This window comes from Girardinichthys multiradiatus, chromosome 9 (assembly GCF_021462225.1).
Source record: "Girardinichthys multiradiatus isolate DD_20200921_A chromosome 9, DD_fGirMul_XY1, whole genome shotgun sequence".
In the NCBI taxonomy this organism is placed as follows: domain Eukaryota; kingdom Metazoa; phylum Chordata; class Actinopteri; order Cyprinodontiformes; family Goodeidae; genus Girardinichthys; species Girardinichthys multiradiatus.
The window spans coordinates 33110126-33168705 of record NC_061802.1 but is presented as its reverse complement, the minus strand read 5'-3'; the positions used below and the strand labels follow the sequence as shown (position 1 = coordinate 33168705).

Sequence of the window (58580 nt, the reverse complement as noted above, 5' to 3'; positions counted from 1 at the left end):
GCTGGCTCTCAAAAGTCAAGGAGGTGGTTTTGTTCTCCCCATCTTAACGGCTCTTGCTCCCTTGATCGGTGATCTAGTGGGTGGAATCATCAAGAGATAATGTCTCTCAGAACATCGCAGAAGATGCTTCTCATTTCCCCTCATCAATTCAAGCGTCTGACCCAGTCAGAAACACGGCGGAGGAGAATTTGGATGCTGAAATGAGAGCCATATTGAATGACCCCGGTTTGACTTCTTATAAAAAAATAAAAAAATATGATGCACTTTTGCAGAGGTATCTGACTCTACTCAAGCAGGGTGTGAAAGAAGAACCACGGGTGAGTTTGACGCTTCAGCGTGACACATCGAGCGAGACTCCAGACCATGAGCAACATGAAGAAAATCAGGTCCCGGGGCATGACCAGGTTGCTTCGGATCAGACTGTTATGGATGTACTGAAAAGCCTGCCAAAGCATAACCGTAACAATGCTGAGTACATTTTGAAGAAATTATCCGAAAGAAGTGAGAGTTGGACTTCGCAAGGTGAATTTGTATATAAAGGAAATGTTGTAAAAGGGTCCCACATGATTGACTTGTTGAAAAATCTCATGCTACCGTTTAAAAAATCTGGAGCACCGCTACCCTGAGGATGGTCAGACTTTCTGCATACTTTGTCAGAGGTAAACATCCCCATATCTTCAGTCATTAACCCTTATGCTCGTGATGAATATAGACGGCTCAAAACAGACGGAGAGGCATCATTTATTGAAAGTGAAGCATTCCCTCGCATTAAGCAGAGAAGAAAAAAGCAGATAACTCTTTCTCCCCATTGGTCGAGATCTGAGCAGGAAGACCCTAAAAATATTACCGTGAAGCCAAAAAAGTCTCTTCGTAAAACAATACTACCTCCCCGATGGATCACATTTTCATCATAAACCATTATAAGAAAATGAGACGTGTAACCTATTTCTTTCATTCAATAAAATCTTTATTGGTTATATTTTCATGTCTAGCATCATGCTCTACTTCACACACACACACTGATATACATTTTAATTAGAAATTAAGCAGAAATTAAAATCAGAAAAAAAAAAAAAAAAGACAATTTAAATTCCATAACAATCCTGAAACATCTCCAAGGAGCATGCACTGTGAGTGAAAAATGCTGAATTCTGATTAATGACACATTTCTGGTATTTATTTTACAAAGTTAGATACCATTAAATCATTCTTAAACACATCTTCGGTGTATTTAGACAACACTTGCTGCAGTGATAGACCGCATGCTCTATGACATAGATAATTAATACAATGGTGGACAGAGTGTTTTGAAGCTGGTTATTGTGATACAATATTTTTGATGATCTGTCTTTTAAAAATGTTACGATGCTTGACGGGTAGAAATCAAAATTCAGAGGGTATCCATAAGAGTCAAAAAAGATGGCTTCACCATTCTCTTCCACAGTCAGAGCTAACCAGTGTTCTCCAGGCATGTGTGAAGGATGTGTGTTCACAATAAAGTATGCAGGTCCTGTGAATGTGTCAGCGAGCAGCGGCAGCTGGTCGCACGCACATACAACGTAAAACAAATCTCCCAGCAGATGATGTAGTAGATCCTCAATTTCATGATTATTCATGTCTGATTAGATTAATAATAATCCACCAGGACACGCCTCTTTGAATCAATCTCTAAAATAGAGTCATAACAGGCATAGATGATCAGCGTGGTGGTATGAGGCAACGGGTTTCTGAATCGCATTTCCAATCTTAAATTCCCACTGGAAACTGGAGATAGAGCATCTGTGTCCTCGCCCGGGTTAAGATTAAATGTGAATAGAGAGTATCCTTGATTAAATTCCTGACGTGTTATACTCAGTGGAAGATCTTTTAGATGTCGTCCTGTAGCCGTAAACAAGTTGTAATACTCTCTCACTGAATTACCTTGGTTAAAATTGGGCTGGAAGGCCTTAGCTGGAATTTGTCTACCATCCTTACACAAAGCTAAATATTCCATATCAAAATGATTAAAGTCAAACGGATTGAGATTGCGTGTTCTTGTAAAAGCGTCATGATCCAGTAATGCAATCACCACATACTTGGGGAAGATGCCTAAGAAAAGATTCTCTTGGTTGCATACCCTTGAATTTTCAGGGATGGAATATGTTTTTACATTCACACGTGAAAGTGGATAGAGAGCATTTGCTTTCATTAAAGCTGAAGCGTGCCCCAATCGAACGGCTGGAGAGACGGTAACTTTTTTGATGAAAAGAGAGGTTCCTAATATCCTAAGTTTGTAAGTGGAGTCTCTAGCTGCCATGAGACAAAAGGCATTGTTGGCTCTTGTAAGTTTAATTTTGAGGTCAACACAGTTTTAAAGAAGTCTCTCACAGAAAAATATGTCTGCATGCAGGGGGCCTAGGAGATGTACCTCCCTGGAATTTGCCGTAAAGCCTGCTCTGCTGTTAAGACCTTGGTTTGGTCCGTTAGTTATAACAATAGAGTTCAGAGCCCCGGCTGTGTCTTTATAAAAAAGGCTAGAGCTAAACTGGCTTTTTAAAGAATCCTCAGAAAAGTTTAACAATGTCTCAATCATGGCTCTATATGGATGTGTAGTGCTGTAACTCTTGTCTGGTCTTGCTGGGGATATGTCCAGCTCACAGCTCATTTATTTAACTTCTCGAACTCACAGGACTTTCTATCTTTTACGGTGTTATTTCCACCGCTTATATTGTTCCTTCTGTGCTTATGCAGACGTCTGTAATCTGAGTTTTCGCAGAGAAATATCTCCGTTACTCATCAGCATTCATACACAGTGTATTTGCCTGGTCTTGTTCTCAGTTATATGTAGAATTTGAGGTTTCTCAGTTCCTCGGACCTCTAACCCAGCTAACAGTAGTCCACCGTCGAGGACGTACTTTGAAGTGCCACGTTTGAGAAACTACTATATTTTTCCACACAACACCACCACTAAGTCTTGTAATTTTCTAAAAACAACATCTTATTCACCAGTTTAAATCCTAGTCAACATTTATGACACTCTTTTTCTTAAGTTTTAGCAGACTCAGACTTACTAAGACATCGGACACAATATTAATTTAGCCTATCGAAAATCCAAAAGCAGAGTTTGATAAAACAGGTTCTGCTTACCTTTTCTGTAGTTTTGGCTAGCCTGTGTCCGGTGTCTGTTGGACCTTGTCAGTGATCCCAATTTTCCCAAATCCCGGACGACGCCAACCAAGTTGTCGAAGCCGTCTCTGCTTCCCCAGGTCCGTTACTTTGGGCACAGGTTTCAAAAGAGTGAAATAAACACAAAGTACAATCAGCTTAAGTTCGCCTCTGCGCAGAGGGAGAGAGATGCCCCAGCCAACACCTGTGAGCAACAACTCTGCTCCCTCTCCACTTTCACCTCGTTTTATTAAGTCTCCAGGGCGTGTTCAACATTTTCTTTTTTACATATATCATATCACTTAGTTGTACAGCATAACAGTTCCTTATGTCCAAATAAGGAGTGCTTCCTGTTATTACTTCCAGCAGGCTCATCTTATCCTGTCTCCTTCACTCCCTATCCGCTGCTCCCCTGTCCTTCACCAATTTATGACCTCTATCTGCACATTCCAGTTACACACATAGATAGTTTATATTCTACAAAGCTTAAGGTAACTAAAATTATCATCCCTTTGACCAAATGGAGTCTCTCATGATTCCAAACAAAGTCTTTTAGCTGTAGAATCCATTTCTAATTTGGAAACAGCATACTGAGCACAGAATTTATAATTCTGTCAGGTTCTCTCTTTTTATCAGAATTTTGTGTGATGTGCCTGCATTAAATTGACTGTTCCTTTAAAGTGGAGAAACTGCATGGTTTTTTTTTCAGCTCATCTCTACAGCAGAAGCCAATTCATCCTTCTTTTCTAAATAACATCTTAATAACCCCTGCGTTAAAACAAAATAAATTTACAATTCTGTCAGGTTCTCTCTTTTTATCAGAATTTTGGGTGACGTGTCTGCATTAACCTGAGTGACCTTTTAAAGTGGATAAACTACATGTTTTGTTTTTAGATGTAAAAAACATCTAAAAACATACAATTAGAAAGATTCGCCTCCTCTCTGAAGTCACCGAGGTGGTTAAAAAGCTCCGCGGTGGCAAGGCTTCGGGGGTGGATGAGATCCACCCTGAGTACCTCAAGTGTCTGGATGTTGTAGGGCTGTCATGGTTGACACGCCTCTTCAACATTGCGTGGCGGTCGGGGACAGTGCCTCTGGACTGGCAGACTGGGGTGGTGGTCCCCCTTTATAAGAAGGGGGACCGGAGGGTGTGTTCCAACTACAGGGGGATCACACTCCTCAGCCTCCCTGGTAAGGCCTACGCCAGGGTATTGGAGAGGAGAGTCCGACCGATAGTCGAACCTCGGCTTCAGGAGGAACAGTGTGGTTTTTGTCCCAGCCGTGGAACACTGGACCAGCTCTATACCCTCTACAGGGTGCTCGAGGGTTCATGGGAGTTTGCCCAACCGGTTCACATGTGTTTTGTGGACCTGGAGAAGGCATTCGACTGTGTCCCTCATGATGCCCTGCGGGGGGGTGCTCCAGGAGTATGGAATCGGGGGCCCTTTATTAGGGGCCATCCGGTCTCTGTACAAGCGGAGCAGGAGTTTGGTCCACATTGCCAACACTAAGTCGAACCTGTTCCCGGTGCATGTTGGACTCCGGCAGGGCTGCCCTTTGTCACCGGTCCTGTTCATAACTTTTATGGACAGGATTTCTAGACGCAGCCAAGGGCCGGAGGGGGTCTGGTTTGGGGACCAGTGGATTTCGGCTCTTCTTTTTGCGGATGACGTGGTCCTGCTGGCCCCCTCTAGCCAAGACCTACAGCATGCGCTGTGGCAGTTTGCAGCCGAGTGTGAAGCGGCTGGGATGAGGATTAGCTCCTCCAAGTCCGAGGCCATGGTACTCGACCGGAAAAGGGTGGCTTGTCCTCTTCAGGTTGGAGGGGAGTTCCTGCCTCAAGTGGAGGAGTTTAAGTATCTCGGAGTCTTGTTCACGAGTGAGGGAAGAATGGAACGGGAGATCGACAGACGGATCGGTGCGGCTGCCACAGTAATGGGGGCGCTGTGCCGGTCCATTGTGGTGAAGAGAGAGCTGAGCCGAAAAGCAAAGCTCTCAATTTACTGGTCGGTCTACGTTCCTACCCTCACCTATGGCCATGAACTTTGGGTCATGACCGAAAGAACGAGATCACGGATACAAGCGGCTGAAATGAGCTTCCTCCGTAGGGTGGCCGGGCACTCCCTTAGAGATAGGGTGAGGAGCTCGGCCTCCGGGAGGAGCTCGTAGTAGAGCCGCTGCTCCTCCACATCGAGAGGAGCCAGTTGAGGTGGCTCGGGCATCTATACCGGATGCCTCCTGGACGCCTTCCTCGGGAGGTGTTCCAGGCACGTCCCACCGGGAGGAGGCCCAGGGGACGGCCCAGGACACGCTGGAGGGACTATGTCTCTCGGCTGGCCTGGGAACGCCTTGGGCTCCCCCTGGAGGAGCTGGAGGAGGTGTCTGGAGAGAGGGACGTCTGGGCGTCTCTGCTGAGTCTGCTGCCCCCGCGACCCGGTCCTGGATAAGCGGAAGACGACGAACGACGAAGGAACGAGCTTCCTTGTAATGACAACATCCGGTTAATGACAACATCTGGTTAATGACAATATCCGGTTACGTCACCGGAAGGTCCGCCACCGGAAGTCCCGCCCTGGGATGTCCCAGCCACTGGAAGTCCCGCCCACCTGTCAAAATGTTCACACCTCGTTTGATTGAAGGATGTACATTTAGTCTCTCTCTTACATTGCAAACGTTTTAACCAATTTGAATAAAAAACTGAACTCCACGGCATTGTTTGATAACTAGGATCAGTTGGAATGTATGTACTTGAAACCTGTATGATTCAATTGAACTGACTTCGTAAATTGCCTTGAGACGACATGTTGTGAACTGGTAATATAAAAATAAACTGAACAGAACTGAACTGAAATGGATTGGAACACATTAAAAGTCCTGAGCTTTGTATAATAGATGAAGTTTTTACATTCTGGATTTGTTAGCCATTCTTAGCTAAGCAGCTATACAGGATGAACTTGGCTCACAGACTCAGTTTGGCCATTGAGGTTCATCTGCTGGACTACATGTCTGGACCAAGATGGTTGTGTGAAGTTGGAAAACATTTCTCTGTCTAGGTGTAATTGTTTTCTGAGCTGTCTGACATGCCAAACTAGATAGTCTGTGCCTTTCTCCTGGCGAGGGACTGCTTCCCTGTTGCCACAGAAGGCAAACTACTCTGGAACCAGTAGCCACTGTCCCTTTGTTTGCATTTGTCGCCAATTTTTTTCATTATATCTGCAATTTGAATATAGAATAATATAAAGCTTTGGTTTCCCTATAATGGAGGAAACCTTCTAATTCTGAATGGTGTCCCTTCTATATTGCCTATTGTCAGAGCTCTGTGTTGGTGCACAGTGTATGTGTGTGTGTTTCTTTCCACCCTCTGCTCTAGAGCGTTTCCTGGCAGGTGCTGCTGATCAGGGCCTAATCACTGGCCTTCTTAAGGAGCTGAGACCAGGAGGGAGACGTCAGCCCGTTGCAACATTTTTGTGGTACTGACTGTGATGTGCAGTGCTTGTGCATACATTTTTGCTGTACCTAATCGGAATTTTCTCTTGTCTTTTTCCCCAGACCTTGCCTGATGGGTTTTTAATTCTCCTAGTCCTGTGATCTGTTTTCTGAGAGAGCTTCAAGGTTTCGTTCCTCATCTCCCACCGTGAGTCTCCCTGTCTTCTCAGCTTCTGGCCCTGGCTTGGGTGAGGTTTTTTTTGGAGCACCTTACTTCTGTTGTCACCTGCCTGTCCACCCTCCTATGTGGGAACGCTTAAACTGAGTCATCACTTGAGAGCTAGAGGAAAGAAAGGAAACTGCCGCCTACCACACTCATCCTGTCAACCTCCATCTCAGAGGAAAGACTTACCTCCACAGCTAAACCACAACCGCTCTGGCTGTAAGTTCCTGAACAAACCCTTCTAAAAGAAAACACCTTGAAATTCTCCTGGGATATCCATAACCTTGTCACCTTCCCTTCCAGAGAAGAACCAGTCTCCTGCTGTCATTGCCTGGGTCCCTGTCTTGCCTTGTTCCTTTTTCTTCACAAAATAAATCTGTGGTTGTGTTCTCCTCAGAGTTTAAAAAAATGTTACATTGTGACACCTATGGCTTTTTTTCTTTTCTCAGAAGTAACTTGGGTGCTGAATTTTGCTAGCTTACCACTCAGGAAATGACTTATGATGATAATCATGAATCAAGCTCACACAAACCCCCCAAAAACTACATGAGCATTTCTATGTGCGACCAAGTAATACTCAGATAATAATACATGACTCAAAGTTAAACTAATAAAATTGTCAAGGGGTTCCCACAGGAGCAACACACCTTGAAATGGTTAAAAACAGTTGTGGAGCAGTTTTCATGAGCATAAATGAAAAAGTTTAAAAGGAATCTAATAAGTGTATGTTTGCTTTATGCAATGTCTACAGGCGAATCCAGTATTCAGAGACCTTGTTTGTTATGATTGGCTACTTCATTTTAGTTGTTTCAAAGTTTTTAGCTCCGAAGCTGTTGATTTACTGCATAATTTTTTTCTTCTTAAACTTAATGTTAACATAAAATGTAGTTGTAGTAATACTGCAGGTACTCTATGCTGAATATTAATTTCACCTAATGATACTTTACAACATAAGGACTTTCCAAAGGATATGAGTTAAAATGATGTTTTTCCACATGTAACTCCTGAAGAAGGGAAAAGCAAATGGTGAACTAGTAAGAAAGGATTTAAGGAGTGCCAACCTGAACCAAGGAAGGCAGCACAGATGCTAATTACATTTAAACTCCAACTCCACATGCATTTGAAATCAGTAACTGCAATTTTATCTTGATTATGTGCACTCCATCTGAATTAAAACCCATTAGCATTTTCTTCTTTGTAAAATAAGGTTTGAGTAATTGTATGATAACTTTAAACTGATTTAATCCCTTGTCTAGAAATGCACGAGCATGATACAAGAGTCTTTTACGGTGACATAATCTTAAACTTGATTTTATTCATCTTTGCTTTTAGGAATATGGAGATTCCTGAAAGGGGAGCTTATTAATTTCTTTTAATGTGAAAAAAATAATCTGTTTCTGTTTAGTTATCAAATCATATACAAATGGAAACTTACATAAGATTTGCATGGTGGAAGATGTAAGTTTGGCATACACTTCCTTGTCTCAAACACCTGGAAACATTTTTGTTTTTACCTTGTTTTACTGCTTCGGTTGTGCAGTTTTGATCATTTTGGTGAATCTGAAAAGTAAGTTTGTTTTTTAACATAACTTTTCGTATGCTAATTAATTCATAGTCAGCTATGTGGTACAGCCTCATGTCTGGGGGAGGACATGAGGCTGTACCACGTAGCAGGCTGTACATGGTGTTAAATAGAAAGTAATACAGACAATTGTAAAAGACATCTCTGTGCTAGATTTCTTCCAAAAATATATGTAATACATTACTACTTTCCCATTATGACTAATGAAATACAGTATATACCTATGGAATAGACATTTACACAAAAAGGCTACAGAGACCAGACAATCAAAAATTATGTGATGCTTTAAATGGACAATCAGATTCAGCACTGATCATAATCAGAGACCATCTTCATCATGTGTTTTTCCAGGGAGATTGGGGAACTCTATTGGTACGTAAAGGTGGATAGGCATATGGAGTGATTTCTTCCATATTCATCCCTACATCAGGTGGTCCACCAATTCTTAAGTTTACCAATATTCCTGATTACAGAATCTCGGTTCCTTGTTTTTTGGAGGATCATGATGTCTGTAGTGGTCTAGCTGCTTCAATAATTGATACCTCATTTTAGGAATCTATTCTAAAATTAGAATGGATTCCAGGGCAGCTGTGGCTACACCACTGTCAGTGTGTGAATATGTATATGAATGGCTGGATGAATGGTTGTAGTGTAAAGCGCTTTGGGGTATCTAGGGACTTGATAAAGCACTACACAAGTTCAGGCCATTTACCAGGCCATTTATTGAAACACGTCCCCTCCACATAATACATTATAATTATGGCTTATTTTGTCTGACTGTTAAAAATTATGATAATAATTTAAGAACCCATTAATTAATTTAAGCAATCTATGGTTTGAATGACAAAGCATGGAAGCTGAATATGTTGCTTTGGGGCTAATGTATTTTTACAAAAAACAAGATATTGGACCTATACTGCTTGCTTAAATTTTTCCATAGTGTACAACTAAATTTACTGCACTGAAAATAAAATCAGAGAAAGGGAATATGATAAAGAGGAACATTTGATTTGGTTTTTATTTTTTTTATTTCTGCTGCAATCTCCTTCCAATTACAAAATGTAAAGTACTTTTAATTCCATGTTTAAGTAAAGACCTGATAATTTCTTTTGGACTACAGTCCAACCTGAAGTTGTTTTTGTACAACCAACTACAGGACAAAAGTATATCCAGTGCTGTGAAAAACTATGGATAGCTTTTTTTTATTTAATAACTAAAATAAGCATATTAAAAATTAATTTTGTATTTTGTACAAGAAAAATACATTGCAAAATATCTTATTTGAAGTCTATAGGGATTGTGTTGGGGCCCCAGCCATGAAGTGAAACATGGATGAGCATGGACTCTGAACTGTACACAAAGGCCTGTGTGCACCTTTCAACATCACACTAACCTATTCCTAACACAGCCTAGGAAGCGGAGGAGTCAGAGCTGGAATCTCTGACCAAAAGGCACCTTCCCTCCTCCGTTCAGTCTCATTCTGGATGTACAGCGGCTAATGGAGGGACCAGACCACATTTTAGCTGAAGGCCTTGAAACTCGCGGGAAAGTAATGGTGCGTTCAGACCGAATGCGATTTGAGGGCTTCTGATTTTCTTTCGAAATCTATGGTGGACATGGGACGTGCGTCTCTTGGCGCGAGAGGTCCTGCGGCGCATTTCACACATCTGGTGCAGCGCGTTTTGCGCATTGATCGCTGTGCGTTTTGAGATTTCAATCTTCTGACACCCGTACAGCCCGTCCAAAGCGGCAGAAGCAAGAGTTGGGCCAAGAGTTGGGACAGAAGGACCATTTTACTGTTTAAAAATCCTCGACCCTGCCTGAAGGTTGAAATAAAAGAAAAAGGACACATCAGCTTTCTAAATTACACACAGGTGGACCACTGTATTTATTAACATTCTAAACCAGCAGATCACACATAAAATCACCTGTTCAGATGCACAAACATTTCCCCAAAAAATACACAAAACAATACCACCATGAAACAGCATGTTCGATTCGGATCAAACGAGAGGAAGCCCCGCTGTATCCAATATCCAACTTACAAAAACTTCCTCATACAGTATAAAATATAGCTTCTTTAGGCAAACTTTGGTGCTCCACCATCCAGACAGCAGCATCTCTCCTCTCTGCTTCTCCTGGCACACCCCCCTGAGTTGAGCGGAGCCGTGCCGCCTAAAACAAGCCAGCGGAAAAGGGGAATTATTGTCGCGGTTTGTGCCTGTCCTGTCATTTTTCAGCACATAAAGCCAAGTAACTTTCTTGATTGTATCTGCTATTGTACACAAGACTCCGGCAAAGGAAAATAACCATGGGTAGCTCCTCCCAACGTGTGTCTGTCCACACTTTGCTCAGTCCTGCGTCTTGGACTTTTACAGCGATCAATATCAAGCATCTCACTTGGAAGTGCACAAGTGTCCAACGCTTCAAGTTGGACGCTTTTGATGCCTTTTTTCATATCCCGTTCGATCTGAACCCACCATAAGGCTTCTACTTTGAAGAATCCTTGGATCCAAAAGTGACTACGATCATGCCGATCGCATGCAACAAAGTTAAGTAATGATTTGCTGTTTGTGTAACCAGAATTCATTAATAAAAAGGGGGTAATTGAGACAAGCTTGATATTCTCTTCTGAGGCCTACAGGAGCGACTTGTGCCCTTGAGAACTCCCCAAAGCAGCTCTAATTGAAGCAGTTTTCCCCCATGACCTGAAGGAGACGTATCGGGACCAAAGTTTGGCCAGCTGAATACAACCAGCACGACCAGATGATGTGTTCTGTGTTGTGCTTTCAAATTTTTATATAATCTTTATATAAAGGGTATTTTTAAACACAGATTGGCCGTCAACACTTATGCATTTTCAGAATCAGAATCAAGCTTTATTGCCAAGTTCGTGCATACAAACAAGGAATTTGACTCCGGTACACTTTGCTCTTTTGTTCTGTTTTTGCATTACAGACTATACAAATTTACAATTTACAATGTACAATATACAATGTACAATGCAATATTCTGCATTACAGAATATACAGAATTAATCCTTTTATTAATGGTATTTTAAAGGTACATGTGTGACTTTAAAATAGTGGCTGCAAGCTATAAGTTTCCTGTGAGCTCCAACCACTAACCACTAACACCTGTTGTGTTTATGAATCTGAAAATATTATTAAATATTTAATATTAATATTTTAATATTTTGTCAAAAAATATTTCGGTCTGTTAAGGGTTGTCCTGTGAATACCAGCACAGTAAGGCGATGGTATTAGGACAAAGTAGAAAGGTGTGAGCCAAGCTCTGGCATTATTGAACAGCAAAACTCTGCACACACATGGAATGAATTCACACAATTTCTTAAAATCTAAAGTCTAGCCTCAAAGCAACCATGCAGGGTTTCTTCAGTTTCCTTTAATCATTTTCTCACAGTTCTCTTCATTACAGGTTGCCTCTGAACAAGAGGTTTATATTTAGAGCAAGAAAAACAAATTCATTCATTCATTCATTCATTTTTTTCAGGTTTTGGTGCTCCCTTACCACATCTTAACTGACAAGTTAGTGGCATTGAAGATGTGGTCTTTGAAGATGTATTTTCTTCTTTAAGCCCTCTTGCAGATTGAGATGCAGCCATCAGTAAAGGCCTTTATTTGGGTTGAAGATCCTGCCATGTATTTTGTCAAAAAATATTTCGGTCTGTTAAGGGTTGTCCTGTGAATACCAGCACAGTAAGGCGATGGTATTAGGACAAAGTAGAAAGGTGTGAGCCAAGCTCTGGCATTATTGAACAGCAAAACTCTGCACACACATGGAATGAATTCACACAATTTCTTAAAATACAAGAATTTATTAACAAAAATAAGTCAACTCAAAGTCAAACATATTTCAATCAACAAACTCTTTACTATGCTAAAACAATCCAACTAAACTACCAAGCAGAATTAAAGAATAACAAAGACTAATAGGTTATGTACAATATAAACAAGTTGATTAAAGATGATTGAAAACCATGACCGAAGGAGTGATGCAACATTACCATGAAATGTTTATGTTTGAGAACCAATGATTATCTTGAAGAATCTGGAAATGAAGTTAAGTTAGTCTTGGAACTAACTTAGGCAATAATCAGCAAACATTTAGACAACCCTTCACAATGCAAGATCATAAAATATTATTTTAATAAAATAATGTTTTAAGAATAAAACCAACCTTCTGGATAACTAATTCTCAATGGGGTCTCATTAGCTGCCTTTATTTATTAAAATAATATTTAAATAAATATTATCAAAGGAAATGGTAAAATATTTAAGGGAATATTTTGGAAAAGGGCCAAATCTTTCTGGAGAAATGAGGCTTAATGGTGTTTACTTAGTTATCAAATTTAGTAAAATGATGTCCGGGACACATTATTTACTGGATTGAAAACTAAACCTTTCTGGGTAAATATTCTTTAGCCGGCAAGCACGTGTCCTAAGCTGTTAGCAGTTGAATCTAACAAAGGAGGCTGATAGCTCAGCACCAGAATCAAACACACACCTTTAAAAATACTGTCAATAAAAGGGTTAAAATGCATAAGTGCAGATGGCGCGTTATGATCAATCTTCTGTTTAAAATCACCCTTCAAGTAAAGTTTGTCTTTGTTTGTTCAACACAAACAAAACCAAACTTCATAAAATGTGCCTCCCCTATCCCGGTCCCGCAAAGAGGAACAGTGGAAGAGATCGGACCATTGGAAAGGGGGGGCTTTATACAGCCGGTGGCCTCATGGGAAGTCTCCAGGTTTTAAAATGGGTTTAGTCCCCTCTATGTCTACTCATAACTTTACAACAGAACTGCTTTTAAAACAATTTGCAAACTATGTCTTTGAAGACCTTCCTTAAACTTCAGAATTAATTTGTGACTTGGAGGGATGTTAAAATAACTAAATCAGTTTTTAATCATGCTAGAAACAATTAAACAATCACTGAAGCAGTCAGGTTTTATTACTGTGACATGGAGGTCACTTTGCATTTCCTAATCAGTTTTTAAATTCCAGGCCAGTCACATACATTTTCTCTAAACTTTATCTAAATTTGTTTACAAAACATTTAAAAAAAGGTAAGGGTAGATTATATCATGTAAGGCCAGTACAAGTCAAACCAGTGAAAACATTCCTTTAAGGGTTAAAACATCTCCCTCTTCGTCTTGTGGTTTCATTAGCTTATCTCAGTGTTGACTTAACAAGAATGTTAAAGGAAGGAAACTTGTTGATGTGTGGGATATGCATTTTCTTGGCCCAGCATATTCCTGTTTTGAGGTTTTGAGTATGGCCATGCTTGAAAATATTGCATATGCTCTTTGTTTAAGTGTTGTTTGTGAGAGTTTATTCAGAAAATGACCCACTGAGAAAAACTGGACATTCAATTCAATATTCAGTCATGGAAAATTACACCTATCACCTAATTTTAAAGTGAAACTGCAAGAACCACAGATGTTTTGTTTCTGTGAAGCATCTAAATGATTACAATAATTTGTTTCAGCATAAATACTATAATTTCATGGCATGATGTTTCTTATATTAACATAGATTTGATTATACTTTTTCAAATTTTCTTATACTACCTACAGAGGGTCGCTTTAATCTGTTGATTGCATACTCTACTTATCCCATTTCATCTGTATGGGGTATAAATCTGTCTTAGAAGAAAGGGAAATGAATGGACTGTTAGTATAGCTCCCTTGCAGAAATAAACTCTGCATTGAGCATTAAACAGTTGCAATTTTTGTTCTAAGTCCTCCAAACATTTTTATTTTGCAATCAATAGTAATCACATTATCTTAAGGTGTAAAGTCATATTTTCCATAGCAGTAGCTTGTGTAACTCTTTTAACACAAAAAACAAAACCACAGGATGTTTTTTAAGAACTGTTTTGAAGATAAACTCTGCTGACAGTTTGGCCAACTCATAATGCTTTGCAGGATGCTGTTGTAAGTGTTTCCATTTTACCAGAAAAGACATCAGGACTTAAGCTAAGTCACCATTAGATGGAACCTCCCAATATGACTTTAAAAATTATGTTTATGAGAACTGAGAGATACAAGATCAAAGTACTGATTATTAACACCCTGAAAGATAAATGCAGCGGGCATTATTTAAGCATATACAGGGGTTGGACAATGAAACTGAAACACCTGGATTTAGACCATAATAATTTATTAGTATGGTGTGGGGCCTCCTTTTGTGGCCAATACAGCATCAATTCGTCTTGGGAATGACATATACAAGTCCTGCACAGTGGTCAGAGGGATTTTAAGCCATTCTTGTTGCAGGATAGTAGCCAGGCCACTACGTGATACTGGTGGAGGAAAACGTTTCCTGACTCGCTCCTCCAAAACACCCCAAAGTGGCTCAATAATATTTAGATCTGGTGACTGTGCAGGCCATGGGAGATGTTCAACTTCACTTTCATGTTCATCAAACCAATCTTTCACCAGTCTTGCTGTGTGTATTGGTGCATTTTCATCCTGATACACGGCACTGCCTTCAGGATACAATGTTTGAACCATTGGATACACATGGTCCTCAAAAATGGTTCGGTAGTCCTTGGCAGTGACGCGCCCATCTAGCACAAGTATTGGGCCAAGGGAATGCCATGATATGGCAGCCCAAACCATCACTGATCCACCCCCATGCTTCACTCTGGGCATGCAACAGTCTGGGTGGTACGCTTCTTTGGGGCTTCTCCACACCGTAACTCTCCTGGATGTGGGGAAAACAGTAAAGGTGGACTCATCAGAGAACAATACATGTTTCACATTGTCCACAGCCAAAGATTTGCGCTCCTTGCACCATTGAAACCGACGTTTGGCATTGGCATGAGTGACCAAAGGTTTGGCTATAGCAGCCCAGCCATGTATATTGACCCTGTGGAGCTCCCGACGGACAGTTCTGGTGGAAACAAGAGAGTTGAGGTGCACATTTAATTCTGTCGTGATTTGGGCAGCCATGGTTTTGTGTTTTTTGGATACAATCCGGGTTAGCAACCAAACATCCCTTTCAGACAGCTTCCTCTTGCATCCACAGTTAATCCTGTTGGATGTGGTTCGTCCTTCTTGGTGGTATGCTGACATTACCCTGGATACCGTGGCTCTTGATACATCACAAAGACTTGCTGTCTTGGTCACAGATGCGCCAGCAAGACGTGCACCAACAATTTGTCCTCTTTTGAACTCTGGTATGTCACCCATAATGTTGTGTGCATTTCAATATTTTGAGCAAAACTGTGCTCTTACCCTGCTAATTGAACCTTCACACTCTGCTCTTACTGGTGCAATGTGCAATCAATGAAGACTAGCTACCAGGCTGGTCCAATTTAGCCATGAAACCTCCCACACTAAAATGACAGGTGTTTCAGTTTCATTGTCCAACCCCTGTATGTGCCATCCATTACATTAAATCAACCATGATGTAACAATGATTAGGTAATGAGAGCCGGAATAGTAGTATTATTTCTAGACATTAATCAGACTTTTCGTTTTTATTGCAACACAGACTTAAAACCCAGTTTCTGCACATACAGTGCACAAATAGCCACAAACAAGGCTGACCAATCATATACTAAATTAGGTTTTTACAGCAAGTGGCAGCAGGAATAAAGGCTATTTGTTATGATTTTGGAGTGTTTGGTTTTTGGTTGTGGGTTTTTCCTCTTATGTTTCTCACAGGTGAGTTTTGGAACCTGCTTCTGGTTATTGTTTTAGAGGTGGCGCTATGTTTTAAATTCTTCTGCTTGTTGTATTCTGTTCATATTGCTTTCTGGATTATGTTCTGTTATCACTATGTTTCTTACGTTTGATTATGTCCAGGTAGTATTTAATTTCTACCATGCTTTGTTTTCACTCTCTGTCTCTTTTAAGCAATCAGCTTCATTCGGCCCACCTGCACCATGTCAATCAGCTTTTTCTTTTCACCTGTGTCTCGCCATACATATACCGTATTTTCCGCACTATAAGGCGCACTTAAAAACCATTAATTTTCTCAAAAAATGACAGTGCGCCTTGTAATCCGGAGCGCCTTATATATGGATCAATTGGTTAATTGGTTGATCCATACTGGTTGTACACGGCGCTCTGTCAAAATGTTTCAGTACGACTGGTAGCCGCACCGCTTGCAGCATTACGGCTACCGTAGTCAGGGGCGTCGCCGAAGTAATAGCGGTAAACACCTGTACTGTGCTTACTCCTAGTCCAACACCACTTGTGTGTGTATAAGGTTTGAATGTACTGTTGCAGGAATTGCCTGAACTATATGTGATTAGAAGCTCAGTGTGTGGGGTGTATGTTTCGTGTGTGTGTATGGAAGATGTTGACATTACTCCTCCGGACAGAGGTGGCGCTGTGTGCTGCCGTAGCTGAGAATCAAGAGTGAAGGAGTGACGTCGGTATTATTGTGTGTGTGGGGTGGGTAGAGACGGCGACCGGAGCAGCGGTGTATGAGTCTGTAAGCCCTGTGTTTTTACGTGCTGCAAAGTCATTAAAAAGAACCCCGAATCTCGTCAACAACTCAGTGTTTTGATGCTGTTTCTTCATGCTCAACTCAGCAACGTATGAGTGAGGGAGTTAACCCCGAGGAAACTAGTAACTTCGGCCCTGGAGAAAGCGTCTCCCCTGTGTCATCAGACTACGGTCAGGGGACAGAAACAGGAAAGGTTAACAGTACTAACGTTTGATTTAGTGCATCAAACTGTTTCTTTTACGTGTTTACTGAATCAGGGAAAAGTTCCCTTTCACGTTTTAACTAACGTTTGATTTCAACTTCAACTTCATAGACTCCAATGCATTCCTAACGTGCGGTTGGCTCTATTCAATAGAATTCTATGTAGAGGAGACCTTACCATGAGAGTGAATGGAGTTATCAGAACGCTGGTTTGTAGTGTATTAATAAAGTTTGACTGACTGTTTTGTTGACATTCTCTTTAGCACAGCTCCATCTAGTGGATGCATAACGCAACCCCAGTCAAACGTTTGACTGCAGTAGCTTCTATTCTATGCGCCTTATAATCCGGTGCGCCCTATATATGAAAAAAGTTCTAAAATAGACCATTCATTGAAGGTGCGCCTTATAATCCGGTGCGCCTTATAGTGCGGAAAATACGGTACACCCTCATTCTGTTCATTCGTTGCAGAAACATTTCAGTTCCTCTGGTCATGCCATGCCTGTCTTGCCTGCCTGTCCATGCCTGTTTATTGTTTTGTTCCTGCCTCCTCCTGAGAGTGAGTTTTGTTTTGCTGAAAATTAAATCTTTTACTTAGCGTTACTCTGCCTGTCCATCTGCATTCTGGGGTCCACTCCGATCAGCCAACCTGACACAAGATTTTACCATAAACATCTTTAAGGTCAACAAAGGTAATCAATGTACCATAAATGTGATGTTCACACACCTGATCAGACTACCTTAAATTCAGCAACCCTCATGTCATTTTGTACATGTATGATTATTTTCAATTCAATTCAAAACTACTTTATTAATCCCAAAGGGAAATTAAATATTGTTATAGCTCATTACGTAGGTTTCTTCAAAGAGCCGTTGTAGATGCTGATGGCTGTGGGCAGGAAGGATCTCCTGTAGCGGTCTGTCTTACAGCACATCTGAGGAAGCCTCTTACTGAAGACACTCTGTTGTTGTAGGACAGTCTCATGAAGAGGATGCTTTCAGGGTTCTCCATAATGTTCTTCATTTTATGAAGAATCCTTCTTTGCACAATGATCTCCAGAGGTTCCAGAGGAGTCCTCAGAACAGAGCGAGTCTTCTTTATCAGCTTGGTGAGCTTTTTTAAGTCCCTGGCTCTGATGCTGCTACCCCAGCAGATGATGGCAGAAAAGATCACACTCTCCACAACAGACTTATAGAAGATATGCAACATCTTGCTTCAAACACTGAAGGACCTAAGCTTCCTCAAGAAGTACAGGCTGCTCTGTCCCTTCTTGTAGATGGCTTCACAGCTGCATCTCCACTCCAGTCTGTTGTCTAGGTGAATACCGAGGTATTTATACCTCTCAATCTCTTCTCCCATGATGGAAATGTTGTTTGACCTATTCCTGTTTCTCTTAAAATCTACAATCATCTCCTTTGTTTTAGTCACAGTCAAAATGAGATGATTGTTTCCACACCATGCCACAAAGCGGTCCACAAGCTCATCTTCTTGTCCATCTCTGATCCATCCCACAACTGCAGAATCATCTGAGTATTTGTGCAGGTGACAGGACTCTGTCTTGTACTGGAAGTCTGAGATGTACAGAGTGAAGAGGAAGGGTGAGAGTACAGTCCCCTGTGGTGCTCCTGTGCTGCTGACTACCTGGTTAGTCTCACAACCCCTCAGTCTCACAAACTGTGGTCTGTTTGTCAGGTAGTCTTTGATCCAGGAGATTGTTGAGGCCTCCACCTGAGTCTTCTTGGGTTTCTGACAAAGCAAATCAGGTTGGATTGTATTAAATGCACCGGAGAAATTAAAGAACATGATCCTCACAGTGCTGCTGGCTTTGTCCAGATGACAGTGAGTTAGTTGATGCAGATGTATGATGGCACCTTCAACTCCAACTCCAGTGATAAGCAAACTGCAGGTCCTGATAGTTTGGTGGGCCAACAGGAGTCTCTCTAGGACCTTCATGATGTGGGCTGTCAGGCAAACAGGTTTATAGTCATTGAGGATTGATGGGTGAGTTTTCTTTGGTATCGGAATAAGACAGGAGGTCTTCCACAACACAGGAACCTTCTTCTAGGCCAGGCTAAGGTTGAAGAGGTGCTGCAGAATCCCACAGAGCTGCTCTGCACAAGCCTTCAGGACTATAATAAAACTATATAAAGGCAGAAGTTTATGTAGTTGGTGACACAGTCATGGCATTGATGTCTTCTCCATGTGGCTAGCACTGGGCATCCCAGTCTAGCCTCAAAGCAACCATGCAGGGTTTCTTCAGTTTCCTTTAATCATTTTCTCACAGTTCTCTTCATTACAGGTTGCCTCTGAACAAGAGGTTTATATTTAGAGCAAGAAAAACAAATTCATTCATTCATTCATTCATTTTTTTCAGGTTTTGGTGCTCCCTTACCACATCTTAACTGACAAGTTAGTGGCATTGAAGATGTGGTCTTTGAAGATGTATTTTCTTCTTTAAGCCCTCTTGCAGATTGAGATGCAGCCATCAGTAAAGGCCTTTATTTGGGTTGAAGATCCTGCCATGTTATGACAGAAAGTCGTTCTGCCTTTGCAATCAAGGTATCATGACAGTGTGAATGCCTAATAGAGTAGGGCAATTAATGAAAACTGAATTAACAAAAAACAGGCTGTTTAGCAACTGATCATGTCATAGTTCTAGGAACAGATTTGGCCCACATGCAGTAAGCAATCAGGAGACAGAGAATTACGGCAAGGATTTTATTTACAGGAAACGAGGAGGTGCGGGGAACCGGAACCGGGATACCAACTGTAAGGTAAGTAGAACTGGTAAGTAAGGAGTAAATCTTAGAGTAAATATTCTAAACAATAAATCTGTCTGGAATCAGGAAGCTGCCAGCCGGTTGTGTCAGATGAAGAAACAGGAAACTTGGGTCTCTTCCATGAAGCTGGAGATCTCATCTCCAGAAGTCAAAAATCCAAAACAGCACACAATGCTGAGGGCAAAGTCAGGTTGAGGTAATTCAGCCTGCGAAGGAGCACATACGAAGATTACGTAGAGCAAAGAATAAAGCAAAGATAAATTGTGGCTTGAGCTTATACCACTAAGGGCAACACTCTGGCGATGAGTGGCTGGCAGCCTCCTTCTTAAATACCCCTCCAGGGATGATCAGGGAAATAGAAAACACCTGTCACCTCTCCTCACGGTCTCCAGTGCCATCTAGAGGCTAGATACAGTAAACAGCACCAGCAAACTGACATCACCCCCCCCCCCCCCCCCCCCCCCCCCTCCCCCAACGGCTGCCACATAGCAGAAGGTCGGGAGACATAGTCCAAAATCAATGAAGGATCACAAATAAAAGACCGGGGCACCCAGGAACGGTCCTCCGTATCCCTCAAATATGGTGGCGAATGGAGGTAACTGCTATGTCCTTCTCGTCTGTAGAGAACAAAGGTGGTTGGTAGCCGATAGAGGCCTCAAATGGTGAGAGGCCTGTAGCTGATGAAACCTGTGAATTTATGGCATTTTCTACCCAAGGGAGGTAAACGCTCCAGTCCAGAGGGTTTGTAGCAGTCAAGCACCTGAGAATGGACTCCATCTGCTGGTTCATGCGTTCAGTCTGTCCATTAGATTGGGGGTGGTTACCAGAGGTCAGGGAGGTCTTGGCCCCAAGAGCCAAACAAAACTGTTTCCAAACACGAGATGCAAATTGAGCCCCACGATCTGACAATATATCCTGAGGGATGCCATGAAGGTGAAAAACATGCTGAACCAACACCTGAGCTGTCTGAAATGCTGATGGGAGCTTCTTTAAGGGAACAAGGTGACAGGCCTTAGAAAAGCAGTCAACAATAGTAAGGATGGCTGTCATCCCTTTAGAGATGGGCAAACCAGTTACAAAATCAAGGGCTATACGTGACCAGGGGCGCTTGGGAGTGCTGAGAGGTTGGAGTAAGCCATAAAGTGGCTGGTGGCATGATTTTTGCCTAGCACAGACCGAGCATGCTTGCACGTACTCCCTGACATCCTTATGAAGAGATAGCCACCAAAATCTTCTAGAAATAAGAGAGATTGTCCAGCTAACCCCTGGGTAACCTGAAAACCTAGCGATGTGAAACCAACGGATTAGCCTAAACCTAACAGACGTAGGAACAAAAACCCTATGGGGGGACCAGTGCCTGGGTCTGGCTCGTGCTGCTTGGCCTGATTAACAAGGTCCTCAATCTCCCAAACCAAAGCCCCAAAGGTCCAATGAGGGGGAACGATAGCCACCACCTCTTTCTCAGTGTTATCAGGGGAGTACAGTCGGGACAGAGCATCGGGCTTAATATTTTTTGAGCCAGGCCTATAGGAAATGGAGAGATCGAAACAGGGAAAAGTGACCAGCGTGATTGGCGTATGTTCAGTCTCTTAGCTGACTGCAAATAGGCCAAATTCTTGTGGTCGGTCGATACTAAAACGGGGTGTTTAGCACCCTCAAGCCAGTGTCGCCATTCCTCCAAGGCTAGTTTAATGGCTAGCAACTCTCTACCCCCCACATCATAGTTCTGTTCAGTGTTGTTAAGCCGTCGGGAAAAAAGGCATATGGATGAAGTTTTCCATCCGTGGGGGACTGCTGAGATAGGACTGTTCCAACTCTTGTTTCTGAGGCGTCAACCTCCAAAATAAACTGCCGGGAGGAATCTGGGTGAATCAATATGGGGGTCTGAGAGAACATCTCCTTCAGTGCAAGAAAAGCCTTATCAGCCTCAGGTGTCCAGGTAAACACAGTGTTCGTGGAGGTGAAGGCAGTGAGTGGGGCGGCTATCAAACTAAAGTTCTTGATGAACCTGCGGTAAAAGTTTGCAAAGTCTAAAAAACATTGCAGCTGCTTGCAGGAGTCCGGAACAGGCCACTCAAGGACTGCCTCGATCTTCTCTGGGTCCAAGCAAACCTGTCCACCCTCTAGAATGTATCCCAAAAATGTGACTGATGCCTTGTGAAAATCACACTTCTCAGCCTTTACAAACAGACGATTTTCTAAGTCTTTGTAGGACTAAACGGACATGATGGCGGTGCTCCTCAATGTCCTTTGAATAAATCAAAATATCATCAAGGTTAACAAAAACAAAGACATTCAAAAAATCCCTGAGAACGTCATTGACGAGCGACTGAAAAACTGCTGGTGCATTACATAGGCCAAAAGGCATTACCAGGTATTCAAAATGTCCCAAAGGAGTTTTAAATGTGGTCTTCCACTCGTCCCCCTGGCGGATCCTGACTAAATAATAGGCATTTAGAAGATCTAATTTAGAGAAATTGTAGCACCGTGAACAGGCTCAAAAGCCGAAGAAAGGAGTGGGAGAGGGTATTTATTCTTGACTGTAATTTGATTCAGCCCCCTGTAGTCAATACATGGACGGAGAGAACCATTTATTTCCCTACAAAGAAAAACCCGGCTCCGAGTGGAGATGATGGGGGGCGAATCATGCCGGCTACCAAAGACTCATTAATATAGTTCTCCATAACTTTCCGTTCGGTTCCTGAAATGTTATACAGCCTACTGGCCGGTAGGGGAGCTCCGGGAGTAAATCTATAGCGCAGTCATAAGGTCTATGCGGGGGCAATGTTAAAGCCTTGACTTTACTAAGGACTAGATTTAGGTCATGGTAATCTGAGGGAACGCGTGAAAGATCGGTATCTTCACTCTCAGCAGGAGCAATGTCAGTAGGGAGTGGGGCGACAGCTGACTGAAGGCAAAAGGAAAGGCAGCTAGTGGACCATGACTCGACTCGACTATCTGCCCAATTAATATGAGAGTTGTGTCTTTGAAGCCAAGGGAAGCCTAAAACTATGGAGTTCAGAGCAATAGGAAACACACAAAAAGATATCTCCTCCCTATGATTTCCAGACAGTACTAAAGTCAGAGGTCTGGTCCGATGGGTTTTACGTTGTAAATTCTGTCCATCCAAGGCTGAAAATAACTGGTGCAGGAAGAAGCTCAGTCTCAATCTGCGCATCATTTACCAATCTCAGATCTATTAGGTTCTGATCGCTTCCCGAATCAATCAGGGCAGAGAGGTTCTGAATAGGACGGTTAGAAATTAATGGGGCAGGCAAGCTAAGTCTGGGGGCAAACAAACGGTCCGCCAGTTTCCCCTCTACAACTGACGGACCCGATCTTTTGGGCCAGTGGGGCAGATAGGGCAGTCGGCAAGATATTGCTCAGGAGAGCCACAGTAAAAGCACCGGTTGGTCTGGCGGTGTCTCAGTCTCTCTTCGGGGGAGAGACGAGTACACCTGACCTGCATGGGTTCAACCTCAGAGATCTGTGCAAAGGAAGTGGGACGAATAGCTAAAGAAGCCTGGCTGGGGGGTTGGGTTCAAGCAATGCTATGTTCAAGTCTGGATCTATTTCTCTCTCTAATTCGATTATCTTGTCTGGTTGCTAAGTTGATTAGTTCATTCAGAGTCTTGGGTTCATCTATTAAGGCCAGTTCGTCCTTTAAAGGATAATCTAAAGCCTGAAAAAAGGCATCTCTGAGAGCGCAATCGTCCCACCCAGAGGCTGCTGGGGGGACCAAGAAGTTGTGCACCGGTGAGACCTGAGACCTTGATACAAGCTGTTTGGTACTGAGGCTCTGGTGGTGGTGTTGCAGTAGGTGGAGGGTGGACACAGTTCACTTGAGGAGGTCCGAGGAATGATGGAATCAGGAAGCTGCCAGCCGGTTGTGTCAGATGAAGAAACAGGAAACTTGGGTCTCTTCCATGAAGCTGGAGATCTCATCTCCAGAAGTCAAAAATCCAAAACAGCACACAATGCTGAGGGCGAAGTCAGGTTGAGGTAATTCAGCCTGCGAAGGAGCACATACGAAGATTACGTAGAGCAAAAAATAAAGCAAAGATAAATTGTGGCTTGAGCTTATACCACTAAGGGCAACACTAGCGATGAGTTGCTGGCAGCCTCCTTCTTAAATACCCCTCCAGGGATGATCAGGGAAATAGGGAACACCTGTCACCTCTCCTCACGGTCTCCAGTGCCATCTAGAGGTTCGACACAGTAAACAGCACCAGCAAACAGACATAGCACTCAGGTCCTCACAGATCAGTACTTTAACAAGTCTTTTTCATATGAATTAGAAATACAAATAAATGAAAATACAATGTCACCTATCATTGCAGGTCTCGTGATTTCTACTTTTCTAGACAGATAATCCCAAAGCAGACAACCAGGATGAACAAATTCACAAAGAAGAGAAAGTCATTTATTTATTTATTATTCATTGTTTTACAGTGATTGGAAACAATATAATGGGTCTGGATGGAATGCAAATTAAACAGAATTAACAAGAATGATGTTTAATAAAAACCTGTTTCCTTTCAACCTCAGCTTTAATGTGGTTCAGACCTACATTATTTGCATATGCAAAACACACAAACACCTCCTTATATCTGAGATAAGAGGATGTATATAAAGATTAAAAACGTCCAGAGACATTTAGTGTTCCTCCTTGACAGCTCAGATTGTGATCTCATCATGTTCATTTACTATATCTTGTCAGCACTCGTGCTTGTGCTTACTTTTCATAGTCAAGGTGAGTCTCTTTAATTGTATGCTAGTGTACACTGTATTTAAAACCTATGCATTTATTAACTTTTCTATATATGTTTGTTATATTTGTTTGTGTATAATTAATCTGAAGTCACATTTAGAATATTAAAAAAAATTGGAGTCAGGTGTAGTTCAGGGGCAGTGATCTTATCTTCTAACTAGAAGAGTGCAGTACAATGAAGTAAAATGAAAAGAAGGCTGTTTTCATACATGGGTAAATGTGAAACACATTGTAAAGCCTTTTGAATAATCTAGATCATTAAAAATGCATTAAAATATCGATCACTGTGAAAGCTATATTGAATTTACTTTCTGCAATTTTGGGTCATACGAGTTTTGGGATTGGTCATACATGGTTTTAGATTTGCTTTTGCTGTAAGTATGCAGACTAATTTTAAGATGTTAATAGCCTTTCCAACTAATTTGGCATTTAACAAAAGAATGTCAAACAGCTCATGCAGGAAAAATTATTGGAGGCCACAAGGCTGTAGCACACAGCAGGCCATACATGGCATTAGTGGAGTGCTACGGTGCAAATGGTAAAAAGAATCACTGCGGTGGATTCCTCGTAAGTGAGGAATTTGTGATGACTGCCGCCCACTGCAAAGCCGAGTAAGTTTACTGCAATTAATTTTTCCCAAGTTATTGTAATAAATCCTACTGAGGATTTATATTTTCTTTCTTTCATTCTTTCTTTCTTTCTTTCTTTCTTTCTTTCTTTCTTTAGGTCCTATAAAGTCTGTGTTGGGATGGATTATTACAGTGATAAAGACAAGTTATGTCTGCCTGTGAAGCATGATTTTCCACATGGGAAATACAATAAAACAACTTTCACAAATGACGTCATGCTACTGAAGGTAATATAGTTCTGGAAATGTATCTTGAATTATTAAAATGTAAGAATAATATTTTTTACACTGATAAAAAAATAAAAATTTTTAAACAGGCCATTCACTAAAGGAAAAGGACAAAACAAAAAGTTTAACATAGTGATTTCAATATTTCTTAAATATGATTTTGTTGATTTAGTTGTCTACCAGGGTGATTTTCAACAAGAATGTGAAACCTATTCGTCTGGCAGACATGAATGACCCCGTGCCAAAAACATGTCTAGTCTCTGGCTGGGGAGCAACAAGCAATGACAATAATAATAATTGGATGTCTGATAAACTCATGGAAGTTAACGTGACGCTCATTGACAATGATCTCTGTGATGAGAAAATCGTGTACTGCTCTGCAGGAGAGAAGAGACCGGGTCAAGTAGGCACATTTTTTCTGCTTCCTCGTCTTTTTACATCTTTATCTTAATGCAAACAAATCCAACAACCTAACCCATAGGCCTTCCTGTCATCACATGCTGTGTGTGTGCTTTCAGGGAGACTCTGGTGGCCCGTTAGTCTGTGAAGATGGGAAGGCCTATGGAGTGATCTCAGCAAAAGCCCATGGTCTTCAACTGTATAAGTACACCAAGATACCTGACAAAATGGAGTGGATTGATGAGCTTATGAAACTTAACTGATTAAATACTGTGATTCTCTCTTTCACCAACATAGTACTAAATTCGAATGATTACAGTTTTGTGTAACTTCTTTTTGATTAAAATAACATAAAATGGTTATTTTGTTGTTGTTCTTTCCTCTTGCTAGTGTTGCTTAATAAGATCTCAATGCTTCATTTTTAGAAAGGTTCAATATGCTGGAGAGGTCGAAGGAACAACACTAGGCTGTTTTCTGGTCATATTCAATCAATTTGAATATTATTGAAAAGTTGAATTATTTCCCTAACTCAATTCACAATGTGAAACACATAATATTATTTATACACAGACTAATATTTTCAACACTTTATTTGTAAATTATGGTGATTTTCCACTTACAGCTAATGAAAAATACAACAATTAGGATTCGAATATTTCATCAGACCAATGAAAAATATTTTAATACAGAAATGTGGGCTTAATGAACAGTATGTTTAATTTCTGCTTAAATATCTGTTGTTTTTTTAAAAAGGTACTTTTAATCTGGCAAACGGGCCTTATCTGAATGCATACTAAAGAACTGAATATGAGTGTATATAAGGTGCAGGTATATTGTGCTTTATTTCTGCTTCTTGAGTGCCTTGTTGATGAAAAGCGCTATATAAATAAACTTGACTTGACTTGACTTGACTCAAGGTTCTGGGATAATCATGAAAAATAATAAAAAATGAAAACAATCATACATTTAATCATTGATTAAGGCTAACAAAAAACACAGATACCATACATGTTTGTGTTGGCGGATGAGCGGAGCACTTTGCCTCTTTTCCCACTCTGTTTTAACAGTGTAACCACTGTTAAAACAGAGTGGGAAAAGAGGCAGAATAAAGGTGAAACAACCTTACTGCTGTTAGTGAAATCATGTGACTTGTACTTTAAATTGAAGTCACTGGTAACATCCATTTTCTACTTCATCATGATGTTTTAGTCATTCAACAATTCATTCAACAGCCTTTTAGAGTGCAGGAAAAAGATTATTTTGAGAAACCTGGAACTTGCAGAAATCATATTCATGCTTTGTTTTGTGAGTCCAATTTTTGTATTTGCTTTTTTGTTTATTAAAGCCAGGCACGTTTAATTGTATTGCACTATTAAGAACACATTTGAGATGTTATAACACTGTACACATCCACTTAACACCTTTTTTTAATACCTATTTTTTTAGTAATAGTAGGATCTAGGCTCTGGTGCCTTGGCGAAGACTTTAGCAGGAGTGGTCCAACCAGTTTCTCCATCTAGCTTGACCTTGACCCTCTGGCCTGGCCAAAGCACCAGCAAGGGTCTGGCAAAGTGACAACTGTTGTAGAATAAACGGTAGGACTCCTTGGTTTGGCGGCCTTTCATCCTGACAGTCTCATAATCAGTTGGACCAGGGCACAGCTGTTTTGGCAGAAGAGGAACAAGTGAACCATCTCCTCTTTGCTCTAATCTGTTCAAGAGTTATTGTTCCATTGGACCATCATTCAGATCCAACTTTGCCAACCGAATATTGCCTTATTTTTTTAGAGAAAAGTGAATTGCTCCCGGCACCCCATCCAAACAACCTATACCAATTCATAAAATCCAGTGGGTGTATTTCCACTTTAACATTATTGTATATTAGGTTACCTAGTGAATCAATTAACTGAGTGTGGGGTTTTAATGTCTTTCTTCCAACGAACAAGGTTTCTATTTCAAAAGAGCTATTGCCATAACTTTTTTTTTGCAGTTTGTCACATGCTATGTTCCTATTCAGTTAATTTTTAAGGGTTCATTATTTATGAGATGTTTGGTTTCTTTGTCATCGTTTTCTTAATTAATTTGACCCACATGCAGATAGACACTCAGGAGGCAGGAGAAAAGTTAAACAAGTTTATTATTGTTCAGGAATGTGATATGGTACTGGAACCGGGACTGGAGGCACAGCAAGTTGTAGAGTGATTGTTGGATGAGGGAGAATGATGTGGAGCCTGGGAAGACGAGTATAAGCTGCTGCAGAACCTGGGAGCTTTTCAGGGAAATGGCGAGCACTCTGGAGTGGTGTTGGTGGAGTTAGTTGGTGGAGGGTGAGCAGGGTTCGCTTTGCCTGGGAACAAAGGACTTGAACTGTCAGCTGGACCTTGATCCAAAACGATTTCTCTGAAGGCTTGTGGTCTTTGACTGAGACAGGATCCAGACTGAAGCTTGGAGCCAGGACTGAAGAACTCTGGAATCAGAGACTAGGGCTGTGGGTTTCCTGAGGAGGAGCACACAAACAGGTAAATATACTGTGACTTTAACTTGAACTTCAATCAATAGAGCTTGGCCAGGAGAAGTTACCACAAAGGCAAACGCTCAGGCACTGGAGTGCTGACAGCTCCACCTTCTTATGCTCCTTCAGGTTGATGAGAACGACGAACACCAGCCACCCTCCACACCGGAGGATCTTGTCGGCATCTAGTGGTGAGTAAGTGTCAGCAGCAGGCAAAAACAATACATGAAAACTCCCAGACTCCGACATTCTTAGTTTATTTTTATGTAATGTTCTTTGTGTATCTAGAGTGTATTTCTCCTAGATCTCTGTCTCTATCTTTTCCACATGTTTCCTTGTATCTATGTTTAGCTCCATTCATGTTTGTTAGTTTTCCCATTCGCTGCCACAGCCACAATGCAATTAGGCCATTCAACCCACCTGTGCCTGCACATTACTCTCATGCTACTAGCTTGTCTCCCCTGCTATTTTAGTTCCTGGTTTTGTCATCTTTCTTTGCCGGATTATCCTGTTTTTTTATGCCAAGTCAGCCTATGTCCATGCCTGTTTCTTGTCAAACTGTTTCTGTGTAACTCTGGTGTAAAGCAGTAAGTTTTTGCTTTTCATTTATTAAACTCTTTTCTAGTCAGTGGGCTGCTTTAGCCTGCCTGTCTGCTTTTGAGTCCTTTCCAGTAACACTCTCTGACAGATTTATTGTGACTGACCAAAGCAAAATATAGCATATTTAAAATGTGATTTAAATTCAGTATAAATGTAACTGTGAAGGCCTCATAAGTTTGATACATGAAGGAACAAACAGCACCAAGACTTTTATCAGACAGGTCAAGCCTAGTCTTATTAAGAGGTTTAAGCTACCCTTAGATTATATTACAAATTCCTTTGCTTTGAACATTTCACCGAACACTGTTCAATTCATCGTCTAATAATTGAAAGAGTCTGGCACAGATGCAAACCTACCAAGACATGGCCCTCCCTTTGAATTGATATGCCTTACAGGGGCAACATTGTTCAGGAGCCAAGAGGCTTGTGGTTACTCTGGAGGTGTTGAAACAATTCTTTTGGTCAGGTGGTATAATTAGTTGACAAGACAACTGTATTGGTTGTACTCTCTAGTCTAGAGTGGTAAAAATAAAGGCATTGCTGAAAGAAAGATTTTCATCTTCCCGTAAAATTTCAGAGTTCCCATTTCACCAATCAAGATATCAACTGTGGAACTGTACACAGGAGACACCATATGGTGCAACTTAGTCAACGGTCTTAAGAAAAAAACTAGACCTTTATAGATAAAGAAATGGCAACATAAAAGAGTGCTGGGTTAATGATTACAAAAATCTTGAATAATAGAAACAACATGATAAATGCAGCAGTATTTATACAGGTGCATTACACTTGATCAGATTCAACATGTTTATTTACAATAAAAATAAATAAGTGAATTCATCATATGTCTAAAGATCTTAAATGTGAGAGCTTGAAAATCATTTGCTTAACATTAATCTGAATTAGCTGTATTTCACACAAAGGTCAAAAAGATTAAACATGCAGATTGTAAACATAAGGTAATTGTGGAGCTTTTATTACTGGTTTATACTATTATTAATTAAACGTTGAGCAGAAGCACAATCTAAATGCATTGTGCATTGCTGAATAGTTTTCCATACCAACATATTTCTTTCAGGTATCAACTGTTTTATATTACCAAATTAAAAGCGTGGGGCATGGAGTTAAGAAGAAAAAAACAGCATATAAAACAAAAACCTTCACTTTTCTACACCATTAACAGCAGAGATGGGAAAAATATTAACAAGAAAACCTAGAATCAAAAAAACTAATTAGCAGGAAATATTCATTTTGAGTCAGAGGAAATGGCTGGTGATACTAATCTGTGGTTTCTATTGCATAGAAAGCTGTAGTCACCGGACATAGCTGCAAGACTGTATGAACTACACTGAAACCTATTTTTTTGGAAATGTAAAGGTCATTATGTATTTAGTTTTGACGTACTTCCCCCAACCAACAAGGGCAAAATGTTTGTTGTCATTCCTGAAAGAAAAGGTTTAAACATTGACATGCAATAGAATTAAGAATTACGAATAAGTATAAAATTGTATTCAAGATATTCAAAGCTTTTACACATAATTAAGCAGCATGTAGTAAGGTCAAGCAGCTTCTAGTCTGACTTGAAATTTTATATAAATTTCACATTAAGGTCTTCTTCTCTGGTTTATGTTTTTTATTTACAAACAAAATTATTCCTGCAGAATTCCCAGCAATCTCTTTGTTTTTTACTAGATCTGTTGAAGCATCTGTGCATAAAACCTCCAATCAGTCCCAGTCTCTTAGAAAATCCTTCTTGAAGCGACATGCATTATTTCTTACAGCAAAAAATAAACAATAATACACTCAAATGTACACAAGGGTCAGTCTGCCATAAAGCATTCATTGTTAATCAACCTGTCCTTTCCTTCATGGTCACTTAGTACGTGTCCTGGCTTTGTGACAGTTTGTCTGATTATTATCTAGCACCGTTTCATACAGTGGAACATTATTATTAGAAATCAGTACAAATAACAATCACAAGCATGCCTACTGTTAGTGTGGATAAATGACTTTAACACTTCTCCTGCAAAGACTGTTGTACACACCAGCCTTTGCACTGGCAATCTTCTTATCGACCACTCTCTGTAGATGCATGCTGTTGCATCAACTGTTGCAAAGATCGCACAGATACCTGCAGATTCATGGGCAAAATTCAGATTAAAGATCTGAACTTTATTATGATCTATTTGTTCTAATCTGTCATAGTAGCCATTCCTAGATAAACTGGCAGTCATTTGAGATAATATACTTTATAACTTATGTTGAGAGTAAATTTGCTTGACATATATTCTGTTAACCAAATGCCTTGAAGGGAACAGTAAGACCAAGTACACTGGATAAAGTACACTATATAGTCTGAGACAAGTAATACAGATGTGGCTTTCAAAGACAAAAACAAAGTAAAGCTCAAGAGCAGAATGTTTACCTGGAATAAATTAGGGACCAGGCTTTACAAAATATTGAAGATGTATGTTTAAAATATGAACATCTATTAATACCTAGAAACTGACAGACAAAATTAGAACCTGAACACAAAACCACAGCAGCTTTATAATTGTTTAGGAAAAAATAATAAAAACATATCTTTTGTGACTTGTTTTTAACAAGTATCATGAACTTTTTGGCAAAATGTAAACAGAGGTCCAGCTATGTGTGGTGAGGGCAAGCTGAATACAAATAAATTAATACATAAAAAAAGAAAATTCAAGTAATTCTGCTTCCCTCCATTTGAAAAAGACTTAAAGCCACCTCATTTGCATAAGCAAACTGCGCAAACACCTCCTTCTACATATACAAGTGAAACTTTCAGAAATGTTTGCTGCTTCTCTTCACGAGCTCTGATTGTGATCTCACCATGCTCACTTACTGTACCCTGGCAGCACTGATGCTTGTGCTGAACTTTAGTAGTCAAGGTGAGGGACTTTCATTTTTTTACTGTGTTTTTTATTTATTTATTATTTTTATTAAGGCAAGTCCCTTTATGGTGTAATGGGGTAAGCCCATGTCTTTTAATGGGGTAGCCAGGTTTTAATCCCTGTTGCGTCTCGACAGGCATCCGGCACAAAAACCTTGCCTAGTCTGTGTGCAAGTTGTACTGACTTGCTATGGCGACCCCTGGATAAGGGAGTAGCCGAAAGAACTCATCACCATGTTATTATTTTTGTTAAGGATTATCTGTGTTTCTGCTTTGAAATCTTTTTTTATCTCATCATTTTAAAAATCACGCTGCTATAAAGCTGTTACAAATCTTTTATTATAATTATTGTTATTATGGCTCATTCTGTAAAATGTTCATAATTGTATAATTAATATTAATACTGTGTGAAAAACAATGTCACAAAGTTGATGCAGGGAAAATCATTGGAGGCCATGAGGTTGCAGCACACAGCAGGCCATACATGGTGCTGATAGAGACAAAATCTGAAAATGGCCTTCCAATGCACTGTGGTGGATTCCTTGTAAGAGAAGATTTTGTTATGACTGCAGCTCACTGCAAAGCCAAGTAAGTTTAACCAAATTTATATTTTACATTTCAACTGATTTTAGTCATGCATTGGAAGAAGATAAATAAATTAAAAGCATTTCTTTGTTAGGTCCTACACTGTTTTCTTAGGCCTTCACACATACTATGACAAAAATAAACAGATTCTGTCTGTGAAAGAAGAATATCAGCATGGGGACTTTGATGAAAATTATTATAGGAATGACATAATGCTACTGAAGGTAAAAAAAATGGAAGTCATCATACATACTAGCAAAATATGTTTTTTCTAACTTTCATCAATTGTTCCATATTGTGTTTTATAAAATCATCTTCTCTATCAAGAGAGAAAAACAGATAGTATAACATGTCTGTAATCTTTTAAATGTCTTCTTTTGTGCTCTCAGCTGTCCTCTAAAGCAAAGCTGAACAACAACGTAAAACCTATCGCTCTTGCAGACAAGAGTAATGCCTCAGTGCCAAAATCATGCATAGTCTCTGGCTGGGGACAAACAAGCTTAAAGAACAAACAAATGTCTCTTACACTCATGGAAGCCAATGTAACACTTGAAAAAGAGATGTGTACTGAGGAAAAGGTATACTGCTCTAAGGGAGAAACGGGACCTGGTCAGGTACATTCCTGTCTCTAGTTCTTTCTTCCAGGAGAAATAATAAAACTGAAATATTTGTATCTCAAACTATAACCACATCTTGGGTTTGTGCCTTCAGGGAGACTCTGGTGGTCCGCTGGTCTGTGAAGGAGGAAAGGCTTATGGGCTGGTGTCTGCAAGCAGGAAACTGCCCTCTGGTTGCATGCTGTATAAGTACACAAAGATACCTGACTACCGCCAGTGGATTGACAACATCATTAAACATAGTTTAAACAGCGCGTAGAATAGGCTACAGAAAACTGATCAAATTAAACATCTCAGCTGAGGTGTTGCTTAATATGGTTTACCCATATAAAGTTACATGTTTTAGTATTTTGCGCAGCAGTTCTACAGGCTGCAAATAAATGCAATATGGGTGAAAATATGAGTTCATAATAAATGTTGGTTAGCAGATGTCATTAGATATGTTCTTTGTTAACAACTTAGTTTAATTACTGCCTTGAGTATGTTTTTTAATGGGGGACCAAATTAAAAGACTTCTTTAAGATGTCCATGATTAGTTTTGATTTGTTACCAAAATAAATAATTGCTTCCTGAATGCTTTGGAATTCCTTCTGTATAAGCCAACATCTTGGGAACAACAAATATCATCAAATGTTTTGTTTCTTAATACAGTTTGTTCTCAATAAGTGTTTGAAGCGGAAAGAAAATGATACTAATTTCATAGAACCTAAACTTTCACACAACAATCATGTAGAAAGAAATGACAAATTATTTATTGTCAATATATTGACAAAAATATGTAGAGATAAAATTAACCTGAAATGATTACGAATTACAAGATGTAACGCTACAAATTAACTGGTAGAATTAGAAAATGGAAATAGTATTAACATGTCTATGGAGACATCATGTGGTGGTTTTACTTATTTTCCTGTACAACTCTTATTTATATGCGTGCAACATTTCTAACACATTCATTTTTTGTACCTGTCTAATGCTGCTCAGGATTACAAGATGGCTTGGGCCAAGACTTTTGTTAACTTATTTGTAAAGCCAGAGGTTACTTTGCAAATTGTAGGTTAACCCCAGAGAAACTCAATTATGTTCACACACTTATACCCCAAAGAAGCTCTCAAATTCATATTGTGCTTTTGATTCCAGCTTCCCCTACTGCTTTGATTTGTTTTTTTAACATCTGCTCTTGAGTTTTGCAAATATTCTGAACCCCTAAACTAAACCTTTATTTTCTTTTATTAATATATATTTATTAATAGTCTGGCAACAAAAAGGTGCAGGAAGGTGCAGGAAAAAGGTGTACATTCAATACAGCAAATCTGATCATGCAGTCAGTTTATCCCAAATTTAATAGAACTGGCGCTGCTTTTAAGAGAATAATTGTGAACAGAAACTTTAAACCATTGGCCTGTAGTTTATGAAAGGTTGGGAAAAGACATAATTTTTCACCATTCAAACAGGGCTTTAGGACTTGCCTTGTAACATTAAAATAGCAATAGGTAGGCTACAATAATAGATTTTACTTACGTATCTATAATAATCAATGGTTAGAAAAAGAGTAAATTTCTGCCAAAAAATAAATTAATTTCAAGATTAATTTCACGTATTTACAAGGCAAAACTTGAATATTCTCTGATGATCTCTGAAAAGAACATCAGCGATAAAGGCATTCATTCATGATATTAAAACTGAGATATTCTCTGACTGAAAGTCAGAAATATGAATGGGGTTTACTGAAATTATAAAGTCAGACAGTTTTGTATTACATTTATACGGTGGCCGGGAGGTACAAACCAACATTACTAAATCTGAAGCACTTTTAAAAAGCCTGAGACACATTTACATTTGAGAAAACAAATTTACATTTGAGAAAACACTTACAAATGACAAAATTTTACGGAAAGGAAATGTGCCAACTTCCCGGACTGACCCGGAAGTAATAGCAGGAGCGCTCATGATGACCCAAAATGGACAGCAATCGAGTGGCGTTTGGCCCGTTTTGTGGCACACTTATGAGTAGATTAACTCGTGTGTTTTTCGTGAGACTGCAACCTCAATTCGTGGCAGTGACAACTAGAAATGGTACTTTCACCACCGGAGGGTGCCACAGGGTGCCAGATCAACAGTAATAGCCTCCAAGATGCTGCTACGGCGACTGTCGCTGTTTTTGCCAAAGCTAATGCTCATTATGGGCAAATAGGTTCAATTCCATTCAGTGTTATTTATATAGCGCCAATTCACAAAACATGCCGTCTCAAGTTGTCATTATAGTTATTAGCTTTTGACTGTTATTCAGTAATTACTTTCAAATGATGATGTCATTATTAATTATTTAATAAACAGTGGTAGATCCATAATACAAGGTGGTTGTAGGCTTTTTACTTGAGATGGAAACTGTCATAAATAGGATTGTGTATGTATAACTTGCTGAAAGGATGACAAAGAGACATTTCACAAATAGTCGGTTTATTGTAGATCATGAATGGTTACTGTGACTTGTTACAGAAAATAAAATGAATTATTTAAAAACATGCTGGCACTCTGTGGAGTCCCTGACCACGAGGTTGCCACAGATTGTCACAAGGATGCCAGAGGGTGCCAGACCAGCTGTAAAAGCCTCCAGGATGCTGCCATGGCGGCTGCCTCTGTTTTACTGCAGCCAAGCCAGCTGCCTCCACTTCGAAAATGACGGTCAACTCAACCCTCACGCGATTTTGTTGTGCGCAAAAACACCATTAATCATGGGAGTGCTGTTTGCTGTGATCTTAGTAAAAGAAATATTTTTGAAACGAACTGACTCATGGTGGTTGATGTCATTGTTGCTGTTATTTATAATAGATGTTTAAAAGTCCACCCCACGAATATATATGACATTTTTGTTTTTGTTCCTGTTTTATGGGGTGATTTGTGTTCATTATTTGTGAATTTCCATTTATATTCCCTGAGCCTCCACGCTTATTAAAACTAAATTGTTTCCAATGACCAGACTCACTTCATGTTGAAATCCAGATGTCACTCATCGAATTTCACGCACATCTGAGGTGAAATTTCAAAATTAAAGCCCTTAAAAATGACATTTTAGACATTACTGTGTTTATAGCAAGAAAACACATTGTTTCCAGTGATTACTCTCACTTCAGGCTGACCAGAACAGTTCCAGATTCCACTCATCGGATTTCATCAAGTTCTAATTTGTAATTTCAAAATTAAAGCCCACCGTACATATAGCTGTAAAAACATAAGCATTTGACTACAGAGGTTTTTCCCAGAAAAAAAAAAAAAAATGACACAACTGAAAAATTTATTTTTTAAGTGAAAAAAATGACTTAAATTACAACTTTATTTTACCCAGATAAACCTACACTTACTACTTGTTAAATCTCAGTAACCAAGTAATTGATTAAATATCTGCAGTAGTGAAAACCCCTATTTCCAAAGGCAAGAGTGGACTTTTAATTTATTGTTTGATATGTAGAAAGTTGCTCTTCACAAGTTATTTAGACATTTGTTGAGTCAAGTTAATGTCACCATTCTTGGGTGGCCCCACCGGACCACTGAGGGCCTCGAGGGAAGGTTTGGCTTTTCTTGGCTAATCGATTGAAGAAGTTTTGTGTTTAAGCTGTGTTTTGGGATTTTAATGTTAACACCTTATCAGATTTGTTTGTAAGGCTGTGGCAGGTAAAGGGCATGAACACTTCCAATATGTGCCTGTCTTGTGGGTGCAATAAGTGCTATGTCAATTAATACTTTACTTGTGTGCTTATTTTTACCACCTCTGCTATCTGTAACTAGGTGTTGTTTTCTGTGACACTTGCCATACCTACTCTCCACCTCCTCATGTGCTGATCTGTTAACCTGAATGATAATTAACCCCCTAAAAAGACTGGACGGATCATGTTTCAAAATAAAAGTGTGAGTCTCTCGTTATTAAATCAATATAATTTAATCAATGCAAGGATGTGAAAACCTATCCATAAAAATGTAACCCTAAACCTGCATCTTTTCACAGCCGCACTACTAATGCACTTGCATCTTGCATGTTTGCCTTTGTATCTCTTTAAATTGGTTATTAATAACATCCCCACTGCTCAACCATCCCCACAATTGAGATTGTCTTATCTCTATCTTATTAAAAACCTGCATAACCCACAGATCTTCTTTAACTTAACACTCTATTCAGCTACCTCCAGTTCTTAGACTTCACTGTTCTATTTGTGTGACTCAGGTACAAGAGCAAAATCTGGGGAAACAAATCCCCAGGAGCTCATTTCGTAGCTGTTCCATAATCAGTTAGAGACTGCATAGAATTATCCACTATTAAATCACTGACAACAAACATCTTTCCTTTTGAAAGGCTCAATGAAACATTGTGCATGCATTGTCACTGTGTAAATAAAACGGTTATAATCATAATATCAATTAACATCTCAAAAAATGTTTTGATTATTTTGGCATCTAGATGACTGAATAATAAAGGGTCTGATCTAGAGTAAAGTGATATTCATGAGTTGGTTTTTTGTTTAACTACTATTGGTTTATTTTCAAGCTGGTAGTTCTTCTTTTCTTTTTGCAATAGAAAAGACTGTTCAACAACCATTCAGCTGGAAGACTCATTCATGATTGTTCAAACGCCAGTTCACAAAAATTAACCTTTGATTTTAACCCTGGATTTCCAGTTATATAAGTTAAAAAGCCCTTTAAACAGTCGTTTCAAAAGCTACAAATGCTAGCTAACATCAGATTGTAATGACCACATAAATGACATAATAAATTAACATTCTCCTTATTTGTCCAGAAATCTCTAGTTAAACTTCCAGAGAAACAAAAATTAAACATACAAGCATTCAGTTTTTATATATATATAAACAAGTACAAAAAAACACACTGTGAGCTAACCAATATTTCTTCTGTAACATTCTGCAAGTCAAGCAGAGGAAGCATCATGATAGCCATCAGCAGTTTTTGCTGAACACGGTATTTGCAGAGATTGACAGAGATTGCAATTGACAAGATTTCAAACGTAGCAAGATCACAAGCCTGAGACTAGACAGAGAAAAAAACAACTTTCAGTTAAAAACGGTCAACAGTGGCACAGACAGATCTGCAATGAAACCATGTTGCTTTGGCTAAGAGAATAATGGGTTAGCTCATCTACAGCTATGTGAGAGATTTATCAACTGTTTCATCATTCCTATAAAACAGCAATAGTCAATTAAGTAATTAAAAGTAGTTTTTAATAAAAACATTAATAAACTGGCTGGAGTATCCCAATCAAATGGGCTCCATTAACTTGAAGGTAATAACTTAAAGGTAAAACCTTTAAGTAAGCACAAGTGCTAGTATATTAGTCTTTATCAATAGAAGGCAAATAACATGATTCACCATGACAACAGGAGGAAATAAGAAACGTCGAAGTGCATATTATTCGCCATTGGAATTAGAAATCTTCATGTTATAATCTATTGTTATATTTAACCTTTGCCACCTGAATTACACAGCATTCACTGGCTACCCTCAACATATGCAATTAAGGATGTGTAAGAAGTTGGTTGGCTTATGTTAATATGAAAAAGAATGGACATGCAACTGAAACTGAGATATTTATCTGTCCCTAAAGCTCTGTGAGACAGCTGCATAAGGTGTACTTACAAGAAAACATAGAACTATGTGTAATCAAGGCTGGCACTGAATGTGTGGTTTGATAAGCACACATACTGTGTGGTTATCAAAAAGTCATTAGAGGTGCAGCATAGTCGGGTGACATTGGTGGCAGCATTAATGTGGCAGTGTCAGTGTTTGTAGTGGGTTTGTACCAAAATGCAGAATGACACTGGGCAGAGGCATAATTAGAGATAACGTTCTTCTTACACGTTTCCAACAAGGTAGTGCAGATGGTTGGCAGAGAAACAGCAGGGTAGTTAACGGGAGGAACCAGCAAATGACAATGAGAAACAGTGAGCTTTTAAACTGGGGGAAGTGCAATGTGGGACCAATGAGAAAGGGAGGCAAGTAATTAAATTAATGCTGAACAGGTGTGAGGATAAGCCATAGAGAGGGGAAATGAATCTGAGAAGACTAATTAACAAGGAAACAAAGACTAACTCAGGAAACTGATCTAGGGAAACTATAACCAATAGAAGATTAGGAATCAGGAAAGTAAGAACTAACAAAGTAGTATGAAGACATAAAGGAAAATACTAACAGGAAAAGTAAATAAACAAACACATGATTGACAGCAACTAATGACCTGACAGAAAGGAAATAAACATGAGAGCTTAAACAAAAGAGAACTATACTAAAATGACAACCCTGGGGAAAAAACTAAATTTAAAGCAACAATAAACAGAAGGGAACAAAAGACCTGGGGATAAGGAACTAACAAACAAAACTAAGTAGCACTGACCTGCTGGGGAATATGAGCAAACATAAACACAAGGATCTAAGAAGAAATAGTTAAGAAAAATAAACTAACAAAAAAACCCACAGAAAAAGTAAACAAAAACAAAACCCAAAAGGGCAGATCCTGACAGGCAGCATCTGTTCAACACTTATTGAGCAGATGAAAAGCTGTGCAATATAATATAAAACATAAATAAAATAAATAGAATCTCTTTATTTAATGAAGAAGCAGTGAATGTAACTGTCATGTATGCAGCCAATTAAGCCTGGAAACCCATACATATATGAATAGATAATGTTTCATTCTCAAAATGTGATACCGGCTAAATTATTGCTTTCACTGATACCTGCTGTTTTGTAGGATTCTTCTGTTATTACTGTTGTGTGTCTGTGACTACGGACCACCAGGAAACTGTACAGCAGGGGTGCCCACAGTTTTCAGATTGCAAGCTACTTATAAATGTCCAAGTCACAAAGATCAGATGGGGAGGCCTAAGGGAGTGCTGGCATTTTGAAATAACATTTAACTAATCCTAAGCTTATTGTGCCAGATGATAATAACATAAAAACAAAACTAAACTACAGTCTCTGTCATGCCTAGCAGACAGGGGAACAAACCACTCTTCTAAGGAGAACAATCTGACTTCCCTGAATGTTTGGGATTGACACCATGGGCAGTTTAAGCCCAACAGCAATATTCCTGACTGCCTACAGTTGTCTTTGAAGGATTTTCTGCATCACCTACAGTTTATTATGCAAAAAGCTGCCAATGGCATAAAAACGAGGTTCAGTCATTGTGTCATAAGAGCTATGGGGGGGCTGAGAATATTGGTCCCCTCCTTGAACCACCACCTTAACGTGGTGGAGGGGTTTGAGTGCTCGAATGATCCTAAAGGCTATGTTGTCTGGGGCTTAAATGCCCCTGGTAGGGTCTCCTATGGCAAACAGGCTCTAGGTGACGGGTCAGACAAAGAGCGGTTCACGAAGCCCTCATGACGACTATGGCATGGGATGTTGCCCGGTACGGCGGAGCCGGGATCCCACCCTGGAGCCAGGCCTGGGGTCGGGACTCATTGGAGAGTGTCTGGTGGCTGGGTTGCTCCTCGCGGAACCCTGCCGGGCCAAGCCCGAACAAGGGATGCAAGGCCATCCCCCAGTGGGCCCACCACCTGCAGGAGGAACCGTGAGGGACCGGTACAAAGAGGATTGGGCAGCGGACGAAGGTGGAGACCTCGGCGGCCTGATCCCCGGATGCCTAGGATGGATCTAGGGATGTGGAATGTCACCTCGCTGGGGGGGAAGGAGCCTGAGCTTGTGCGGGAGGTTGAGAGATATCGACTAGAAATAGTCAGGCTCACCTCCATGCACAACGTGGGCTCTGGAACTCATCTCCTTGAGAGGGGCTGGACTCTCTTCTACTCCTGAGTGGTCCATGGGTAGAGGCGGCGGGCTGGGGTGGGTTTGCTTGTTGCCCCCAAGCCATCTCCTATTGGGGTTTACCCCAGTAAATGAGAGGGTCGCATCCCTGCGCCTTCGGGTTGGGGACAGGTCTCTGAGTGTCGTTTCGGCCAACGGGCAGCGCAGTAGTGCGGAGTACCCGGCCGTCTTGGCGTCCCTGTCAGGGGTGCTGGATAGTGCTCCTCCCGGGGACTCCATTATTCTGCTGGGGGACTTCAACGCACACGTGGGAAACCACAGTGACACCTGGAGAGGCATGATCGGGAGGAATGGCCTCCCCGATCTGAATCCGAGTGGTGTTTTGTGACTGGACTTCTGTGCCAGTCATGGATTATCCATAATGAACACCATGTTCAAACATAAGGGTGTCCATCAGTGCACTTGGCACCAGGACACCCTAGGCAGGAGGTCGATGATCGACTTTGTTGTCATATCATCAGACCTTCGGCCGCATGGACACTCGGGTGAAGAGAGGGGCTGAGCTGTCCGCTGATCACCTGGTGTTGAGTTGGATCCGCTGGAGGAGGAGAAAGCTGGACAGACTTGACAAGCCCAAGGGCATAGTGAGGGTCGGCTTGTGGGACTCCTGAGGCGGCTGACGGGTACCGTGAGGCCAAGTGTGCCACGGCCCAGGTGGTGGCAGAGGCAAAAACCCGGGCCTGGGAGGAGTTCGGTGAGGTCATGGTGAAGGACAACTGGTTGGCCTCGAAGCGATTCTGGCAAACCGTCCGCCACCTCAGGACTGGGAAGCAGTGCTTTGCCAACACTGTTTACAGGGGGGGTGGGAGGCTGCAGACCTCAACTGGGGACATTATCGGGCTTTGGAAGGAGTACTTTGAGGATCTCCTAAATCCTGCCATCACGCATTCCCTTGTGGAAACAGAGGCTGGGGACTAGGGGTTGGACTCTTTCATTACCCAGGCTGAAGTCACCGAGGTGGTTAAAAATCTCCGCGGTGGCAGGGCTTCGGGGGTGGACGGGATCCGACCTGAGTACCTCAAGTCTCTGGATGTTGTGGGGCAGTCATGGTTGACACGCCTCTTCAACATTGCGTGGCGGTCGGGGACAGTGCCTCTGGACTGGCACACTGGGGTGGTGGTCCCCTTTCATAAGATGGGGGACCGGAGGGTGTGTTCCAACTACAGGGGATCACACTCCTCAGCCTCCCTGGTAAGGCCTACGCCAGGGTATTGGAGAGGAGAGTCTGGCCGACAGTCGAACCTCGGCTTCAGGTGGAGCAGTGTGGTTTTCGTCCCGGCTGTGGAACACTGAACCAGCTCTATACCCTCTACAGGGTTCTCGAGGGTTCATGGGATTTAGCCCAACCAGTCTACATGTGTTTTGTGGACCTGGAGAAAGCATTCGACTGTGTCCCTCGTGATGCCCTGTGGGGGGTGCTACAGGAGTTTGGAGTTGGGGGCCCTTTATTAGGGGCCATCCGGTCTCTGTACAAGCGGAGCAGGAGTTTGGTTCGCAGTGCCGGCACTAAGTCGGACCTGTTCCTGGTGCATGTTGGACTCCGACAGGGCTGCCATTTGTCACCGGTCCTGTTCATAACTTTTATGGAGGGGGTCTGGTTTGGGGACCAGAGGATTTCATCTCTTCTTTTTGGAGATTATGTGGTCCTGCTGGCCCCCTCTAGCCAAGACGTACAGCATGCGCTGGGGCGGTTCGCAGCCAAGTGTGAAGCGGCTGGGATGAGAATCAGCTCCTCCAAGTCCGAGGCCATGGGTGGCTTGTCCTCTTCAGGTTGGAGGGTAGTTCCTGCCTCAAGTGGAGGAGTTTAAGTATCTTGGAGTCTTCTTCACGAGTGAGGGAAGAATGGAGCAGGAGATCGACAGACAAATCAGTGCGGCTGCTGCAGTAATGGGGGCGCTGTGCTGGTCCGTTGTGGTGAAGAGAGAGCTTAGCCAAAAAGTGAAGCTCTTGATTTACCGGTCGGTCTACGTTCCTACCCTCACCTATGGCCATGAACTTTGGGTCATGACCGAAAGAACGAGATCCCGGATACAAGCGGCTGAAATGAGCTCCCTCCGTAGGGTGGCCAGGCTCTCCCTTAGAGATAGGGTGAGGAGCTCGGCCTTCCGGGAGGGGCTCGGAGTAGAGCCGCTGCTCCTCCAAATCGAGAGGAGCCAGTTGAGGTGGTTCGGGCATCTATACCGGATGCCTCCTGGATGCCTTCCCCTGGAGGTGTTCCAGGCACGTCACACCGGGAGGATGCCCAGGGGACGGCCCAGGACACGCTGGAGGGACTATGTCTCTCGGCTGGCCTAGGAACGCCTTGGGCTCCCCCCGGAGGAGCTGGAGGAGGTGTCTGGGGAGAGGGACGTCTGGGTGTGTCTGCTGAGTCTGCTGCCCCCGCGACCCGGTCCCGGATAAGCGGAAGATGATGAGTACGAGAATGAGATAATTCTAATCACCCTCTCCTGGAGGAGATTTCTGTGGAGTATTTGCTGTTGAACATCCACAGGCTCCTCCAGAAAAGATCATGCCATTTTTACACTTTCCTTGTGCCAGGCCTCAGCTAACAAGTAGACAAAACCAGAATTACTTCAATAAACCCTGCTACCGAGCAAGGTTGGTTCAAGGAGTATGTTGCAGGGGTAACTTGACACAGGGTAACAGCTATCTGACTCTCTGAAACTGAAAACCCAGTGTATTCACATACTTACCCCAGAACTCACTCTGAGTTTTCACTAACCCCACTTTCTGAAATGGGCCAGTCTGTTAATAGATGGTTTTTTCACAGAAGGTAAAATAAACACTGAACATTCTAACTTTTTTTGCAATTTAAATATTTCTAATGGAGCCATTGACATAAAATTCAAAACAGATGTCAGCAAATACCCAAGTATTTTCTATGTTTCCTGATCTTCAGTTATTTCCATATTGTCATGATTTGATGTTTGAGTATTGTGTTGGGTCTTGCTTCTGATCATGATTATGTTTATGTTTTCCAGGCAGTGCTTTAGTTCATTCCTTCAGATTTACTTTCTTACTTATTCTGTTTATGTTGCATTTGACTTCCGTTACTTTTGTAAGATTTATCCTTTGGTATTATTGCATCTTTGTATCTCTGTTTAGTTCCAATTATGTTTTGTTTCTCAGCCTCTGCCACCATGACAAGCTTCATCCAGTCCACGTTGTTGTGACTATGAATCTGAATATATTATTTAATATTTAATATTAATACTTTAATATTTTATCAAATAATATTTTGGTCTGTTAAGGGTTGTCCTGTGAATATGTGGTATCAGGACAAGATCGAAATATTATTTACTAGATTGAAAACTAACAACTTTCTTGGGTAAATATTCTATAGCAGCAAGCACGTGTTCTTACCTGTTAGCAGTTAAAGCTAACAAAATAAGCTGATAGCTTAGCACCAGAATCAAACACACATCTTTAAAATACCGTTAATAAAAGGGTTAAAATGCATAAGCGCGGACGACGCGTTATGGCCAATATCCTGTGTTTAAAATCACCCTTTAAATAAAGTTTGTCTTGACTTTAAAATCACACAAACACAGAACACAAGACTGAGCACGTGGTGAGCAGATAGCCTGCTAGCACCAAGATAGCTGAGTTCAACACAAACAAAACCAAACTTCATAAAATGAAAAACAGATCATTTCATCCTAAATCTTTCTCTGCCCAAACCCTAACCTCATCAGAATCGTATTGAGGAGGAGTCGTCCGGGCGACGACGACGTTTGAAGAAACTCTGTGAATCAAAGGGTTAGCTGGAAGCTAACCTCCGTACTGTTTGCCATGTCAAGCCTGTCCATGTCCCCTTGCATCTGCATGTGCATGTCCATGTCCATGTGCATGTCCATGTCCATGTGCATGTCCATGTGCATGTGCATGTGCATGTCCGTGTGTTCTTAAATGCCTGCTCATAGTCATGCCTACATCTGCTACCTCCTGCCTCCTGTAGGTTTTTGTTCAATTAAAAGTTTTCACTTACCGAGTTGCTTCTACCTGCATGTTTGCATTATGGGGTCCCACTCCAAGAAACGCATATATTTTTAATCAGATCCAAGCCAAGTGATTGACTAGGTCATTGTAGCAATTTTATTTTCTTTATTTGAAACAATTTAAGGGCTTCCCTGGCTGTGTGTTTGAGACTATTGTTTTGCTTGAAAATCCACATTTGAACAGTTACCTGAAGTTTCATCTTCAGGTCATTATCAAGAATGTCCTGGTAGATTTCTCTCTTCATCTCTCTTCTTATATGATCTCTGCCACCACCATATGCTGACAGACAGCACATACTAAGATGTTCCCACCTTCAAACTTTACTTTGGAACTGCTGTTTTTGGGTTGATGTGTAGATCCTTAATGCCTCCAGACATGGTGTGTGCAATGACTTTCAAAGAGTTCAGCCTCATCTGACTATTTTACTGGCTGTTCCAAATCTTCTACGGCAAATTTAAACCAGTTTCAACATGCTTTTTCCTTTGTAGTGGAGTCTTGTGCAGTAGGTGTGCACAGTGGTCATTGTGGTTGAGTGCATTACTCATTGTTTTCATGATAAAAATTGTCCCTGCTAGTTCCAGGTCTTTGTAAAGCTCTCTGCAAGTGCGCAGTGGCTTTTGGAGAACTATTTCATGTTCTTTTGACTTCCCTTTGAAAAAAAAGAAAAGGAATGTGGGGCACTTGGCTGGTTTAGGGTGAGATTTTTCACCTTCCACTTCTGGATTAACAGTTCTTCACAGTACTCTTTGAAAATGTTAATAGTTAAGAAATGCAGCTGAAGCTTTGCCATTTGTGTGTTTGCAGCAGTATGTGTTTTGCAATCACTTTTTCACACAGGGCCATGTAGATTTGGATTTTCTTGTCCCTTAATTATAAACCTTAATTTAAAAACTGCATTTTGTTTTTACTTGTGTTGTCTTTGACTAATATTTGAATTTATTTGATGATATGAAACACTTAAGTGTGACAAAAAATAAGAAATCTGGTAGGGGGGCTAACACTTTTTCACACCATACAATTGTTGGGCAGTTTCTCTGTGAACAGCACAAAAAGAAGCTACACAAAATAAAATGTTTTTTAAAATATATGACATATATTTACTTGATACCAGGCCAATTATTATTTATATGTTGCATCCTCTTGATGCCAAAACAGAAAAAAGTTTTATTATTTTACAACATAACTGTTCATATGGAGTTAATATGTTTGAACAGCTGCGATGGACTAGCGACCTGTCCAGGGTGTACCCTGCCTTTCGCCCATAGACTGCTGGAGATAGGCACCAGCTCCTATTCCAATGGAATAAGCGGTAGAAAATGACTGACTGACTGACTGACTGACTGACTGACTGACGTTTGAACAGAATGTTGGATTCATTATCTTCCCTAGGGCACCAACATGGCTGGCTGGAGCCTGATTTGCTTTTTTGCATCACAAAAGAAGGTTTAAATATATTAATGAAAATCTCACCTGCTCATATAAACATCTTTTTCCTATAATGGCGCTTTTATACTAATACATTACCGGTGAACATTTTTAGATACACTTTCTCACTTAACCTGTTAAGCCCTAAAGGGTTTTAGAGTAATTTCCACCTGAAATTAGATACTTTAAATAAACAAGTATAGCTTCACAGTTATATGGCCTACATGCAAACTTTTGGTACCTACAGTACAGAACAAACGTTTGGACACACCTTCTCATTCAAAGAGTTTTCTTTATTTTCATGACTATGAATATTGTAGCTACACACTGAAGGCATCAAAACTATGAATTAACACATGTGGAATTATATACTGAACAAAAAAGTGTGAAACAACTGAAAATATGTCTTATATTCTAGGTTCTTCAAAGTAGCCACCTTTGGCTTTGATTACTGCTCCGCACACTCTTGGCATTCTGTTGATGAGCTTCAAGAGGTAGTCACCTAAAATGGTTTTCACTTCACAGGTGTGACCTGTCAGGTTTAGTAAGTGGGATTTCAAGCCTTATAAATGGGCTTGGGACCGTCAGTTGTGTTATGCAGAAGGTGGATACAGTACACAGCTGATAGTCCTACTGTTAGAATTTGTATTATGGCAAGAAAAAAGCAGCTAAGTAAAGAAAAACGAGTGGCCATCATTACTTTAAGAAATGAATGTCTGTCAGTCCGAACAATTGGGAAAACTTTAAAAGTGTCCCCAAGTGCAGTCGCAAAAACCATCAAGCGCTACAAAGAAACTGGCTCACATGAGGACCGCCCTAGGAAAGGAAGACCAAGAGTCACCTCTGCTGTGGGCGATAAGTTCATCTGAGTCACCAGCCTCAGAAATCGCAAGTTAAGAGCAGCTCAGATTAGAGAACAGGTCAATGCCACACAGAGTTCTAGCAGCAGACAGATCTCTAGAACAACTGTTAAGAGGAGACAGAGTGAATCAGGCCTTCATGGTAAAATAGCTGCTAGGAAACCACTGCTGAGGACAGGCAACAAGCAGAAGAGACTTGTTTGGGCTAAAGAACACAAGGAATGGACATTAGACCAATGGAAATCTGTGCTTTGGTCTGATGAGTCCAAGTTTGAGATCTTTGGTTCCAACCACCGTGTCTTTGTGCGGTGCAGAAGAGGTGAACGGATGGACTCTAAATGCCTGGTTCCCACCGTGAAGCATGGAGGAGGTGTGATGGTGTGGGGGTGCTTTGCTGGTGACACTGTTGGGGATTTATTCAAACTTGAAGGCATACTGAACCTGCATGGCAACCACAGCATCTTGCAGCGGCATGCTATTCCATCCGGTTTGCGTTTAGTTGGACCATCATTTATTTTTCAACAGGACAATGACCCCAACCACACCTCCAGGCTGTGTAAGGGCTATTTGACCAAGAAGGAGAGTGATGGGGTGCTGCGCCAGATGACCTGGCCTCCGCAGTCACTGGACCTGAACCCAATTGAGATGGTTTGGGGTGAGCCGGACCGCAGACTGAAGGCAAAAGGTCCAACAAGTGCTAAGCATCTCTGGGAACTCCTTCAAGACTGTTGGAAAACCATTTCAAGTGACTACCTCTTGAAGCTCATCAACAGAATGCCAAGAGTGTGCGGAGCAGTAATCAAAGCAAAAGGTGGCTACTTTGAAGAACCTAGAATATAAGACATATTTTCAGTTGTTTCACACTTTTTTGTTCAGTATATAATTCCACATGTGTTAATTCATAGTTTTGATGCCTTCAGTGTGAAGCTACAATATTCATAGTCATGAAAATAAAGAAAAGTCTTTGAATGAGAAGGTGTGTCCAAACTTTTGGTCTGTACTGTATGTAAAGGTAAGACATAAAATAATAATTTTCCAGTGGTACCACTATTGTAACTGTTACTATGTCTGATTTATTTGTGATTAAACAAAAAAAATAATAATGTTTGAGCCTCGCCAAAAGTTTTTTCTAAATGAACATTGCAAAACACGATGGAAATCCTTTGAAATTCCTAGGAGAACCCCCAGGATGCATTCATCCACATCTTCACTATAACTGCAGACTGAAGTTGAAGTATATATGTTCCACAAACGTTTTAGAGGGCAATGTGCCAGGCGGAAATGGCAGTTAGGCAAAGGGTGACAAAACTTTCCCAAATGTGTTTTTCACATCATAAAAATAAAACAAAAGGGAATCTGGTCAAATAAAAGTGCTGATTTCCACTGTAGGAGTCCTTCTGCATATGACATAGCCTTTGGTTATGACATTTACCCTGTGTGTCATCAAAATGTACAGTTGCAAACATAACTGGAAGCTAACTGAGTAGCGTGCAAGCTAGTAGCCGGCGGACAGCAACCAGCAGACTGTAATGTGCAAGCAAATTACATCACCAGAGAAGGTGCTTGAAAGAATGTTTATGTCTTATTAGAAAGGTGAGTGTCTCTAGTTTGTTGTGATATGAGACATGTGTGGGTGCTGCAATGAGAAAGGTGCTTTTTGTACCGTTTAGTTTACAGAGTCAGCAATGTCTGAGGGATCTTAAAATGTCATGGCCTGTGTTTAAGATGCTGTAAAACTAAAAAGTATTTGTTCAAAACTAATTTGGGGAATTGTTTTTTGAAGATTAAAGCCTCCTCTTGCAATATATTTAAGAAAAAAAAAATTGGTGGTGTTTTACCTAGTTTTATAGACCGCCAAAAATGGGCGTGACCTAGCAGGCTTAAGAGGTTAATGGGTACCCTTATTTTCATGCCTATTTAAATTGTAGATTCTCACTAAAGGCAACAAAACTATGAATGAACACACATGGAATTATACATTAAACAAAAACTGTGAAATAACTAAACATTTTTGTATTTGAGATTCTTCAAAATAGCCACACTTTGCTTTGATGACTGCTTTGCTCTCTTGGCATTCTCGCCCTGAGCTTCATGAGGTGGTCACGTGAAATGGCTTTACAGAGAGTCTTGAAAGAAATTCCCAGAGGTTCATTGAGAAAAAGGTTAATATTTCAGTCATCACAGCAAAGTGTGGCTGCTTTAAAGAATCTAAAATATAAATCATATTTAGAGTTCCTTTACAATTTCTTGTTCGTTACATAATTGAATATGTGTTCATTCACGGTTTTGATGCCTTCAGTGAGAATCTACGTACAATGTAAATAGTCATACATATAAAGAAAACCATTGAGTGAGAAAGGCGTTCTAAAACTTTTGAGCCGTAGTGTATATGCAGTTGACCACAGAAAACCAGTCTCTTGGTGCAGCCTGTGTCAGTGTTGGCTTGTTCGGCTGCATTCAATGGATGGGTTCTTTCTAAGGAACTGGTCAGTCGCTGAATGGATACGGGAAGCGCACAGATCCTCATTGATCAGCGCTCCAAGCACTTGAAATCAGTGGCTTAAGTTTCAAAAACAGCCCTATCCGTGCAGTCAAAGCAGGCCAGTAACATCTACTTTGACTCATCAGTCCACTTCTTAGAAGTATGAACCAGAGGTTTGACAGTCCAAATCAAAGATTAGGTGTAGCTCAAAAATGAGCTACGCATATTTTTGCAGTCAGTTCATTTTTGATACATCCAAACTTTTCCTTAGAAATTGTCAACATCTTAGTATTTGAGGCTTCTGGTCCCATCTCAACCCTACATTGGGTGGGTATTGAAAATGAATGGTGTCATAAATATTTGGCTTTAAGCAATCCCAAAGAAAACAATTCATATATGAACATCCTAGTTAATAACATGCAGATTTACATAGCAGAACATGTCTGTCTATTATGCATTTTACTTTACAAACCTAGTCTGTTCTGAGAATGATTTGATTAAATAAATACACATAAATACACTGCGTATTTATGTGTCTATGTGTTAAAAGCTTTTATGTCCCACCAAATAGTTCATCACAGAAAAAGGTTGTGCAATGGTTGCTTGTAGGAAGAGGCCTAAAGATAGGAACCCATTCTGATATTTCTCAGAAACATGTCTTCCTGTTTTTTGGTTTATCAGATATGAAGGAGGATCTGTGTACCACAAAACCTTCATGTCATCTGTGTCTCCTCATCAAAGTACCTGCAGAAATGCTTTCATGAAAATGCCTGCAATGTTTCCTATGCAACAAAATATATATCCTGTTTCTAATGAGGTTGAAACATCTAGTAGAACAGCTTGTCTTCTGTCAAAGCAGAATGATGATCACTGACTAAAAGCAACGTTCAAAATTCAACTTCGTGAAAACGGTTGGTCTCTTATCTCTTAGCACATGGCAAAATTAGCATCAGCAAGCTTTTTTACAAATCATGTCTACTGTGGTGAGATGTTGATTGTAAAATGGGTACTCTTGCTCTAGTCAAAAGGCTTTAGCCTAGCAAATTCTTCATGACAGAAAATTGTCATGTTGCTCTCTGACTGCACATGGATGCTGACTGTTTCAGGGTGCATTCAGACAAAGATAATCTCCAGTTGTAAGCTAGAATTTTCCAGACATTTCTGGGAAAATAACTGCTGCTCCAACAGATGTCTGATAATTGCCCTGTTTTGGCCAGTCACGAGGGCTTCTGCAGCTTCCTGCTTATCCTCCTCTCCCTGTTTTCAGTGTTGAACTGTGACATTAACAACTGATACTTCTTGTTTAGTTACTGTAGGACATTCTGACCTGATTCTCCCCAAGCAACAAATATTGCAGTCATGGCATTGTACCATGAGACAGGAGTTTATTTCGAGATTTTATAATAGATGCTCTCGTGGCTTTAAAAACATGTACTTTTTGCAATAAACCAAACTCTAATTGTTGTAGACTTTCAGGATTGCTATTCCATTGGCAGTCACTTAATATTTAATTTAATACTCAGTGGTTTTACTTACAATGAGACCATTCGTTTTAAACCCTATTCCAGATGAATTCTCAAGTTTGCAGACTTTAGAGTTCTTTAGGCAGAATTACTTAATGAGACCACTTCAGTCAGAGCACCTGGCTAAACATGTACCTACTAATAAAATAGGCAAAACAATATTGCTTATATGGTTACAATTATTAGTATCTAATCTTAGACACATGCTTTAACGATTAAGGGGCATAAGGTGTGATATGTCCTTGAAATGTTCTGTTGTTTGTAACCCAAACAACAAAGTTATTCGACTCAAACAGAAACACTGCACATCTTCAGGTTCTGCTCCCTGTGCAGAAAAAAAAAAAGTTTTACAAAGTGACACAGATTTCTGGTCCAAAGCCACAAGATTTGCATATGCAGCTTATCTATTTTTCTCCATCTGAAGCAAGCATATAAAAATGGCTTTTTCAGAGATGCTGCCACTCCTCATCAGCAGCTCCACTGGATTGTGATCTCATCATGTTGATCTACTGTAACCTGGCTGTACTGATGCTGGTGCTGACCTTTCAAAGTCAAGGTGAGTCTCTATCCTAGTCTCTAAATGTAAATTGCATCAAAGTTTTATTGCATTTTTAGTCTTTGTTACATGAGTTTTTCTTCATATTTATCAGCTTTTAAAATGTATGTCATTGTCATTGCCATTACCATATTTTACCACAAAAATGTCACAGTTCATGCAGGAAAAGTGATAGGAGGCCACGAGGCTGAGGCACACAGCAGGCCATACATGGTGCTTTTGAAGAGGACGGTTCAGAATGGGCAAACAAAATACTGTGGCGGATTCCTTATTAATGAAGATTTTGTGATGACTGCAGCCCACTGCCAGGCCAAGTCAGTTTGACATGATCATGTTTTTTTTATTAAAATGAAGCCTACTTCATGGCTTCAGACAGATGAAAAACATAAGTTTATACACTTTCTTTCTTTTAGATCCTATGAAGTTTTTCTTGGGTTACACAAATACAGTGAAAACCATCATTTACGTCTGCATGTGAAGCAGGCTTTTCCACATGAGTACTACAATGAAACTGATTACACAAATGACATAATGCTGCTCAAGGTAAAATAACTAACATTTATCTAAAATCATTATAACAAATAGCAAAAACATGGCTGTGTTGGTTTCTTTATTTGTAATTGCTGTTTCTTAGTAGTTTTTAACGTGTACTAAATATGTGAAAATAAATACTGTACATATTAATGTCTGCTTTCTTTTAAATACTATCTCCATTTTTTTTTTTTTCTTTAGTTGTCCTCCAAGGCAAAGTGGAGCAAAAAAGTGAAACCTATTGTTCTGGCAGAGAAGCAAGGTAACTCACTGCCAAATTTGTGCACAGTCTGCGGTTGGGGACCGATATCTAGGGAGGCCAGTCATTTGTCTTCTACACTCATGGAAGCCAGAGTCACACTTATCAATAATGAGTTGTGTATCAAAGAAAATGTGTACTGCTCTGAAGGAGAGAAGGGACCGAGTGAGGTATTTTTATTTTCTTTATTTTTTTTAGTAGAGAAAAAAAATTATTCGTTCAAAAGAAATTTTACCTTCAATGTTTGCCTTAAACAGTCCCGATATTCTGTGCATGTGCTTATAGGGAGACTCTGGAGGTCCGTTAGTCTGTCAAGATGGAACGGCTTATGGAGTGGTGTCTGCAAGCATAGCAACTGATGGTTCTACTCTGTATAAGTACACAAAGATACCCGACAGCAATGACTGGATGAAGTATATTATTAAAAACAACTGAAACAGCTTCTAAGCTACATGTCACATTAATCTACCCATTTAACATTGTTTAAAGATTTAGTTTTGTATTTTATACTGACTAGCTTTTTTTAACTGCAGGCTCTGACCTTTAAATGCTAAAGGAACACAGATAAAATTGTATATTAAAAATGTAATGGTTTTGCTTTTTGTTACTAATAAGTAAAAAAAAATATAACATAAAGTTCAGTTAAAAGAAATCCATGACCATGAGAACTGTGACCTGGGCTTATAAATGAATATCACATTGAAAAAAATCAGCTTGTCTCACTACCTCTTTTTCCCAGTCTGTAGTGTTAGAATCTTGCATGAAACATTCACACATTTTGCCAATGGAAAGCAGATTCTTCTTCATTCTGAATCTAAAATAATGTATTTCATTACTTTTCCTCCTCTGTCTTTAAAAAACTTGTTGGAATAATGCTTGAGAATATTTCGAATTGCAGCAAAGTAGGTTAGAGATTCTAAAAAAAAACAGTGTGAGTTAGACCATTATGATAAATCCACAGTCTCTAGTGAATAAATTCAGAAATATCTCTTCCAAAATCTTTTACGTTTACCTTTTTAATTACCAATTTATTGATACACCTATTGAAGAATGTAAAACATCCTAGTAGTGTGTGTCTGTATATATATATATATATATATTTATATATACTACTGTGCGCAAGTTCTTGGCAGGTGTGAAAAAGTGCTGCAAATGAAGAATTCTTTCAAAAATGTTAATAATTTATTTTCATCAATCAATAAAATGCAGTGAATAAACAAAAGAGAAATCTGAATCAAATCAATATTTGGTGTGACCACCCTTTGCCTTCAAAACAGCATCAATTCTTCTACACTTGCACGCTGTTTTTGAAAGAACTCCACTGCTAGGTTGTCCCAAACATCTTGGAGAACTAACCACAGATCTTCAGTGGATGTAGGCTTTCTCACATCCTTCTGTCTCTTCATGTAATCCTAGACACACTCGATAATGTTGAGATCAGGGCTCTGTTGGGGCCATCACTTCCAGTAATTCTTGTTCTTCTTTACACTGAAGATAGTTCTTAATGACTTTGGCTGTATGTTTGGGTTCGCTCACTTAGCATTTTGTAAATTGATAAAAATAAACAATCATTTATATTTCTGAAAGCATGCTTTGTTTACAGCCTTTTTTCACACCTGTCTAAGACTTTTGCACAGTACTGTACATGATAGGCAATGGCTCAATAGAACAAAACCAAATAGACAACTCCAATCATGCGTTCACAGGAACCAGCCATCTGTGACGTATGAGGAGAATTAAACTGCCACTGACAACCACTGACCACAAGGTATGCATCAATGATCTTCTTGTGACACCCCTTCTGTCAATTTGTAGCTCTTTGCAGGCACTCACAACATTGGTCCCACAATCAAACCTAAGCTGTTTCATAGTACCCCTGATAGCAAAGAACTGGTGCAAAGTGTTGATGAAAGATGGCGTGCCCATTGATTCTATGGTTTCAATATGTATAGCAGGTTTGGTCATGCAAGTGAATATGACCTCTCATCTTTTGGTCTCTGCATGACCTTCCCTTGTTTACCTTGCTGTGACAGACCATGGGCTAAACACATCCAGACCCACACATTTGGAAGGAGGGTCTGTGCATAATCTGTCCCCAGGCAGGATGGCCATGGTCTGCGCTTCTTACTTGGCTCTATGCCTGTGGCATGTAATGCACTTGAAGTTTGTGCTGCTCACGACTCTTTTTCCTCCCACAATCCAAACTCCAACTGCTCTAAAATAAACCCTTAATGACATGTCTGCCCTGGTGGTGGTTAATGGAAGTATCCAACTATTAGCTCTGTCACCTGGTGTCTTCCTGGAATGAGTAGATGATGTGTTTCAAGTCAGCTGTGCTCTTCTTAACTGACCTCCCACTCTAAAGAGTCCATCAGTGTCATAAATAGACTCAGCTTGCTCTGTGAGCTTGATTTTTTTGATGCCACTCCATATGTTTGTAGTCATCAGTAAAGACCTCTTTATGAACAGTCTAGATGATTGTAAGTTTGGCCTGGTGAAGCTAGCTTGTATGAAGGTTTAAGTTGCATATGTGCCAGCTGTGACAAACTCCATCTTAACAGTGTCTAAAGGACTTGGCAATATGCTGAAATCTAGTTGTAGCTTTGACCAGAACATTCCAGATAGACAATGTCCAAAATCTACTAATGGTACAGGTCCAACCTCTGGCCGCAGTTCTGGATCTATCTCAGGGTCAACAAGGCTGAAGAGCTCCTTCTGTGTTTGACTTTGTCTCAAGTCAGTGAGGAACGCAGGTCCTCGTACTCGTAATCGTCGTCTTCCGCTTATCCGGGACCGGGTCGCGGGGGCAGCAGACTCAGCAGAGACACCCAGATGTCCCTCTCCCCAGACACCTCCTCCAGCTAATCCGGGTGGAGCCCAAGGCGTTCCCAGGCCAGCCGAGAGACATATTCCCTCCATCGTGTCCTGGGCCGTCCCCTGGGCCTCCTCCCGGTGGGACGTGTCTGGAACACCTCCCCAGGAAGGCGTCCAGGAGGCATCCGGTATAGATGCCCGAGCCACCTCGACTGGCTCCTCTCGATGTGGAGGAGCAGCGGCTCTACTCCGAGCCCCTCCCGGATGGCCGAGCTCCTCAACCTATCTCTAAGGGAGAGCCCAGCCACCCTACGGAGGGAGCTCATTTCAGCCGCTTGTATCCGGGATCTCGTTCTTTCGATCATGACCCAAAGTTCATGGCCATAGGTGAGGGTAGGAACATAGACCGACCGGTAAATCGAGAGCTTCGCTTTTCGGCTCAGCTCTCTCTTCACCACAATGGACCGGCACAGCGCCCCCATTACTGTGGCAGCCGCACCGATCCGTCTGTCGATCTACCGCTCCATTCTTCCCTCACTCGTGAACAAGACTCCGAGATACTTAAACTCCTCCACTTGAGGCAGGAACTCCCCTCCAACCTGAAGAGGACAAGCCACCCTTTTCCGGTCGAGTACCATGGCCTCGGACTTGGAGGAGCTGATCTTCATCCCGGCCGCTTCACACTCGGCTGCGAACTGCCCCAGCGCATGCTGTAGGTCTTGGCTAGAGGGGCCCAGTAGGACCACGTCATCTGCAAAAAGAAGAGACGAAATCCACTGGTCCCCAAACCAGACCCCATCCGGCCCTTGGCTGCATCTAGAAATCCTGTCCATAAAAGTTATGAACAGGACCGGTGACAAAGGGCAGCCCTGCCGGAGTCCAACATGCACCGGGAACAGGTCCGACTTAGTGCCGGCAATGCGGACCAAACTCCTGCCCCGCTCGTACAGGGACCAGATGGCCCCTAATAAAGGGCCCCCGATTCCATACTCCTGGAGCACCCCCCACAGGGCACCACGAGGGACACAGTCGAATGCTTTCTCCAGGTCCACAAAACACATGTGAACCGTTTGGGCAAACTCCCATGAACCCTCGAGCACCCTGTAGAGGGTATAGAGCTGGTTCAGTGTTCCACGGCCGGGACGAAAACCACACTGCTCCTCCTGAAGCCGAGGTTCGACTCTCCAATACCCTGGCGTAGGCTTTACCAGGGAGGCTGAGGAGTGTGATCCCCCTGTATTTGGAACACACCCTCCGGTCCCCCTTCTTATGAAGGGGGGCCACCACCCCAGTCTGCCAGTCCAGAGACACTGTCCCCGACCGCCACGCAATGTTGGAGAGGCGTGTCAACCATGACAGCCCAACAACATCCAGAAACTTGAGGTACTCAGGGCGGATCCCATCCACCCCCGAAGCCTGGGTGATGAAAGAGTCCAGCCCCGAGTCCCCAGCCTCTGTTTCCACCACGGAATGCGTGATGGCAGGATTGAGGAGATCCTCGAAGTACTCCTTCCTCCGCCTCCCACCACCACTATAAACAATGTTGGCGAAGCACTGCTTCCCCCTCCTGAGGTGCCGGACAGTTTGCCAGAATCGCTTCGAGGCCAACCGGTAGTCCTTCTCCATGGCCTCACCGAACTCCTCCCAGGCCCGGGTTTTTGCCTCTGTCACAGCCCGGGCTGCGGCACGCTTGGCCTCACGGTACCCGTCAGCCGCCTCAGGAGTCCCACAAGCCAACCACAGCCGATACGACTCCTTCTTCAGCTTGACAGCATGCCTTACTGCCGGTGTCCACCACTGGGTTCGGTGATTGCCACCACAACAGGCACCGCAGAACTTACGGCCGCAGCTACGGGCAGCAGCATCGACAATAGATGCGGAGAACATGGCCCACTCGGACTCTATGTCTCCAACATCCCCCGGGATCTGGTCAAAGCTCTCCCGGAGGTGGGAGTAGAATACATCCCTGGTCGAGGGCTCCGCCAGGCATTCCCAGCAGACCCTCACTATGCGCTTGGGCCTGCCAAGTCTGTCCGGCTTTCTCCTCCTCCAGCGGATCCAACTCACCACCAGGTGGTGATCAGTGGACAGCTCAGCACCTCTCTTCACCCGAGTGTCCAAAACATGCGGCCAAAGGTCTGATGATACGACAACAAAGTCGATCATTGACCTCCTGCCTAGGGTGTCCTGGTGCCAAGTGCACTGATGGACACCCTTATGTTTGAACATGGTGGTCATTATGGACAATCCGGGACTAGCACAGAAGTCCAATAACAAAACACCACTCGGATTCAGATCGGGGAGGCCATTCCCGATCATGCCTCTCCAGGTGTCACTGTCATTTCCCACGTGGGCGTTGAAGATATCTCTCGACCTCCCGCACAAGCTCATGCTCCTTCCCTCCCAGCGAGGTGACATTCCACGTCCCTAGAGCCAGCCTAAGCATCCGGGGATCGGGCTGCTGAGGTCTCCACCTTCGTCCGCCACCCAATCCTCTTTGCACCGGTCCCTCATGGTTCCCCCTGCAGATGGTGGGCCCACTGGGGGATGGCCTCACGTCTCTCGTTCAGGCTTGGCCCGGCCGGGTCCCGCGAGGAGCGACCCGGCCACCAGGCGCTCTCCAGCGAGTCCCGACCCCAGGCCTGGCTCCAGGGTGGGACCCTGGCTCTGTACCGGGTGACATCACGTGCCTCGATATTTTTGTCCTCATGAGGGCTTCTTGAACCGCTCTTTGTCTGACCCATCACCTAGAGCCTGTTTGTCATGGGAGACCCTACCAGGGGCATTTAGGCCCCAGACAACATAGCCTCTAGGATTATTTGAGCACTCAAACCCCTCCACCACGTTAAGGTGGCAGTTCAAAGAGGGGAGGAACACAGGTCCACTAAGCCATTTAGAGAAAGAAAGCTGCTCAGTGGAAAGTGCTCTTGTGGCCACATCAGCTGGATTTTCATGCGTGGGTGTTATACCCCCCTGAATAAGGGGAGGAAATCATTATCAGAAAACACAGCGACTTTTTAGGTCTCACGGCGTTTAAAGAATGAGACACCCAGCCCAGGCCCCCCCTAGTGGTTACCCAAACCGGATGTACCACATGTCAACACAAAACAATGATAAATAAAATAAAATGATTCTCAGATCCTGCCTCTCCCTTTCTGCTGCTTAAGAATCCATCCGTATGTTGTACATGAGATCTTGAGAACATTTG

General features: G+C 41.4%; 3 protein-coding genes and 1 long non-coding RNA gene across 6 annotated transcripts; 3 read left to right on the top strand and 1 right to left on the bottom strand.

The window, feature by feature from the left end:
- Positions 1–24488: 24488 nt before the first annotated feature.
- On the top strand, positions 24489–26228 carry LOC124874275 (granzyme E-like). 2 transcript variants are annotated; one of them, XM_047375568.1, is made up of 5 exons: positions 24489–24593; positions 25063–25222; positions 25338–25467; positions 25640–25870; positions 25986–26228. In XM_047375568.1, exons 1-5 carry the CDS (start codon positions 24536–24538, stop codon positions 26127–26129), a joined length of 723 nt encoding a protein of 240 aa, XP_047231524.1. In that variant the 5' UTR covers positions 24489–24535; the 3' UTR covers positions 26130–26228. The 2 variants fall into 2 exon arrangements, with proteins under 2 accessions (XP_047231524.1, XP_047231523.1); XM_047375567.1 differs by having other exon boundaries at positions 24506–24593; positions 25051–25222.
- A 1756-nt stretch (positions 26229–27984) lies between these two features.
- Positions 27985–28566, bottom strand: LOC124874274. The gene is made up of 2 exons (XR_007039745.1): positions 28446–28566; positions 27985–28362 (listed from the first exon to the last, which is right to left on the bottom strand). It is a non-coding gene; the product is annotated as an uncharacterized LOC124874274 (long non-coding RNA).
- A 267-nt stretch (positions 28567–28833) lies between these two features.
- LOC124874273 (granzyme G-like) lies at positions 28834–33667 on the top strand. 2 transcript variants are annotated; one of them, XM_047375566.1, is made up of 5 exons: positions 28834–28964; positions 32320–32479; positions 32571–32700; positions 32866–33090; positions 33188–33667. In XM_047375566.1, the coding sequence occupies exons 2-5, from the start codon at positions 32376–32378 to the stop codon at positions 33350–33352; spliced, it is 624 nt and encodes a 207-aa protein (XP_047231522.1). In that variant the 5' UTR covers positions 28834–28964; positions 32320–32375; the 3' UTR covers positions 33353–33667. The 2 variants fall into 2 exon arrangements, with proteins under 2 accessions (XP_047231522.1, XP_047231521.1); XM_047375565.1 differs by lacking the exon at positions 28834–28964 and adding an exon at positions 31370–31889.
- Positions 33668–51659: 17992 nt separating this feature from the next.
- LOC124874430 (granzyme G-like) lies at positions 51660–53680 on the top strand. The gene is made up of 5 exons (XM_047375777.1): positions 51660–51768; positions 51923–52082; positions 52182–52311; positions 52501–52728; positions 52844–53680. Exons 1-5 carry the CDS (start codon positions 51711–51713, stop codon positions 52991–52993), a joined length of 726 nt encoding a protein of 241 aa, XP_047231733.1. The 5' UTR covers positions 51660–51710; the 3' UTR covers positions 52994–53680.
- The last annotated feature ends 4900 nt before the right edge of the window (positions 53681–58580 follow it).

Excerpts from the sequence above, each read along its gene's own strand:
- LOC124874275 (XM_047375567.1), top strand. The coding sequence starts at position 24,536 with ATGTTCATTTACTATATCTTGTCAGCACTCGTGCTTGTGCTTACTTTT. Across the intron at positions 24,594-25,050 it reads GCTTACTTTTCATAGTCAAG|AATGTCAAACAGCTCATGCA; the intron begins GTGAGTCTCTTT and ends ATTTAACAAAAG. Across the intron at positions 25,223-25,337 it reads GCCGCCCACTGCAAAGCCGA|GTCCTATAAAGTCTGTGTTG; the intron begins GTAAGTTTACTG and ends TTCTTTCTTTAG.
- LOC124874430 (XM_047375777.1), top strand. The coding sequence starts at position 51,711 with ATGTTGATCTACTGTAACCTGGCTGTACTGATGCTGGTGCTGACCTTT. Across the intron at positions 52,083-52,181 it reads GCAGCCCACTGCCAGGCCAA|ATCCTATGAAGTTTTTCTTG; the intron begins GTCAGTTTGACA and ends TCTTTCTTTTAG. Across the intron at positions 52,729-52,843 it reads GAGAGAAGGGACCGAGTGAG|GGAGACTCTGGAGGTCCGTT; the intron begins GTATTTTTATTT and ends ATGTGCTTATAG.
- LOC124874273 (XM_047375565.1), top strand. The coding sequence starts at position 31,832 with ATGCTCACTTACTGTACCCTGGCAGCACTGATGCTTGTGCTGAACTTT. Across the intron at positions 32,480-32,570 it reads GCAGCTCACTGCAAAGCCAA|GTCCTACACTGTTTTCTTAG; the intron begins GTAAGTTTAACC and ends TTTCTTTGTTAG. Across the intron at positions 32,701-32,865 it reads ATGACATAATGCTACTGAAG|CTGTCCTCTAAAGCAAAGCT; the intron begins GTAAAAAAAATG and ends TTGTGCTCTCAG.